The sequence below is a fragment of the Oncorhynchus mykiss genome, chromosome 27, assembly GCF_057628025.1.
Source record: "Oncorhynchus mykiss isolate SJ-2025 chromosome 27, ASM5762802v1, whole genome shotgun sequence".
In the NCBI taxonomy this organism is placed as follows: domain Eukaryota; kingdom Metazoa; phylum Chordata; class Actinopteri; order Salmoniformes; family Salmonidae; genus Oncorhynchus; species Oncorhynchus mykiss.
In genome coordinates, this window is record NC_143048.1 from 40,530,001 (window position 1) to 40,585,000 (window position 55,000).

Sequence of the window (55,000 nt, forward strand, 5' to 3'; positions counted from 1 at the left end):
CTCCCCCATTCCTTTACATTCTTCCCTCTCTCCTCTCTTCACCCTGTTCTTCACCTGTCTGATGGCCCCCTGATCCCAATTACTCTCCATCTGGCTGGGCTTTGATATGGTGAACATGCTCTGCAGTGTTTGGCCTGGCTGGCTGGCTGGCTGGCTGGCTGGCTGGCTGGCTGGGGGAACAGGGGCTGGCTGGCTGGCAGGAGGAACAGAGGCTGGCTGGCTGCCTAGGGGAACGGGGGCTGGCTGGCTGCCTAGGGGAACGGGGGCTGGCTGGCTGGGGGAACAGGGGCTGGCTGGCTGGGGGAACAGGGGCTGGCTGGCTGCCTAGGGGAACGGGGGCTGGCTGGCTGGGAGAACGGGTTTGTGTGGGACTTGTTTCACGTTTTGTAGTAGAATAACCACTGCTGTCATGTGGTTAGTGTGAAGGTAAAACGTGGGCATAGGACAGCCATCCAGAGATGTAAACATACACCTGGTCATGTATTTCATCTTCATTCTACTTTCTATTACAAAACCACAGCAATGCTCATCACCATATTCAACCTTACTGAACAAAATGATTAAAACCTCAAATTAGCATCGTAGATTAACTATGTCATAACATGCAGCATTTTAATTACATACAACTCTAAACAAGATAATATTACAATGACCTATAGTATAACAGCACTCAACATCTCCTGTACCAGAGGAACTATAGACCTGTATGGTGAGGGTTCAACCCAACCAGAGGAACTATAGACCTGCATGGTGAGAGTTCAACCCAACCAGGGGAACTATAGACCTGCATGGTGAGAGTTCAACCCAACAAGAGGAACTATAGACCTGTTTGGTGAGGGTTCAACCCAACCAGAGGAACTATAGACCGGTATGGTGAGGGTTCAACCCAACAAGAGGAACTATAGACCTGTTTGGTGAGGGTTCAACCCAACCAGAGGAACTATAGACCTGTATGGTGAGTGTTCAACCCAACCAGAGGAACTATAGACCTGCATGGTGAGGGTTCAACCCAACCAGAGGAACTATAGACCATTATGGTGAGGTTTCAACCCATCCAGAGGAACTATAGACCTGTATGGTGAGGGTTCAACCCAACCAGAGGAACTATAGACCTGCATGGTGAGGTTTCAACCCATCCAGAGGAACTATAGACCTGTATGGTGAGGGTTCAACCCAACCAGAGGAACTATAGACCAGTATGGTGAGGTTTCAACCCATCCTATACCATAGGAACTATAGACCAGTATGGTGAGGGTTCAACCAATCCTGTACCAGATGAACTATAGACCTACATGGTGAGGTTTCAACCAATCCTGTACCAGAGGAACTATAGACCTACATGGTGAGGGTTCAACCCATCCTATACCAGAGGAACTATAGACCTACATGGTGAGGGTTCAACCAATCCTTTACAGTGAGCAGACCAGGCTGTACTCAGGACCCAAGTCCTATAAGGATGGCATGCCGGCCCAAGAAAGGTCTTTTAGAGTGTGATGTGAGAAGTGTGTGTGTCCTGAGTGTGTGTGTGTGTTACCATGTTGAGAGTGTGTGTGTGTCCTGAATGTGTGTGTGTGTTACCATGTTGAGAGTGTGTGTGTGTCCTGAGTGTGTGTGTGTTACCATGTTGAGAGTGTGTGTGTGTTACAATGTTGAGAGTATGTGTGTGTCCTGAGTGTGTTTGTGTTACCATGTCGATTCAGTGTGTGTGTCCTGAGTGTGTGTGTGTGTGTGTTAGAATGTTGAGAGTGTGTGTGTGTTACCATGTTGAGAGAGTGTATGCGTGTGTTACCATGTTGAGATTATGTGTGTGTCCTGAGTGTGTGTGCGTTATCATGATGAGAGTGTTTGTGTGTGTGTTACCGTGTTGAGAGTGTGTGTGTGTGTGTGTGTGTGTGTGTGTGTGTGTGTGTGTGTGTGTGTTACCATGTTGAGAGTGTGTGTGTGTGTGTGTGTGTGTGTGTGTGTGTGTGTGTGTGTGTGTGTGTGTGTGTGTGTGTTACCATGCTGAGAGTGTGTGTGTGTTTGTGTGTGTGTGTGTGTGTGTGTGTGTGTGTGTGTGTGTGTGTGTGTGTGTGTGTGTGTGTGTGTGTGTGTTACCATGTTGAGTGTGTGATGGTTCAGGGAAGTGACAGGACACTCTGCTGGTCTCTCAGAGTCTCCTTCTCCTCGTCTGAATGACCCTCGCTGCACTCCGAGCCTGCAACATCAAAGAGAATGATCAGAGAGGGCGGAACATCAAAGCTAACCAATCGGAGAGAGTGCAACATCAAAGGCACCAATCAGAGTGAACGACAGATCAAAGGGGAACCAATGGGTTGAGGAGGATATCCTGGAAGCTGTTGAAACGGCCTCTGTGGCCTGCCTTGGTGCAGAGCCGTCTGGCCAGGAATGAAACATGATATGGGTCCCAGTTACACAATATTCACATATACATCTCTGAGCACCTTCATGTTCACATACTGTACATACCTTTGTGTGACATACACACTGTGTTAAAGTGTGTGTGTGTGTGTGTGTGTGTGTGTGTGTGTGTGTGTGTGTGTGTGGGAGGGAGGGAGGGGTGTTATGGTACGGCAGTCATAATATCCATAATATATATTAATATAGGACAAGTAATATTTCAGCATTATTCACATTCACGTACCGTACAGCAGCTCTCACAGATACATATTGTATGAGAGAGAGGGGGGGGGGGGGGCGAGAGAGGGAGAGAGGGAGGGAGGTGAGGAGAGAGCGCGAGAGAGAGAGAGAGAGAGAGAGAGAGAGAGAGAGATGGAAAACAGAATGGGAAGTAAAAGAGAGAGAATGAGAGGGTGGATACCTGGGGCCCAGCGGAAAGAACAGGAAAGTGTGTGTGTGTGTGTGTGTGTGTTAATCCTGTTATTACACGTCTCTGTGTGAGCGACAGCACTCAGCCCAGAGCCTAGTGCACAGATTACAGCCTCTTTTCACAGATATACACACACACACACACACACACACACACACACACACACACACACACACATACACACATACATATTACTTATGTGGACACACTTTCTGGAACAATTTAAAAACATAGAAGTATCCATACACACACACACATATAGTGCACCACAGACACACAGATATCTAGTTGTGGTGAGGAGAGGGACGGGCGCGTTTCTGCGTTCAGGCCTCATGCTGAACCTGATGCCGATGCTAAAGACTTTCTGACCTTTCATTACACACTAAATGTGGCCAGCGGAACGACAAATAGAGATGACAGGGAGGGAGGGAGGGAGGGAGGGAGGGAGGGAGGTGAACACATGCTAAACCCTGTTTAGCTTATTATAGATCAATAATGACAAACCTCCTGTCACTGACAACTTAGATGGAAAGCTACTGAGGATGGTAGCTGACTCTATAGCCACTCCTATCTGTCATACCTTTAATCTGAGCCAGGAGGAAAGTCTTTGTCCTCGGGCCTGGAGGGAAGCCAAAGTAATTCCACTACCCAAGAGTGGTAAAGCAGCCTTTACTAATTCTAACAGCAGTTTGACCAAATACAATGTTATTTCTCTGTAAACGAATTAACAACAGACTTTCAGCATGCTGAGAAGGGCACTCAACACGTACAGCACTGACACAAATGACTGATGATTGGTTGAAAGAAATTGATAATAAGAAGATTGTGGGAGCTGTACTGTTAGATTTCAGTGCAGCGTTTGATATTATGAACCATAACCTGTGGTTGAGAAAATGTTTTGGCTTTTCAACCTCTGCCATATCGTGGATTCAGAGCTATATATCTGATTGAAGTCAGGGGCTTTTATTTAATAGAAACTTCTCTAATGTCAACCATGTAAAATGTAGTGTACCGCAGGGCAGCTCTCTAGGCCCTTTACTCTTTTCTATTTGTACTAATGACCTGCCACTGGTATTAAACCACAGCTAATGAAGTCACTGAGACCCTTAATAAAGAGTTGCAGCCTGTTTTGGAACGGATGACTAGTAGTAAACTGGCCCTGAACATCTCTAAAACAAAAGGCATTTTATTTTATACAAATAATTCCCTAAATTCTAGAACTCAGCTGAATCTGGTAATGAATGGTGTGGCTGTTGAACAAGGTGAGGAGACTAAATTACTTTTGTCACACCCTGATCTGTTTCACCTGTCTTTGTGCTTGTCTCCACTCCCCTTCAGGTATCGTCCATCTTCCCCATTATCCCCTGTGTATTTATATCCTACAGTACCAGCGTTTTTCCTCCATGCTCCTGTCTGTTTCTAGTTCCTGTTTTCTAGTTTTCCCGGTTTTGACCATTCTTCCTGCAGTGAGCCTGCCTGCCGTTCTGTACCTTGGCACACCACACTGGATTACTGACCTCTGCCTGCCCTGACCCTGAGCCTGCCTGCCGGTCTGTACTTTATGGACTCTGATCTGGATTACTGACCTCTGTCTGCCCTGACCCTGAGCCTGCCTGCCGTTCTGTACTTTATGGACTCTGATCTGGATTACTGACCTCTGCCTGACCCTGACCCTGAGCCTGCCTGCCGTTCTGTACTTTATGGACTCTGATCTGGATTACTGACCTCTGCCTGCCCTTGACCTGTCGTTTTGACTGCCCCGTTCTAGTAATGAACATGTGTTACTTCGACACTGTCTGCATCTGGGTCTTCCCAAAAACGTGATAACTTGGTGTTACCATATATTGTAAACTGTCATGGTCAAAACATATAGATTTAATGGTTGTAAAGGAAAGATCTAGCTGGCCCAGAACAGAGCAGCATGTCTTGCTCTTCATTGTAATCAGAGAGCTGATATAAATACTATGCATGTCAGTTTCTCTTGACTAAGAGTTGAGGAGAGACTGACTGCATCACTTCTTCATTTTACAAGAAACATGAAAACATTGAACATTCCAAATTGTTTGCAAGGTCAAATAAACAGCAAACCTGGTTTACAAAAACAGATAAAGCAACACCTCGCTGCACAACACCTCTCCCCTATTTGACCTAGATAGTTTGTGTGTATGTATTGATATGTCGGCTATTTATGCCTTTTTTTTATTGTTGTAGTTCTGTCTTGAGCTGTTCTCGTATTATGTCATGTTTCATGTTTTTCTGTTGGACTCCAGGAAGAGTCGCTGCTGCTTTCGCAACAGCTACTGGGGATCCTAATAAATACCACCTGTATCTATGGCCGCGACCCAGTCGTTCAGTTCTTTTGTTCTGTATCCAGTCATTCGTTCTAAAGGTTTCATTGCCAAACTGGCTGGCAACGTTCTTATCCCTTGCTTGCTAGCTTGCTAGCTTGCTAGCTAACTTAGTCATATCAAACAGTGCAGCCAGAATAACAGCAAAGTAGCTGCATTTGCATTTGTTTAAGCTGTTTTCTAGTGACATTTATTTGGATACATCCATAACAATGAGCTAATGAGCTAACGATTTCGCCTGGCATAGAAAATGTGCTCTCTCGTCAGGACACTGTTGTTCAGAGGAGCTAGCGAATAACAAAGCTACAGTAACACGATCATTTCAAACTGAAGCTGGAAAGACTGCAAATTAGCTGCGTTACATTTTACCCTTTTTGGATAAATCCATACAAATGATGCCAGCTGATTCACTTCGACTGGCTGAGAAACACTGCCTATCTGTCTCGTCCCGACTCATTCATTACTATGAGACAGCAGGAGATCGAATTTGAATAATGAAACAATGTTGCAAATGTCGGAGAGACAGACAGCAAGGTTTAGACAAATCTCCGCTGTTGAAAACTAAATGTTAGGCCAAAAGAAATATGAGATAATGTCTAGATGCTTTTTATAGTGGAGATCAAGTGTATAAGTTGCCTGGCTGGGCTGATGAGGCAGTGGATTGCACAGTCAGATGGAACAGAGTAAATAGGCATTTTAACATCATAGATTTAGCTTGTGGTAACTTGTGGAATAGACACAGACTGGAATGCGGTTTTAACCAATCAGCATTCAGGATCAGACCCATCGGTTGTATTAACACAACTAGACACTGGCACACACACATGCACACACAAACAAATGACGACTGGGGCAGGGGGAGGGGCAGTGTGTGTGTGTGTGTGTGTGTGTGTGTGTGTGTTTGTTGTTTTAATGATTCAGAATGCTAACAAGGCAGCATCTCTAACGAGCTGCAGCTAATGAGTGTCTGGTTCCCATAGAGACGGATATATATACCCACTGGAGGGAGCCCCGCCTCCTGACATGCCACTCTTTTCCAGCTCCGCCCCCCGGAGAGGGGGACACCTGGGACAGATCTGAATCTGTGAGAGACTCTGTCATCACAACAAAGACAATATCATCATCATCATTATCATCATCATCAAAAAATAACTACTAACTTAACTAATTCACTCTGAAGCATATGTCTGTGAGAGACATGATCGGAGTAACAATATCCTAACTATGGGCAGTGTGTTTGTGTGAGTGAGTGAGTGAGTGAGTGAGTGAGTGAGTGAGTGAGTGAGTGAGTGGGTGAGTGAGTGAGTGAGTGAGTGAGTGAGTGAGTGAGTGAGTGAGTGAGTGAGTGAGTGAGTGAGTGTTAGTAAGAGTGTGAGTTTGTGCGTACCTGAAGCCATCACTCTGAACTCCTCTGCCAGGCTGCTGAGAGCCCATGTGTCTATGTCCTGCTCCACGTCAGAGACCAAACAGCTGGTCTGGTCCACCAAACAGATGTCCAGGATCTTCTGAGCCGCCTGAGACAGAGGACTTGAGACGGGATGGGACATGGGGCCAGGGCCAGGGCCAGGGCCAGGGCCAGGGCCAGGGACAGGGACAGGGACAGGGACAGGGACAGGGACAGACAGACAGACAGACAGACAGACAGACAGACAGAGACAGACAGACAGACAGACAGACAGACAGACAGACAGACAGACAGACAGACAGACAGACAGACAGACAGACAGACAGAGGAAGACTAACCAGCACAACACCAAACAACCAGGAAGTGGTATATTGAGAACTAGTAGGTAGAGGTGGGAGGGAGGAGACGGCGGAAGAGAGTGAGGGAATATGCGAAGGAGTAGGAAAGATGAGGTACAGAGGGATGGAGAGATAATGAGAGCGATAATGAGAGCGATATAGAGAGAGATAATGAGAGAGAGAGAGAGAGAGAGCGAGAGAGAGAGAGAGAGAGAGAATAAGAGAGAAATAGAGATATATATATATAGAACGATATGAAACGAGATATCGAGAGAGAGGTATAGAGCGATAATGTGAGATTGTGTGTGTGTGTGTGTCTGTGTGTGTGTGTGTGTGTGTGTGTCAGAGTGTGTCTGTCTGTCTGTCTGTCTGTCTGTCTGTCTGTCTGTCTGTCTGTGTGCGTGCAGGTGTGTGAGTGGGTGTGTGAGACTTGGTGTCATGTTGCTACCCGCTATTCTGTGCTGTTTCTCCAAATTCACTACCTGTTTCTCTCTCTTTCCTCTGTCAGTAGGAGTTTCACACTCACCGCATCACACCACATGCCTTACTGCAGCAGATATAGAACACAGAGGCACACAGACATACTAGGAGATAAACAGAGTAGAGCTGTCCTGGGTCATACTGAATATGATAAACAGAGTAGAGCCGTCCTGAATATGAGAAACAGAGTAGAGCCGTCCTGGGTCATACTGAATATGATAAATAATAAAATCATGATGAATATGATCCAGACTGGTAGAAGCGAGGGACAGGGAAGGAGCAGGAATAAAGAAAATTGAGGAAGAAGAGAGAGAGAGAGAGAGCGAGAGAGGGGGAGAGGGAGAGAGAGGGGGGAGAGAGAGAGAGAGGGGGAGAGGGAGAGAGAGTGGGGGAGAGAGAGAGAGAGGGAGAGAGAGAGAGGGAGAGAGAGAGAGAGAGAGAGAGAGAGGGAGAGAGAGAGAGAGAGAGGGGGAGAGAGAAAGAGAGGGAGAGAGAGGGGGAGAGAGAGAGAGAGAGAGAGAGAGAGAGAGTTGGGGTTGGAGAGAGATAGGGATACATTTTTGCAAAGGGACTGTAGAGATTTGATTAGCAGCAGGAGGTATAGATCGTGTCACAACGTAAACAGATTACCTCAGTGTTTCTGAGCTCCCAGAGAGGAAAGTGATGAGAGGAGAGGACAAGCTCCTGGACCAACTCCCAACCCACTCTCTCCCTCTCTCTCCCTGTGTGTGTGACTATGTGTCTGTGTGTGTGTGTGTGTGTGTGTGTGTGTGTGTGTGTGTGTGTGTGTGTGTGTGTGTGTGTGTGTGTGTGTGACTGAGACAAGAGCGTCCAGGTGAACCTTCACGCTTCAGCAGAGATGGAAAGTAGGTGTGCTCAACACCAATGACAAAAATATCAACAGAACGGCTTACCAAGAAAAAGTTCCAAAAGGACTAATTCAAGGTACAAAGGAGTTGGAGAACTCAACAATAAAGGCAGAGATTGCTTTCTTATTGCTCACTTTAATCCATTGTACAGGATGTGGACAGGTGACGGACGTTTTTCCGTCAAGCTGACGTCTTCCTCAGAGTGACCTGACCATTGCACATAGTTCCTATTTATAGGCTAGTGGCTCATTGAGACACAACAGTGTATCAACATCATAATATGTTTCAAGGTCAATGGTAAATTATAGCACAAAATAATGAGAAAGAGTGTGTCTCATTAATCAGTAGTCCATGTCAAAAGATACATAGGTGATATTTGGGTTTCTGTGAATCTGGAGACACAGAGACCCAAAAAACAAGGCAACAACATTATAGAAACGAGGACAGTGAAAAACCATCATTTAGCCCCTTTGGATCCACAGTGTCTAAGGATTACTGTCAGAATGCCTCTCTTTGTTTTATACTGAACAAAAATGTACACGCAACATCCAACAATTTAAAAGATTTTGCTTAGTTACAGTTTATATAAGGAAATTAATTTAAATGAATTAATTAGGCCTAATCTGTGGACTTCACATGACTGGGCAGGGGTGCAGCTATGGCTGGGCCTGGGAGGGCATAGGCCCACCAACTTGGGAGCCAAGCCCACCAACAGGGGAGCCAGGCCCAGACAAGGCCCGGAAATGATTGATGACTGGCTGAGAGAAATTGATGATTAAACGTGTGTGGAGGCTCGTTAGACTTCAGTGCAGCTTTTGACATTTTTGATCATAGTCTCCTGCTGGAAAACGTATGTGTTATGGCTTTACATCCCCTGCTATATTGTGGATAAAGAATTACTTTTCTAACAGAACACAAAGGGTGTTCTTTAGTGGAAGCCTCACAAGCAAAATCCAGGTGGAATCAGGAATTCTCCCGGGTAGCTGTTTTTTGCCACTTACTTTTTTCAATCTTTACTAACGACATGCCACTGGCTTTGGGTAAAGCAGTGTGTCTATGTATGCGGATGACTCAACACTGTGCACGTCAGCTACTGCAGCGACTGAAATGACTGCAACACTTAAAACTTCTTCGGGATTGGTGTCCCTTCCACGGGAAGGATGAGTTAACATAGGCTAGTGCGATTAGCATGATGTTGTAAGTAACAATAACATTTCCCAGGACATAGACATATCTGATATTGGCAGAAAGCTTAAATTCTTGTTAATCTAACTGCACTTTTGAATTTACAGTAGCTATTACAGTGGAAGAATGCCATGCTGTTGTTTGAGGAGAGTGCACCATTTTGAACATAAAAAGCTAGTAATAAACAAATTAGGCCTATTTGGGCAGTCTTGATACCAAATGTTGAACAGAAATGCAATGGTTCATTGGATCGGTCTAAAACGTTGCTGCCACCTGGTGGCCAAAATGTATATTGCACCTGGGCTGGAATAATACATGCCTCTCCTTCATGTCAATATGCCTTGTCCATTGCTGTTCTGGTTAGTGTTTATTGGCTTATTTCACTGTAGAGCCTCTAGTCCTGCTCAATATACCTTATCCAACCTATTAGTTCCACCACCCACACATGCAATGACATCTCTTGGTTTCAATGATGTTTCTAGAGACAATATCTCTCTCTTCATCACTCAATACCTAGGTTTACCTCCACTGTATTCACATCCTACCTTACCTTTGTCTGTACATTATACCTTGATGTTATTTTATCGCCCCCAGAAACCTCCTTTTACTCTCTGTTCCAGACGTTCTAAACAACCAATTCTTATTGCTTTTAGCCGCACCCTTATTCTACTACTACTCTGTTCATCTGGCGATGTAGAGGTGAATCCAGGCCCTGCAGTCATCTAGCTCCACTCCTATTCCCCAGGCGCTCTCTTTTGACGACTTCTGTAACCGTAATAGCCTTGGTTTCATGCATGTTAACATTAGAAGCCTCCTCCCTAAGTTTGTTCTATTCACTGCTTTAGCACACTCTGCCAACCCGGATGTTCTAGCTGTGTCTGAATCCTGGCTTAGGAAGACCACCAAAAATTCAGACATTTTAATTCCAAACTACAACATTTTCAGACAAGATAGAACTGCCAAAGGGGGCGGTGTTGCAATCTACTGCAAAGATAGCCTGCAGAGTTCTGTCCTACTATCCAGGTCTGTACCCCAAAAATTTGAACTTCTACTTTTAAAAATCCACCTCTCTAAAAACAAGTCTCTCACCTTTGCCGCCTGCTATAGACCACCCTCTGCCCCCAGCTGTGCTCTGGACACCATATGTGAACTGATTGCCCCCCATCTATCTTCAGAGCTTGTGCTGCTAGGCGACCTAAATTGGAACATGCTTAACACCCCAGCCATCCTACAATCTAAACTTGATGCCCTAAACCAAATGATCAATGAACCTACCAGGTACCTCCCCAAAGCCTTAAACACGGGCACCCTCATAGATATCATCCTAACCAACTTGCCCTCTAAATACACCTCTGCTGTTTTCAACCAAGATCTCAGCGATCACTGCCTCATTGCCTGCATCCGTAATGGGTCAGCGGTCAAACGACCTCCACTCATCACTGTAAAACGCTCCCTGAAACACTTCAGCGAGCAGGCCTTTCTAATCGACCTGGCCGGGGTATCCTGGAAGGATATTGATCTCATCCCGTCAGTAGAGGATGCCTGGATATTTTTTAAAAATGCCTTCCTGACCATCTTAAATAAACATGCCCCATTCAAGAAATTTAGAACCAGGAATAGATATAGCCCTTGGTTCTCCCCAGACCTGACTGCCCTTAACCAACAAAAAAACATCCTATGGCGTTCTGCATTAGCATCGAACAGCCCCCGTGATATGCAGCTGTTCAGGGAAGCTAAATACCATTATACACAGGCAGTTAGAAAAGCCAAGGCTAGCTTTTTCAAGCAGAAATTTGCTTCCTGCAACACTAACTCAAAAAAGTTCTGGGACACTGTAAAGTCCATGGAGAATAAGAACCCCTCCTCCCAGCTGCCCACTGCACTGAAGATAGGAAACACTGTCACCACTGATAAATCCACCATAATTGAGAATTTCAATAAGCATTTTTCTACGGCTGGCCATGCTTTCCACCTGGCTACTCCTACCCCGGTCAACAGCACTGCACCCCCCACAACAACTCACCCAAGCCTTCCCCATTTCTCCTTCTCCCAAATCTGCTCAGCTGATGTTCTGAATTAGCTGCAAAATCTGGACCCCTACAAATCAGCCGGGCTAGACAATCTGGACCCTTTCTTTCTAAAATTATCTGCCAAAATTGTTGCCACCCCTATTACTAGCCTGTTCAACCTCTCTTACATGTCGTCTGAGATTCCCAAAGATTGGAAAGCAGCTGCGGTCATCCCCCTCTTCAAAGGGGGTGACACTCTTGACCCAAACTGCTACAGACCTATATCTATCCTACCATGCCTTTCTAAGGTCTTCGAAAGCCAAGTCAACAAACAGATTACCGACCATTTCGAATCTCACCATACCTTCTCTGCTATGCAATCTGGTTTCAGAGCTGGTCATGGGTGCACCTCAGCCACGCTCAAGGTCCTAAATGACATCTTAACCGCCATCGATAAGAAACATTACTGTGCAGCCGTATTCATTGATCTGGCCAAGGCTTTCGACTCTGTCAATCACCACATCCTCATCGGCAGACTCGACAGCCTTGGTTTCTCAAATGATTGCCTCGCCTGGTTCACCAACTACTTCTCTGATAGAGTTCAGTGTGTCAAATCGGAGGGTCTGCTGTCCGGACCTCTGGCAGTCTCTATGGGGGTGCCACAGGGTTCAATTCTTGGACCGACTCTCTTCTCTGTATACATCAATGAGGTCGCTCTTGCTGCTGGTGAGTCTCTGATCCACCTCTATGCAGACGACACCATTCTGTATACTTTTGGCCCTTCTTTGGATACTGTGTTAATAACCCTCCAGGCAAGCTTCAATGCCATACAACTCTCCTTCCGTGGCCTCCAATTGCTCTTAAATACAAGCAAAAATAAATGCATGCTCTTCAACCGATCGCTACCTGTACCTACCCGCCTGTCCAACATTACTACTCTGGACGGCTCCGACTTAGAATACGTGGACAACTACAAATACTTAGGTGTCTGGTTAGACTGTAAACTCTCCTTCCAGACCCATATCAAACATCTCCAATCCAAAGTTAAATCTAGAATTGGCTTCCTATTTCGCAACAAAGCATCCTTCTCTCATGCTGCCAAACATACCCTTGTAAAACTGACCATCCTACCAATCCTCGACTTTGGCGATGTCATTTACAAAATAGCCTCCAATACCCTACTCAACAAATTGGATGCAGTCTATCACAGTGCAATCCGTTTTGTCACCAAAGCCCCATATACTACCCACCATTGCGACCTGTACGCTCTCGTTGGCTGGCCCTCGCTTCATACTCGTCGCCAAACCCACTGGCTCCATGTCATCTACAAGACCCTGCTAGGTAAAGTCCCCCCTTATCTCAGCTCGCTGGTCACCATTGCATCTCCCACCTGTAGCACACGCTCCAGCAGGTATATCTCTCTAGTCACCCCAAAACCAATTCTCTCTTTGGCCGCCTCTCCTTCCAGTTCTCTGCTGCCAATGACTGGAACGAACTACAAAAATCTCTGAAACTGGAAACACTTATCTCCCTCACTAGCTTTAAGCACCAACTGTCAGAGCAGCTCACAGATTACTGCACCTGTACATAGCCCATCTATAATTTAGCCCAAACAACTACCTCTTTCCCTACTGTATTTTATTTATTTATTTATTTTGCTCCTTTGCACCCCCATTATTTTTATTTCTACTTTGCACATTCTCCCATTGCAAATCTACCATTCCAGTGTTTTACTTGCTATATTGTATCTACTTTGCCACCATGGCCTTTTTGCCTTTACCTCCCTTATCTCACCTCATTTGCTCACATCGTATATAGACTTGTTTATACTGTATTATTGACTGTATGTTTGTTTTACTCCATGTGTAACTCTGTGTCGTTGTATGTGTCGAACTGCTTTGCTTTATCTTGGCCAGGTCGCAATTGTAAATGAGAACTTGTTCTCAACTTGCCTACCTGGTTAAATAAAGGTGAAATAAAAATGTAAAAAAAATAATAAAAATACATTATGGCCTTTCTCTTGCATTTCACAGATGATGGTACAAAAAAAAAAGAAGGTATGTTTTTTTTCTTTGTATTATCTTTGACCAGATCTATTGTGTTATATCCTCCTACATTCCTTTCACATTTCACAAACTTCAAAGTGTGTCCTTTCAAATGGTACCAAGAATAGGCACATCCTTGCTTCAGGGCCTGAGCTACAGGCAGTTAGATTTGGGTCATTTCAGGCTAAAACATAAAAAGGGGCAGAGGTTTTAACAAAGAGCTGCAGTTAGTTTTGGAATAAGTTAGTTAAGCATTGTATTTGGGGCAAATCATTCACCCTGAACCTCAACTAGATCTTGTAATGAATAATATGTATATTGAGCAAGTTGAGGTGACTGAACTGCTTGGAGTAACCCTGGATTGTAAACTGTCATGGTCAAAACATATTGATACAACAGTAGCTAAGATGGGGAGAAGTCTGTCCATAATAAAGAGCTGCTCTGCCTTCTTAACAACACTATCAACAAGGCAGGTCCTACAGGCCCTAGTTTTGTTGCACCTAGACTACTGTTCAGTAGTGTGGTCAGGTGCCACACTACTGGCCCAGAACAAGGCAGCACGCCTGGCACTTAAAAGTACACGGAGAGCTAACATTAACGACATGCATGTCAATCTCTCATGGCTCAAAGTGGAAGAGAGATTGACTTCATCGCTACTTGTTTTTGTAAGAGGTGTTGACAAGCTGAATGTACGGAGCTGTCTGTTTAAAATACTAGCACATGGCTCAGACACCCATGCATACCCCACAAGACATGCCACAAGAGGTCTCTTCACAGTCCCCAAGTCCAGAACAGACTATGGGAGGCGCACAGTACTACATAGAGCCATGACTACACAGAACACTATTCCACATCAGGTAACTGACGCAAGCAGTAGAATCTGATTTGTTACTAAACTGGTAAAAATACACCTTATGGAAAAACGAGGAGTGTGAAGAGACACACACAAAGGTACTGACGCATGCATTGTGATATTATGTGGTGGTATTGAACATGTTGTATTGTAGCTATGTAGTGGTGTAATGATGTTGTGTGATGTACTGTTTCATTTGTATGTGCTTTAATGTGTTTGGACCCCAGGAAGAGTAGCTGCTGGGAATCCCTAACAAATACAAATCACAGGTAGTTTTCCCCACTACAGAGACAAATATCTACATGTTTATTTATTTTACCTTTATTTAACTAGGCAAGTCAGTTAAGAACAAATTCTTATTTTCAATGACGGCCTGGAAACAGTGGGTTAACTGCCTGTTCAGGGGCAGAACAAAACCTTCCGGTTACTAGTCCAGCGCTCTAACCACTAGGCTACCCTGTGCCCCAGTCCCTTAGGGTTTTGTATTCTTGACCTGTTCTCAGATGATAAAGAATTTTAGTATTGGTTTTTGTATTGTCACAATGTACACAGTGGCCACACTAGTAACTGCCATTGGACTGCCTGGCAGCCAAGTATCACTCTTCTTGGGTAGCCGCTTTGCATAACAGATTCGGCTAGATTGCGCGCATGGAGGAAACAAATGGAGGGGGAAATGAACTCTGGTAGATTTGGATCACTTATGAGGATGTTCCAGTGTTTCAATAAAATGGATTTGATGTGACCTGGTGCCGTACTCTGTGGAAAAACACAAACGTGGGGGCGTTTTGTCCTGGTTTGTATTAGTGCGCGTGGGTAGGCGTTGACGTTCAGTCTCTCTAGCAACTGGTATAGATAGGCCTGTTCAATGACACTGTTACATACCTGCCAGAAGAACATTTGTCAAGGTGATATCCCTCCTCTAACCATTCTCTCCCATTAACTTTGGAGCTTAATGGTCATGGCAGGCATACGACCCTGTTTGACGAGTGCATGTCGTGAAAAGGACATTTCCTGTTCCAGGGGCTTCTACGAAGAACACCACTCCCTTAAAACATGGGCCATTTTCCAAACATTTTATTTTTTATTTTTTATTTAACTTTTATTTATCTGATTTAACATCTGATTAAACTGACTTTGATTGACAGTGTAACCGCGGTTACAGAATACCATATTTCATGTTGTTTTGGCCAACGTTTGTGGAGACAAGTGGGTTATAGCTGGTCTGTGTTGAAAGTGGGTTATAGCTGGTCTGTATTGAAAGTGGGTTATAGCTGGTCTGTGTTAAATGTGGGTTATAGCTGGTCAGTATTGAAAGTGGGTTATAGCTGGTCTGTGTTTAATGTGGGTTATAGCTGGTCAGTATTGAAAGTGGGTTATAGCTGGTCTGTGTTAAATGTGGGTTATAGCTGGTCTGTATTGAAAGTGGGTTATAGCTGGTCTGTGTTAAATGTGGGTTATAGCTGGTCTGTATTGAAAGTGGGTTATAGCTGGTCTGTGTTGAAAGTGGGTTATAGCTGGTCTGTGTTAAATGTGGGTTATAACTGGTCTGTATTGAAAGTGGGTTATAGCTGGTCTGTGTTAAATGTGGGTTATAGCTGGTCTGTATTGAAAGTGGGTTATAGCTGGTCTATCTTCAAAGTGGGTTATAGCTGGTCTGTGTTAAATGTGGATTATAGCTGGTCTGTATTGAAAGTGGGTTATAGCTGGTCTGTGTTGAAAGTGGGTTATAGCTGGTCTGTGTTAAATGTGGGTTATAGCTGTTCTGTATAGAAAGCCTGCACAACCTAGACTGTTCATCATTCTGTCTTATTGTCACCTGACTAGTAGTTCAAATCAAATCAATCTTTGTTTGTCATGCGCCGAATACAACAAGTGTAGACTTTACTGTGAAATGCTAACTTACTTACAAGTCCTTAACCAACAGTGCAGTTCAAGAAGACTTATTTACCAAGTAGACTAAAATAAAAAGTTATAATAAAAAGTAACACAATAAGAATGACAATAACGATGTTATATACAGGGGGTACCGGTACCGAGTCTGTGTGCGCGGGTATAGGTTAGTTGAGGCAATTTGTACATGTAGGTAGGGATGAAGTGACCATGCATAGATAATAAACAGCGAGTAGCAGCAATGTACAAAACAAATGGGGGGGGGGTCAATGTAAATTGTCCCAGTGGCGATTTTATTAATTGTTCAGCAGTCTTATGGCTTGGGGGTAGAAGCTGTTGAGGAGACTTTTGGTCCTAGACTTGGCGCTCCGGTACCACTTGCCGTGCGGTAGCAGAGAAAACAGTCTATAACATGGGTAACTGGAGTCTCTGACCATCTGATGTGCTGAATGCAGGTTGTGGAGTATTGTAGCAATAGTCATTGTGTTTACTTCCAATAATCTGGGACGTCACTACACTGGAACTGCAGCACCGGGGCATTGTGATGATAAGATAGAGGTGTAAGACAGAGAGACTCTCTAATCATACCCCTCGAGGTAAGTCCTGTTATGCTGTACAGCATAGAGTACAGGTTGTCTCTGTGTACCCACACAGGTGCCCAGTTTACTAAGGAGACTCTAGCCAACATTCCCTCTGAGGAATCAAATCAAATCAAAGTTTATTTGTCATGTGCACCGAATACAACAGGTGTAGTAGACCTTACAGTGAAATGCTGAATACAACAGGTGTAGTAGACCTTACAGTGAAATGCTGAATACAACAGGTGTAGTAGACCTTAACAGTGAAATGCTGAATACAACAGGTCTAGTAGACCTCACAGTGAAATGCTGAATACAACAGGTACCTGTAGACCTTACAGTGAAATGCTGAATACAACAGGTGTAGTAGACCTTACAGTGAAATGCTGAATACAACAGGTGTAGTAGACCTTACAGTGAAATGCTGAATACAACAGGTGTAGTAGACCTTACAGTGAAATGCTGAATACAACAGGTGTAGTAGACCTTAGAGTGAAATGCTGAATACAACAGGTGTAGTAGACCTTACAGTGAAATGCTGAATACAACAGGTGTAGTAGACCTTACAGTGAAATGCTGAATACAACAGGTGTAGTAGACCTTACAGTGAAATGCTGAATACAACAGGTGTAGTAGACCTTACAGTGAAATGCTGAATACAACAGGTGTAGTAGACCTTACAGTGAAATGCTTAATACAACAGGTGTAGTAGACCTTACCGTGAAATGCTGAATACAACAAGTAGACTTACAGGCTCTAAGCAGTAGTGCATAAAAGGTATTAGGTGAACAATAGGTAGGTAAAGAAATAAAACAACAGTAAAAAGACAGGCTATATACAGTAGCGAGGCTATATACAGTAGCAAGGCTATATACAGTAGCGAGGCTACATACAGACACCGGTTAGTCAGGCTGATTGAGGTAGTATGTACATGTAGATATGGTTAAAATGACTATGCATATTTGGTGAACAAGAGTAGCAGTAGCGTAAAAAGAGGGGTTGGTGGGTGGTGGGACACAATGCAGATAGCCCGGTTAGACAATGTGCAGGAGCACTGGCTTGGGGGTAAAAACTGTTGAGAAGCCTTTTTGTCCAAGACTTGGCACTCCGGCACCGCTTGCCATGCGGTAGTAGAGAGAACAGTCTATGACTGGGGTGGCTGGGGTCTTTGACAATTTTTAGGGCCTTCCTCTGACACCGCCTGGTGTAGAGGTCCTGGATGGCAGGCAGCTTAGCCCCAGTGATGTACTGGGCCGTACGCACTACCCTCTGTAGTGCCTTGCGGTCAGAAGCTGAACAATTGCCGTGCCAGGCAGTGATGTCCAGGCAGTGATGCCCTCGATGTTGCAGCTGTAGTACCTTTTGAGGATCTCAGGACACATGCCAAATCTTTTTAGTTTCCTGACGGGGAATTGGCTTTGTTGTGCCCTCTTCACAACTGTCTTGGTGTGTTTGGACCATTCTAGTTAGTTGTTGATGTGGACACCAAGGAACTTGAAGCTCTCAACCTGCTCCACTACAGCCCCGTCGATGAGAATGGGGGCGTGCTCGGTCCTCCTTTTCCTGTTGTCCACAATCATCTCCTTAGTCTTGGCTACATTGAGGGAGAGGTTGTTATTCTGGCACCACCCGGCCAGGTCTCTGACCTCCTCCCTATAGGCTGTCTCGTCGTTGTCGGTGATCAGGCCTACCACTATTGTGTCATCTGCAAACTTAATGATGGTTTTGGAGTCGTGCCTGGCCATGCAGTCGTGGGTGAACAGGGAGTACAGGAGAGGACTGAGCATGCACCCCTGGGGAGGTCCAGTGTTGAGGATCAGCTTGGCAGATGTGTTGCTACCTACCCTCAACACCTGGGCGCGGCCCGTTAGGAAGTCCAGGATCCAGTTGCAGAGGGAGGTGTTTAGTCCCAGGATCCTTAGCTTATTAATGAGCTTTGAGGGTACTATGGTGTTGAATGCTGAGCTGTAGTCAATGAATAGCATTCTCACGTAAGTGTTCCTTTTGTCCAGGTGGGAAAGGGCAGTGTGGAGTGCAATACAGTTTGCATCCTCTGTGGATCTGTTTGGGTGGTATGCAAATTGGAGTTGGTCTAGGGTTTCTGGGATAATGGTGTTGATGTGAGCCATTACCAACCTTTCAAAGCACTTCATGGCTACGGACGTGAGTGCTACGGGTCTGTAGTCATTTAGGCAGGTTGCCTTCGTGTTCTGGGGCACAGGGACTATGGTGGTGTACTTGAAACATGTTGGTATTATAGACTCAATCAGGGACATGTTGAAAATGTCAGTGAAGACACCTGCCAGTTGGTCAGCACATGCCCGGAGCACACGTCCTGGTAATCCATCTGGCCCCGCAGCCTTGTGTATGTTGACCTGTTTAAAGATCTTACTCACGTCAGCTACGGAGAGCGTGATCACACAGTCGTCTGGAGCAGCTGATGCTCTCATGCATGCCTCAGTGTTGCTTGCCTCAAAGCGAGCATAGAAGTGATTTATCTCATCTGGTAGGCTCGTGTCACTGGGCAGCTCGTGGCTGTGCTTCCCTTTGTAGTATGTAATAGTTTGCAGGCCCTGCCACATAAGACGAGCGCCGTAGCCGGTGTAGTATGATTCCATCTTAGCCCTGTATTGACACTTTGCCTGTTTGACGGTTCGTCCAGGGCATAGCAGGATTTCTTGTAAGCTTCCGGGTTAGAGTCCCGCACCTTGAAAGCGGAATGGATGTCTGAGTCTGAGACATCCTGTTCTATGTGAAAACGTTGGATTATAGATTTTTGTTCAAAAGAGAGTTATATAATCTGCCAACATCAATGAAATCCAACGCATCTTGTTAGTGAACTAATACGTTCGGGAAAACTCTTGAGAAAAACAGACAATTGTACAACAGTATGATGTTGTCTTGATGGAATCCCAAGATCATTTGATCTTTAAATCCTCTCCTTATTCAGCAACACAACGAGGCAGGGACCTAAAGTACAGTGTCTCAGCAGCCATTATGCATAGTAGCCATTTAGTGTGTATATATCCTGTGGCCATAATGGCTTGTATTACAACAGCTAATTGGATTGGAGTGTCATAATGGACGGATGACATTGACTGAGCACTCTAGAGTTTTTGTGGCACAACAGTGTCTCAATAGGTTGTCTCCTGCAACCTCTTTGGTACTGTTATTGAGCGGGCTATACACTCATGGAAGTTGCCTGTCTATCAGAAACACATTATATTCCTGGTGCTACCCCCCTACATTGTGTGCATATAACTTAGTTTGTTTCTGTAGTGTCTGTTACTGTGAATGACTGAAATGAATGTCATCCAAGCGTTTCCCTTTGTTTTGAGTAATGGGAAAATGACACGTATGAGCCTGAAGAATACAGAGAACTGTTTGTGTAAGTATGGTACAAAGCATTAGTTGAACTCAGATAGGAGAGAGGTTATGTGTGGCCCTTTTCTCTGACAGCAAGGCTGTATGAATTATCCCCAAACACTCACACACACAGAGAGAGAGAGGAGAGAGAGAGAGGAGAGAGAGAGAGGAGAGAGAGAGAGACAGAGAGAGGGGAGAGAGAGAGAGAGAGAGACAGAGAGAGAGAGAGAGAGAGAGAGAGAGAGAGAGAGAGAGAGAGAGAGAGAGGAGAGAGAGAGGAGAAAGAGAGAGAGAGGAGAGAGAGACAGAGAGAGAGGGGGGGAGAGAGAGAGGAGAAAGAGAGAGAGAGAGAGAGAGGAGAGAGAGACAGAGAGAGAGAGAGAGAGAGAGGAAAATAATTAACAAAAAAACAGAGCAAACTAGAATGCTATTTGGCCCTAAACAGAGAGTACACAGCGGCAGAATACCTGACCACTGTGACTGACCCAAAATTAAGGAAAGCTTTGACTATGTACAGACTCAGTGAGCATAGCCTTGCTATTGAGAAAGGCCGCTGTAGGCAGACATGGCTCTCAAGAGAAGACAGGCTATGTGCTCACTGCCCACAAAATGAGGTGGAAACTGAGCTGCACTTCCTAACCTCCTGCCCAATGTATGACCATATTAGAGAGACATATTTCCCTCAGATTACACAGATCCACAAAGAATTTGAAAACAAATCCAAATTTGAAAAACTCCCATATCTACTGGGTGAAATTCCATAGTGTGCCATCACAGCAGCAAGATTTGTGACCTGTTGCCACGAGAAAAGGGCAACCAGTGAAGAACACACACCATTGTAAATACAACCCATATTTATGCTTTTTTATTTTATCTTGTGTCCTTTAACCATTTGTACATTGTTAAAACACTGTATATATATATAATATGACATTTGTAATGTCTTTACTGTTTTGAAACCTCTGTATGTGTAATGTTTACTGTTAATTTTTGTTGTTTTTCACTTTATATATTCACTTTGTATGTTGTCTACCTCACTTCCCATGCCAATAAAGCCCTTGAATTGAATTGAATTGGATTGAATTGAATTGAATTGAATTGAGAGAGAGAGAGAGAGACAGAGAGAGAGAGAGAGAGAGAGAGAGAGACAGAGAGAGAGAGAGAAGGAGAAAGAGAGAGAGAGAGGAGAGAGAGAGAGAGACAGAGAGAGAGAGAGAGACAGAGAGAGACAGAGAGAGAGAGAGAGAGGAGAGAGAGAGGAGAAAGAGAGAGAGAGAGAGGAGAGAGAGACAGAGAGAGAGAGAGGGGAGAGAGAGAGGAGAAAGTGAGAGAGAGAGAGAGAGAGAGGAGAGAGAGACAGAGAGAGAGAGAGAGAGACAGAGAGAGAGAGAGAGAGACAGAGAGAGAGAGAGAGAAGGAGAAAGAGAGAGAGAAAGGAGAGAGCGAGGCCCAAACTTTAAGTTATGTGTGGCTCTTTACTCTGACAGCAAGGATGTATGAATTATCCCTAAACACACAGAGAGAGAGAGAGAGAGAGAGAGAGAGAGAGAGAGAGAGAGAGAGAAAGAGAGAGAGAGAGAGACCCAAACTTAAGGAAAGCTTTGACTATGTACAGACTCAGTGAGCATAACCTGGCTCTCAAGAGAAGACAGGCTATGTGCACACTGCCCACGAAATTAAGTGGAAACTGAACTGGACTTCCTAACCTCCTGCCCAATGTATGACCATATTAGAGACACATATTTCCCTCAGATTACACAGATCCACAAAGAATTTGAAAACAAATCCAATTTTGATAAACTCCCATATCTACTGTGTGAAATACCACTGTGTGACATCACAGCAGCAAGGTGTGAGACAAGAAAAGGGCAACCAGTGAAGAACGAAAAACATTGTAAATACAACCCATATTTACGTTGATTTATTTTCCCTTGTGTACTTTAACTATTTGCACATCGTCACACTTTACAAAGACATAATATGACATTTGAAATGTCTTTATTCTTTTAGAACTTGTAATGTTTACTGTTCACTTTTTTTGTTTATTTCACTTTTGTTTATTATCTATTTCACCTGCCTGGCAATGTTAACATATGTTTCCCATGCCAATAAAGACCTTAAATTGAAATGAATTGAATTGAGACACACACACACACACACACACACACACATAGGGAGAGAGAAACACACACACACATAGAGAGAGAGAAACACACACACACAGAGAAACACACACACAGAGAGAGAAACACACACACACATAGAGAGAGAGAAACACACACACACACACACACACACACAGAGAAACACACACACAGAGAGAGAGAGAGAAACACACACACACATAGAGAGAGAGAAACACACACACACACATAGAGAGAGAGAGAAACACACACACACATAGAGAGAGAGAAACACACACACACACACATATAGAGAGAGAGAAACACACACACACATAGAGAGAGAAACACACACACACACATAGAGAGAGAGAAACACACACACACAGAGAGACAGAAACACACACACGCACACACACACATAGAGAGAGAGAAACACACACACACACACACACACATAGAGAGAAACAAACACACACATACTCATAGAGAGAGAGAAACACACACACACACACATAGACACACACACATAGAGAGAAACACACACACACACACACACACACACACACACACACACACACACACACACACACACACACACACACACACACACACATAGAGAGAAACACACACACACACACACATAGAGAGAGAGAAACACACACACACACACACACACACACACACATAGAGAGAGAAACACACACACACACACATAGAGAGAAACACACACACACAGAGAGAGAGAGAGAAACACACACACACACACACATAGAGAGAGAGAAACACACACACACACATAGAGAGAGAAACACACACACACACATAGAGAGAGAAACACACACACCAACACACATAGAGAGAGAAACACACACACACACATAGAGAGAGAAACACACACACACATAGAGAGAGAAACACACACACACACACAGAGAGAGAGAGAGAAACACACACACACACACACACACATAGAGAGAGAAACACACACACACAACACCAGACTCTCCACTTTTATAGTTATGTTGTATCACTGACTCATTTCCAAGGTGTAAACATACTGTAGCTCCTTTGGGGTTCCACATCATCTTCACCTCTCTTATAAGCTGTGGGATTCGACTTATTTGTTTTAAATCCCATTATAAACTCTTTGTGATGTGAATAACAGTTGGAAATGAGAATATACCTCCAGGTAAAGTTGGACACAGAGGTAATCTTTCAAATATAATCTCTTACAACAAAAGAGCATTGACGCTTTCTACTGTAATTATGAGAAAACATGACTGAAAAAATTGTCTAACACCCACATACGCTCACATACACACACAAACACACACACATATACACACCTGTGTGTGCGCTGTCCGGTGTGTTTGGGTGAGATTGTGTGTGACGTGGGCTGGGCTGTGTGTCTGGGTGAGATTGTGTGGGACGTGGGCTGGGCTGTGTGTCTGGGTGAGATTGTGTGTGACGTGGGCTGGGCTGTGTGTCTGGGTGAGATTGTGTGGGACGTGGGCTGGGCTGTGTGTCTGGGTGAGATTGTGTGTGACGTGGGCTGGGCTGTGTGTCTGGGTGAGATTGTGTGGGACGTGGGCTGGGCTGTGTGTCTGGGTGAGATTGTGTGGGACGTGGGCTGGGCTGTGTGTCTGGGTGAGATTGTGTGGGACGTGGGCTGGGCTGTGTGTCTGGGTGAGATTGTGAGGGACGTGGGCTGGGCTGTGTGTCTGGGTGAGATTGTGTGGGACGTGAGCTGTCCTGTGTGTCTGGGTGAGATTGTGTGGGATGTGGGCTGTCCTGTGTGTCTGGGTGAGATTGTGTGGGACATGGGCTGTCCTGTGAGTCTGGGTGAGATTGTGTGGGACGTGGGCTGGGCTGTGGAGAACCAGGGTCCACCAGGATGAGGAAGCCCTCCAGGACACAGAATATCCCTGCCTGGGTCTGCTCTCTCTGGGCCACCACACACAGGGCCTGGGAGAGACAGGACTGCTCCCTCTGGGCCACAACATACAGGGCCTGGGAGAGACAGGACTGCTCTCTCTGGGCCACAACACACAGGGCCTGGCAGAGACAGGTCTACTCTCTCTGGGCCACAACACACAGGGCCTGGCAGAGACAGGTCTACTCTCTCTGGGCCACAACACACAGGGCCTGGGAAAGACAGGTCTACTCTCTCTGGGCAACCACACACAGGGCCTGGGAGAGACAGGTCTACTCTCTCTGGGCCATCACACAGGGCCTGGGAGAGACAGGTCTACTCTCTCTGGGCAATCACACACAGGGCCTGGGAGAGACAGGTCTATTCTCTCTGGGCCATCACACACAGGGCCTGGCAGAGACAGGTCTACTCTCTCTGGGCCATCACACACAGGGCCTGTGAGAGACAGGACTACTCTCTCTGGGCCACAACACACAGGGCCTGGGAGAGACAGGTTTACTCTCTCTGGGCCATCACACAGGGCCTGTGAGAGACAGATCTACTCTCTCTGGGCCATCACATACAGGGCCTGGGAGAGACAGGACTACTCTCTATGGGCCACAACACACAGGGCCTGGGAGAGACAGGTCTACTCTCTCTGGGCCACAACACACATGGCCTGGGAGAGACAGGACTACTCTCTCTGGGCCACCACACACAGGGCCTGGGAGAGACAGGACTACACTCTCTGGGCCACCACACACAGGGCCTGGGAGAGACAGGTCTACTCTCTCTGGGCCACAACACACAGGGCCTGGGAGAGACAGGACTACTCTCTCTGGGCCATCACACACAGGGCCTGGTAGAGACAGGTCTACTCTCTCTGGGCCACAACACACAGGGCCTGGGAGAGACAGGTCTACTCTCTCTGGGCCATCACACAGGGCCTGGGAGAGACAGGACTACTCCCTCTGGGCCACAACACACAGGGCCTGGGAGAGACAGGTCTACTCTCTCTGGGCCACAACACACAGGGCCTGTGAGAGACAGGTCTACTCTCTCTGGGCCACAACACACAGGGCCTGTGAGAGACAGGTCTACTCTCTCTGGGCCATCACACAGGGCCTGGGAGAGACAGGACTACTCCCTCTGGGCCACAACACACAGGGCCTGGGAGAGACAGGACTACTCTCTCTGGGCCATCAAACACAGGGCCTGGGAGAGACAGGTCTACTCTCTCTGGGCCACAACACACAGGGCCTGGGAGAGACAGGTCTACTCTCTCTGGGCCATCACACAGGGCCTGGGAGAGACAGGACTACTCCCTCTGGGCCACATCACACAGGGCCTGGGAGAGACAGAACTACTCCCTCTGGGCCACAACACACAGGGCCTGGGAGAGACAGGTCTACTCTCTCTGGGCCACAACACACAGGGCCTGGGAGAGACAGGACTACTCTCTCTCGGCCATCACACACAGGGCCTGGCAGAGACAGGTCTACTCTCTCTGGGCCATCACAGACAGGGCCTGGGAGAGACAGGTCTACTCTCTCTGGGCCATCACACACAGGGCCTGGGAGAGACAGGTCTACTCTCTCTGGGCCATCACACAGGGCCTGGGAGAGACAGGTCTACTCTCTCTGGGCCATCACACACAGGGCCTGGGAGAGACAGGTCTACTCTCTCTGGGCCATCACACAGGGCCTGGGAGAGACAGGTCTATTCTCTCTGGGCCATCACACACAGGGCCTGGCAGAGACATAATGAAATGAAAGGGTTATTTCCAGGTTTGGGGTCAATTCTATCTCAACAGAGCCAATTCAAGAAATTAAATTGAAATTGAATATCTATTTAACCGTTATTAAGCCAGGTAAGTCACTGGAAATACAATATATTTGACCATCATGACTTAGTGAATGAATATGAGCTGTACTTTCTTTATTTCCATGAATTGATAATGAATTAACCCTGGACCTGAGGAGTCCACCTGACAGGAGCACTGTGAGATAACTAGTCCACTACAGGAGAGGAGAGAATCAGGAGGATTTCCTTCATTAGCATGCTAGCCATAGCATTACAGCTGATGTTCTGAAAGAGCTGCAAAATCTGGACCCCTACAAATCAGCCGGGCTAGACAATCTGGACCCTTTCTTTCTAAAATTATCTGCCGAAATTGTTGCCACCCCTATTACTAGCCTGTTCAACCACTCTTTCGTGTCGTCTGAGATTCCCAAAGATTGGAAAGCAGCTGCGGTCATCCCCCTCTTCAAAGGGGGGGACACTCTTGACCCAAACTGCTACAGACCTATATCTGTCCTACCATGCCTTTCTAAGGTCTTCGAAAGCCAAGTCAACAAACAGATTACCGACCATTTCGAATCTCACCATACCTTCTCTGCTATGCAATCCGGTTTCAGAGCTGGTCATGGGTGCACCTCAGCCAAGCTCAAGGTCCTAAACGATATCTTAACCGCCATCGATAAGAAACATTACTGTGCAGCCGTATTCATTGATCTGGCCAAGGCTTTCGCTCTGTCAATCACCACATCCTCATCGGCAGACTCAACAGCCTTGGTTTCTCAAATGATTGCCTCGCCTGGTTCACCAACTACTTCTCTGATAGAGTTCAGTGTGTCAAATCGGAGGGTCTGTTGTCCGGACCTCTGGCAGTCTCTATGGGGGTGCCACAGGGTTCAATTCTTGGACCGACTCTCTTCTCTGTATACATCAATGAGGTCGCTCTTGCTGCTGGTGAGTCTCTGATCCACCTCTACGCAGACGACACCATTCTGTATACTTCCGGCCCTTCTTTGGACACTGTGTTAACAACCCTCCAGGCAAGCTTCAATGCCATACAACTCTCCTTCCGTGGCCTCCAATTGCTCTTAAATACAAGTAAAACTAAATGCATGCTCTTCAACCGATCGCTACCTGCACCTACCCGCCTGTTCAACATCACTACTCTGGACGGCTCTGACTTAGAATACGTGGACAACTACAAATACTTAGGTGTCTGGTTAGACTGTAAACTCTCCTTCCAGACCCATATCAAACATCTCCAATCCAAAGTTAAATCTAGAATTGGCTTCCTATTTCGCAACAAAGCATCCTTCACTCATGCTGCCAAACATACCCTTGTAAAACTGACCATCCTACCAATCCTCGACTTTGGCGATGTCATTTACAAAATAGCCTCCAATACCCTACTCAACAAATTGGATGCAGTCTATCACAGTGCAATCCGTTTTGTCACCAAAGCCCCATATACTGCCCACCATTGCGACCTGTACGCTCTCGTTGGCTGGCCCTCGCTTCATACTCGTCGCCAAACCCACTGGCTCCATGTCATCTACAAGACCCTGCTAGGTAAAGTCCCCCCTTATCTCAGCTCGCTGGTCACCATAGCATCTCCCACCTGTAGCACACGCTCCAGCAGGTACATCTCTCTAGTCACCCCCAAAACCAATTCTTTCTTTGGCCGCCTCTCTTTCCAGTTCTCTGCTGCCAATTGACTGGAACGAACTACAAAAATCTCTGAAACTGGAAACACTTATCTCCCTCACTAGCTTTAAGCACCAACTGTCAGAGCAGCTCACAGATTACTGCACCTGTACATAGACCACCTATAATTTAGCCCAAACAACTACCTCTTTCCCAACTGTATTTAATTTATTTATTTATTTTGCTCCTTTGCACCCCATTATTTTTATTTATACTTTGCACATTCTTCCATTGCAAAACTACCATTCCAGTGTTTTACTTGCTATATTGTATTTACCTTGCCACCCATGGCCTTTTTTGCCTTTACCTCCCTTCTCACCTCATTTGCTCACATTGTATATAGACTTGTTTATACTGTATTATTGACTGTATGTTTGTTTTACTCCATGTGTAACTCTGTGTCGTTGTATCTGTCGAACTGCTTTGCTTTATCTTGGCCGGGTCGCAATTGTAAATGAGAACTTGTTCTCAACTTGCCTACCTGGTTAAATAAAGGTAAAATAAAAAATAAACAAAAAATTACCACACACCAGAGACAGAGAGAGAGTGGGAAGATGAGGAACAGTGTCTGACAGACTAATCAACCTGCACATGTCCTCTATTTTATATATATATATGTTTTATTTAACCTTTATTTAACTAGGCAAGTCAGTTAAGAACAAATTCTCAGTTACAATGACTGCCTACCCCGACCAAACCCTAACCCGGACGACGCTGATCCAATTTTGCGCCGCCCTATGGGACTCCTAATCACGGCCGGTTGTGATACAGCCTGGAATCGAACCAGGGTCTGTAGGGACACCTCTAGCACTGAGATGCAGTGCCTTAGACCGCTGCGCCGCTCAGGAGCGCAAGAGCAGTTCCCTGACCAGGAAGCGAACCCGGGCCCGGCGGTGGGAGCGCCGCATCCTAACCCCCGTATTGTTATTGTTCAATGTATGATTATGATTTTGTATGTATGATTTTGACCCTTGATTATTGTTGTTACTGGCAATATTGATTATTATTAATAATGATGTTAATATTGTAAATCTCCAAAGTAAGCTTTAGTAATATGTACGTTGTGACGTCATGCCAGTGAAGCAAAGTGAATGTAATTGAATTGAGAGAGAGAGAGAGAGAGAAAGAGAGAGAGAGAGAGAAAGGGTGAGAAAGGAAGAAAAATAGTGAGAGGTATGGAGAGCGAGAGCGAGGCCTACTATATAGGAGGTAATTAATGTCTAGCACGTCGACGAACATGGCTCTCTGATTCAGGCACAATGAACAGAGAGATAACAGCCATCTCTGATCAGACAGGTAATTGCAGGTGTTTAATCAACTGTTATCGGCCTCTTTTCTCATCCTTCTGTCTCTATGGAAAAGATCACACCACTACATAACATCCTTGTAGGACAGTTCACACACTCTTCTTCCTGACCCTTCCTCTCTCCTTCTTCCTCTCCCTCCCTGTCTCTTTTCATCCTCTCCCTCCCCCTCTCTTTTCTTTCTCTCTCTCTTCCCACCTCCGTTTCTGATCTGGATGAGGATCCAACACGAGTCTTTGGTGTTGCGTTGCTGTGGCTCAGCCCAGGGTTGAATGAGGTTTTGTAATTATTCTCTAATGAATGTTATCTAATTGATCAGGTCAGTAGTTATATTAGGCAGCAGGTCCATGGTGGAGCCAGACAGGGTGGTCTCAATGTCTCTAGACTGAATGTGTCCACTAGTGTCATAATGTGGTCTCAATGTCTCTAGACTGAATGTGTCCACTAGTGTCATAATGTGGTCTCAATGTCTCTAGACTGAATGTGTCCACTAGTGTCATAATGTGGTCTCAATGTCTCTAGACAGAATGTGTCCACTAGTGTCATAATGTGGTCTCAATGTCTCTAGACAGAATGTGTCCACTAGTGTCATAATGTGGTCTCAATGTCTCTAGACTGAATGTGTCCACTAGTGTCATAATGTGGTCTCAATGTCAATAGACTGAATGTGTCCACTAGTGTCTGTTTTGTCTTAATCTGTTGCCTTCTAGTATTATTTTTCTTAGCTAGCGACATTTACTTTAAGCGCTGCCTGTCTTCCCAGATCCTACTTGGTGTGTGAACTGCTGACTGTCTTCCCAGAAGTCTACTTGGTGTGTGAACTGCTGACTGTCTTCCCAGAATCCTACTTGGTGTGTGAACTGCTGACTGTCTTCCCAGAATCCTACTTGGTGTGTGAACTGCTGCCTGTCTTCCCAGAATCCTACTTGGTGTGTGAGCTGTTGACTGTCTTCCCAGAATCCTACTTGGTGTGTGAACTGCTGCCTGTCTTCCCAGAATCCTACTTGGTGTGTGAACTGCTGCCTGTCTTCCCAGAATCCGACTTGGTGTGTGAACTGCTGCCTGTCTTCCCAGAATCCTACTTGGTGTGTGAACTGCTGACTGCTCATCATTTGCAGATAGTTGTTGGCATCAACCTGGATTAAGAGGCAGGGGAATGTGTTACTTGTTTTGGTAATCAGTGGCTGTATTGGAGGGGGAGTGGTTTCACCTCTCCCAGGCAATCAGCAATTAGTACCTCAGTCAATTCAATTCAATTCAAGGGACTTTATTGGCATGGGAAACATATGTTAACGTTGCCAAAGCAAGTCAAGTAGATAACATTTAAAAGTGAAATAAACAATACAAATGAACAGTAAACGTTACACTCACAGAAGATCCAATAGAATAGAGACATAACAAATGTCATTATGTCTGTCACGTTCTGACCATAGTTCTTGTGCGTTTTCCTTGTTTTAGTGTTGGTCAGGACGTGAGCTGGGTGGGCATTCTATGTTGTGTGTCTAGTTTGTCTATTTCTATGTTTGGCCTGATATGGTTCTCAATCAGAGGCAGGTGTTAGTCATGGTCTCTGATTGGCAACCATATTTAGGTAGCCTGTTTTTGTGTTGGGGTTTTGTGGGTGGTTGTTTCCTGTCTTTGTGTTTTCTACACCAGTTAGGACTGTTTCGATTTTCACGTTTATTGTTTTGTATTCTGTTCATGTTTAGTTTTCTTATTAAAAAACATGAACTTCAACCACGTTGCATTTTGGTCCGCCTCTCCTTCCCAGGAAGAAAGCCGTTGCAATGTCTATATACAGTGTTGTAACCATGTGGTTAAAGTACAAAAGGGAAAATAAATAAACAAATATGTGGGTTGTATTTACAATGGTGTTTGTTCTTCACTTGTTGACCTTTTCTTGTGGTAACAGGTCACAAATCTTGCTGCTGTGATGACACACTGTGGTATTTACCCCAATAGATATAGGAGTTTATCAAAATTGGGTTTGTTTTGAAATTCTTTGTGGAACTGTGTAATCTTAGGGAAATCTGTGTCTCTAATATGGTCATACATTTGACAGGAGGTTAGGAAGTGCAGCTCAGACTCCACTGGTTTCTCAGGCACAGTCGTTTCAGTGGTGGTCTCGTCGGCCAAACTAGTACCGTCGCCGAAACAAAGACGGTTCTGCGGAGTTGTTTGAGGAAAGAAAGAGAGGAAGGTTTCTCTCACTTCAGTATCTTACCTAGCTTTTTTCAGATTGTCTCATTTTTGTTATTTTTGTAGCGTTGGCAACTGTGTGTGTGTTTTCCATACCTGTTGGTACCTCTCCCTGTAGGCTTTACAGATGGTCCCCACCCCTTGGCTGCAACCCCTCTAATTTAGTGTATTTTGTGCACCACCCATGTGTAATTCTGGGTCTCTAGTATCGTTTGGAACTGCCCATCTGCGGTCAAGAAAGCCGAGTTCATCTCAACCTATGCTGCACTTCAGTCCCTTGACTTTTTGGCCCTGAGGGAGACATGGATCCCCCCAGAGAACACTGCTACTCCAGCTGCTCTCTCCTCATCTGACTACGTTTTCTCTCATAGTCCAAGAGCATCTGGTTGTCACGGTGGTGGCACATGTCTATTTTCTCCCAAGAGGAGATTTTCTCACCTGTCCATTTCATCATTTTAATTCCATGCTGTCACTGTCACTTGTCCACTCAAGCTTAACAATGTTGTCATCTATCACCCACCAGGTGCCCTTAGAGAGTTCCTCAATGAGCTTGACATCTTGATCAGCTCATTTCCTGACAATGGCTCACCGCTCTTTGTACTTGGCGACTTCAACTTCCCAATGTCCGCCTTTTATTAATTTATTTTCAACTTTCTCTTTCCCCTCCTTGCCTCTTTTGAACTCACACAATCCCAATCCAGGGCTTCAAGGTCTCTGATCACTACTTTGTTTCCTTTTCTGTCTCCCTTTCCTCCAACCCTAACCATTCAGCCCCGACCCAGCCGGTCATGCTCCAGCGCAATCTTCTCTCTCTTCCACTACTCTCTCATCTTCTATCCTATCATCTCTCCCTTCTACTAAACCATTCTCCCTCCTGTTTCCTTATTCTGCCTCTTCAATCCTACTCTCATCCCTTTCCGCATCCTATGACTGGCACTGTCCCCTTTCCTCCCGGCCGGCTCGGCCCTCCACTCCCGCTCCGTGGCTGAGTGACTCATTGAGAATTTACAGAATAGAGCTGCAGGCAGCTGAGCAAAAATTGAGGAAAACTAAACTTCCGGAAGACCTATCATCCTTTCACACCCTCCTCTCTACCTTCTCTTCCTCTGGATCCGCTGCTAAAGCCACTTTCTATCACTCTAAATTTTAAGCTTCTGCCTCTAACCCTAGGAAACTCATTTCCACCTTCTCCTCCCTCCTTAATCCTCCACCCCTCCCTCCTCCCTCTCTGCAGAAAACTTTGTCAACCACTTTGAAAAGAAGGTGGATGACATCTGCTCCTCCTTCACACAGCCTATTGAGTCCACTGGTCCCACTCACACAGAACTCCCCCATGCCTTGACCTCTTTCTCCCCTCTCTCTCCAGATGACCTCGTGTGACTAGTGAGGTCTGGCCACCCGACAACCTGCCTGCTCGACCTCACCCGTCCTCCCTTCTCCCATTCCGCACTTCCCTCATCAACTCATCCCTGACCATTGGCTGCATCCCTCTGACTTCAAAATGGCCCATCTCAAGAAACCAACACTCAAAACGTCTGACGTCAAAACTGTATCCCTTCTTTCTTTTCTTTCCAAAACACTTGAGCATGCTGTCTCTGTTCGACTCTTTTGTTATCTCTCTCAGAACTATCTACTTGACCCTAACCAGTAAAGCTTCTAGATGGGTCACTCAACCAAGTCTGCTCTTCTCTGTGTCACAGAGACTCTCCGCACTGACAAAGATGACTCTTTCCTCTGTTCTCATCCTCCTAGATCTGCCTTCGACACCGTGAACCATCCGATCCTCCTCTCCACCCTCTCAGGGCTGGGAGTCTCAGGCTATTCACACTTTTGGATTGCATCCTACCTGGAAGGCCACTCCTAAATGTGGGGTGGAGATGATCTGTGTCTGCACCACGTACTCTCACTCCTGGTGTCCCCCAGGGATCAGTTCTAGGTCCACTCCTCTTCTCTCTATATACCAAGTCACTTGGCTCCGTCATATCCTCACATGGTCTCTCCTATCATTGCTATGCGGATGACACTCAACTACTTTTCTCCTTCCCCCCTTCTGACACTCAGGCTGCGACATGAGTACCTGGCAGATATCTCTACGTGCCTGGCAGATATCTTAGCTTGGATGTCTGCCCACCTCAAACTCAACAAGATGGAACTGCTCTTCCTACTGGGGAAAATACATCTCCATCACGATTGACAACTCCACAGTTTCTCCCTACCAGAGTGTAAAGAACCTTGGCGTGACCCTGGACAACACCTTGTCGTTCTCTGCAAACATCAAAGGAGTGACTCGCTCCTGCAGGTTAATGTTCTACAACATCCAGAGAGTACGACTATCTCACACAGCAAGCCGCGCAGGTCCTAATGCAGGCACTTGTTATCTCCCGTCTGGACTACTGCAACTTAGCTGTTGGCTATGCTCCCATCTTGTGCCATCAAACTCCTGCAACTTATCCAGAATGGTGCAGCCCGCCTGGTGTTCAACCTTCCCAAGTCTTCCCATGCTACCCCGCTCCTCCGCACACTCCACTGGCTTCCAGTCGAAGCTCACATCGGCTACAAGACCATGGTGCTTTGCTACAGAACAGCAAGAGAAACTGCCCCTTCCTACCTACAGGCGATGCTCAAGCCCTACACCCCAACCCGAGCACTCCGTTCTGCCACCTGTGGTCTATTGGCCCTCCCACCCCAATGGTGGAACCAGCTTCCCCCTGAAGCTATGACAGAAGAATCCCTGCACACCTCTCTAAAGACTATCCTAATCCCACAGCACACCCCCCCCCCCCAGAAAAAAAAGCCATTTGTGAACTAATGTTTTCTGTTGACTCCCCCCCCCCCCCCCCTTTCTAGCTCTGACTTGCTGATAGCTACTTTATTGAGGAAAACGTGTACTGACTATGACATGTGATATGTGGTTGTCCCACCTAGCTATCATAAGATGAATGCACTAAATGTAAGTCGCTCTGGATAACAGAGTCTGCTAAATTAGTAAAATGTCAAATGTGTCAATCTCTCTGGACTGAATGTCTCCACTAGTCTCATAATGTGTCTCTCCCTCTACTGAATCTAACTCACCATGGATGGTTCTGGGACCAGTTCTCCTGTCTCTGGTTCTGGGTCCAGGGATATTAGGAAGATAGGAGAACCCACTGGGAGAAAAAGGGTGGGGGGGAGAGATGTAGAGCATCTGTCCTCCAACCTATCCCTCCACTCCATCTTCATCTCCTTGTTTGAGGAGTCTTCCTCGCGGGGGTGTCAGTCCCAGGCTGTCACTGGATGTGTCCATGTCAAAATCTACACAGGGAAATGTTTATATAAACATACCGTACATACCAGTATAAACAATCAGAATCTGTATGGGGGGGAAATTATCATAATCATTACAGACAATCAACTCCTGAGGTACCTATGCAGTGTCCTGGGGCTGTTATAAAAGCATCCATTAAACCAGACCCTGCAGATATCTGAGCAACGTAAGAAAGAATGTAAAAATGTTCCAGTGAACTGGGGACCGGTGTTTTGATGTGGAGAAGCAGCTGTAGTGTTTGTAAGCGAGCTAAGAGAGTGGCCAGGGCAGCTCCTCACTAACTCTCTCTGTTACTGCCCCGTCAAGGCTTAATGCATTACTCCAGCACAGCACAACTCTCCACACTCTTCTGCAAGTCAGCACATACTGTATCGTATACCATAACACTTCAAACGAGCTCCCTGTGTGTGTCTGTGTGTCCTAGGGGACCAGTATTGGTGTACAGGGGCCATTGCTCACGGTGTAATTACCGCCCTGTCTGCTACAGCATTATGTCAGTTATTTACTTAAAACTGTAATCGATATAAAAAAATAAAGAATACTTTTTATGGCTGAAGCTAAAATGTCTCTGACAGCCCAGGAGAACAACAGCCATTACTGCCTCAGACAGAAACACAACATATTGAAGAGACAATCTGTCTCTACACTAATATTGGACACTAAATGATAAACACTGAACATAAATATAAAAACAACATGTGAAGTGCTGGTCACATGTTTCATGAGCTGAAATAAAAGATCCCAGAATTGTTCCATACGCACAAATGTGTATTTCTCAAAAATGTTGTGCACAAATTTGATTACATCCCTGTTAGTGAGCATTTCTCCTTTGCCAAGATAATCCATCCACCTGACAGGGGTGGCATATCAAGGAGCTGATTAAACAGCATGATAATTCTGATGTCTTCAGGAATGTCCAACATAGCTCTTGCCAAAGAATTTAATGTTCATTTCTCTACCATAAGCCGCCTCCAATATCGTTTTAGAGAATTTGGCAGTACGTCCAACAGGCCTCGCAAGCACAGATCACGTGTACCCACACCAGCCTAGGACCTCCACATCTGTCTTCTTCACCTTTGGGATCATCTGAGACCAGCCAACTGAACAGCTGATGAAACTGTGGGTTTGCACAATTTCTGCACAAACTGTCAGAAATCGTCTCAGGGAAGCTCATCTGCGGGCTCGTCGTCCTCATCAGGGTCTTGCCTGACTGCAGTTTGGCGTTGTAACTGACTTTGCTGGGCTAATGCTCACCTTCGATGGACACTGGCACGCTGGAGAAGTGAATATATCCCGGTTTTAACTGTACCGGGCAGATGGCAGACAGTGTATGGCATTGTTTGGGCATGGGGTTTGCTGATGTTCAACGTTGTGAGCAGAGTGCCCCACGGTGGCTGTGGGGTTATGGTATGGGCATGGTATGGGCAGGCATAAGCTACAGACAACAAACACAACTGCATTTTTTTCGATGGCAATTTGAATGCGCATACATACTGTGAATGCGCAGACATACGAGATCCTGAGGCCCATTGTTGTGCCATTCATTCGCCACCATCACCTCATGTTTCAGCATAATAATACAATGCCCCATCTGTACACAACTCCTGGAAGCTGAAAAGGTCCCAGTTCTTTCATGACCTGAATATCCACATATTGACCATGTTTGGGATGCTCTGGATCAAAGTGTACGACAGCGTGTCGTAGTTCCCACCAATATCCAACAACTTCTCACAGCCATTGAAGAGGAATGGGACATTCCACAGGCCAAAATCAACAGCCTGATCAATTCTATGTGAAGGAGATGTGTCTCTGCATGAGGTTACTGACTGGTTTTCTGATACACGCCCCTACCTTTTTTTTAAGGTATCTGTAACCAACTGATGCATATCCGTATTTAATTTCCCAGTAATTTGTAATACATAGATTAGGGTCTGATACATTTCTTTAATTTGACTGATTTCCTTATATGAACTGTAACTCAGTAAAATCATTGCAATTGTTGCGCTTATATTTTGGTTCAGTGTAGCAAGGTCTCCAAATATTCTGCTTTACTCACTCAGACACTAAAACATACACACACACACATACACACGTATACTGTACCTGTTGCAGCTATCCTGGGAGAGAGGGCGGGACTGTGTGACAATCTGACCGCTGACGCTGAGAGGAGCCATGGTGTCTGCTGGGAGCTGTAGTTTTTCAGTGAGTCAGAGGAGTGTGGTGGCGACTGGGTCAAAGGCAGTTGAAATCGATCACTCGTAAGGGATGGAGAAGGAGAGGGGTGGGGTGACATGACTGACTGGGTCTGTGTCTGTGTATGAGTCTGGGTCTGTGTATGAATAGGTGATATGGGGCCTGATGGATAAGGGTTCCTCTTGTTATGTAGATGACACATATATAGAGGGAAGACGGGCTGTGAGAGGATGTAGAGACGACACATATCTAGATGGAGAAAGCCTGGGGGTTGAGGGTGATGGAGCTGACTGATGGAGGTCTGGGTTGGGTGTAGAGGGAGAAAGCCTGGGGTTGAGGGTGATGGAGCTGACTGATGGAGGTCTGGGTTGGGTGTAGAGGGAGAAAGCCTGGGGGTTGAGGGTTGATGGAGCTGACTGATGGAGGTCTGGGTTGGGTGTAGAGGGAGAAAGCCTGGAGGTTGAGGGTGATGGAGCTGACTGATGGAGGTCTGGGTTGGGTGTAGAGGGAGAAAGCCTGGGGGTTGAGGGTGATGGAGCTGACTGATGGAGGTCTGGGTTGGGTGTAGAGGGAGAAAGCCTGGGGGTTGAGGGTGATGGAGCTGACTGATGGAGGTCTGGGTTGGGTGTAGAGGGAGAAAGCCTGGGGGTTGAGGGGTCTGGAGCTGACTGATGGAGGTCTGGGTCAGATGTAGAGGGGGAAGGCCTGGGGGTTGAGGGGTGACTGATGGAGGTCTGGGTTGGGTGTAGAGGGGGAAGGCCTGGGGGTTGAGGCTGATGGAGCTGACTGATGGAGGTCTGGGTTGGGTGTAGAGGGAGAAAGCCTGGAGGTTGAGGGTGATGGAGCTGACTGATGGAGGTCTGGGTTGGGTGTAGAGGGAGAAAGCCTGGGGGTTGAGGGTGATGGAGCTGACTGATGGAGGTCTGGGTTGGGTGTAGAGGGAGAAAGCCTGGGGGTTGAGGGTGATGGAGCTGACTGATGGAGGTCTGGGTTGGGTGTAGAGGGAGAAAGCCTGGGGGTTGAGGGGTCTGGAGCTGACTGATGGAGGTCTGGGTCAGATGTAGAGGGGGAAGGCCTGGGGGTTGAGGGGTGACTGATGGAGGTCTGGGTTGGGTGTAGAGGGGGAAGGCCTGGGGGTTGAGGCTGATGGAGCTGACTGATGGAGGTCTGGGTTGGGTGTAGAGGGGGAAGGCCTGGGGGTTGAGGCTGATGGAGCTGACTGATGGAGGTCTGGGTTGGGTGTAGAGGGGGAAGGCCTGGGGGTTGAGGCTGATGGAGCTGACTGATGGAGGTCTGGGTTGGGTGTAGAGGGGGAAGGCCTGGGGGTTGAGGCTGATGGAGCTGACTGATGGAGGTCTGGGTTGGGTGTAGAGGGGGAAGGCCTGGGGGTTGAGGCTGATGGAGGTTGTAAGAGCAGTCAGTTTGTGTTGACTTGACTAATGTCTTGGTTGACGCCCTAGGGGTCCTTGGGGTCTTTGTGACCCAGTGATGGATATTTTGGTATCTGTGTGGTCCCTGCTTTAAAACCAATGGAGGGCGAGGTGACTGGGCTCCCTGAGACAGTGCATAGTGGGATAGTTTAGGACCACCAATGACATTGACTTTCTCTTGCCTGTGATAGAGAGAGAGAAACATATACAGTGCCTTGCGAAAGTATTCGGCCCCCTTGAACTTTGTGACCTTTTGCCACATTTCAGGCTTCAAACATAAAGATATAAAACTGTATTTTTTTGTGAAGAATCAACAACAAGTGGGACACAATCATGAAGTGGAACGACATTTATTGGATATTTCAAAGTTTTTTTTAAATCAAAAACTGAAAAATTGGGCGTGCAAAATTATTCAGCCCCTTTACTTTCAGTGCAGCAAACTCTCTCCAGAAGTTCAGTGAGGATCTCTGAATGATCCAATGTTGACCTAAATGACTAATGATGATAAATACAATCCACCTGTGTGTAATCAAGTCTCCGTATAAATGCACCTGCACTGTGATAGTCTCAGAGGTCCGTTAAAAGCGCAGAGAGCTTCATGAAGAACAAGGAACACACCAGGCAGGTCCGAGATACTGTTGTGAAGAAGTTTAAAGCCGGATTTGGATACAAAAAGATTTCCCAAGCTTTAAACAGCCCAAGGAGCACTGTGCAAGCGATAATATTGAAATGGAAGGAGTATCAGACCACTGCAAATCTACCAAGACCTGGCCGTCCCTCTAAACTTTCAGCTCATACAAGGAGAAGACTGATCAGAGATGCAGCCAAGAGGCCCATGATCACTCTGGATGAACTGCAGAGATCTACAGCTGAGGTGGGAGACTCTGTCCATAGGACAACAATCAGTCGTATATTGCACAAATCTGGCCTTTATGGAAGAGTGGCAAGAAGAAAGACATTTCTTAAAGATATCCATAAAAAGTGTTGTTTAAAGTTTGCCACAAGCCACCTGGGAGACACACCAAACATGTGGAAGAAGGTGCTCTGGTCAGATGAAACCAAAATTGAACTTTTTGGCAACAATGCAAAACGTTATGTTTGGCGTAAAAGCAACACAGCTCATCACCCTGAACACACCATCCCCACTGTCAAACATGGTGGTGGCAGCATCATGGTTTGGGCCTGCTTTTCTTCAGCAGGGACAGGGAAGATGGTTAAAATTGATGGGAAGATGGATGGAGCCAAATACAGGACCATTCTGGAAAAAAACCTGATGGAGTCTGCAAAAGACCTGAGACTGGGACGGAGATTTGTCTTCCAACAAGACAATGATCCAAAACATAAAGCATAATCTACAATGGAATGGTTCAAAAATAAACATATCCAGGTGTTAAAATGGCCAACTCAAAGTCCAGACCTGAATCCAATCGAGAATCTGTGGAAAGAACTGAAAACTGCTGTTCACAAATGCTCTCCATCCAACCTCACTGAGCTCGAGCTGTTTTGCAAGGAGGAATGGGAAAAAATTTCAGTCTCTCGATGTGCAAAACTGATAGAGACATACCCCAAGCGACTTACAGCTGTAATCGCAGCAAAAGGTGGCGCTACAAAGTATTAACTTAAGGGGGCTGAATAATTTTGCACGCCCAATTTTTTAGTTTTTGATTTGTTAAAAAAGTTTGAAATATCCAATAAATGTCGTTCCACTTCATGATTGTGTCCCACTTGTTGTTGATTCTTCACAAAAAAATACAGTTTTATATCTTTATGTTTGAAGCCTGAAATGTGGCAAAAGGTCGCAAAGTTCAAGGGGGCCGAATACTTTCGCAAGGCACTGTATATATGTTGGGTGAAATACCACAGTGTGCCATCACAGCAGCAAGATTTGTGACCTGTTGCCACAAGAAAAGGGCAACCAGTGATAAAGAGAGAGAAACATATATATATGTTGGTTGAAATACCACAGTGTGCCATCACAGCAGCAAGATTTGTGACCTGTTGCCACAAGAAAAGGGCAACCAGTGAAGAGCAAACACTATATTAAAGACAACCATATTCATGATTCTTTATTTTCCCTTTTGTACTTTAACTATGAGCACATCATTACTGTAACGGATGTCATTGGTGGAAGAAGGTGAGGACCAATGCACAGCGTGGTACGTGTTCATCTTTTTTAATGTAAACTGAACACTGAATAACAAAACAACAAAGAAACAACCGGAACAGTTCTGTCTGGTGCAGACACACAAAGACAGAAAACAACCACTCACAAAACACAATAGATAACAGGCTCCCTAAATATGGTTCTCAATCAGGGACAACAATTGACAGCTGCCTCTGAACCATACCAGGCCAAACACAGAAATAGAAAATCATAGAAAAACTAACATAGACAACCCACCCAACTCACACCCTGACCAGACTAAAACAAAAGACAAAACAAAGGAACTAAGGTCAGAACGTGACAGTTACAAGCACTGTATATATACATAATGACATGTGTAATGTCTTTATTCTTTTGGAGCTTGTGTGAGTGTAATGTTTACTGTTCACTTTTTATTGTTTATTTCACTTTTGTTTATTATCTATTTCACTTGCTTTGGCAATGTTAACATATGTTTCCCATACCAATAAAGGCAGCAACTACAGCAAGCTGTCCATCGTCATGTTTTTCTTTCTTCATTCTCTACTATAGGTGTGACAACAGCAGTATGCCCATTGCCAATGTGAGTCTGGCAGTTCAGGAAAATGAGTTTTTGAGATAACCAATGGGTACCAACATGATGCCCAACATCACATTCCTTATTCATGACTTCAAACAGCACTCATTTTAGAGTGAAAGACAAGGGAAGACAGAAAACGTCCTGGATAAATAAGCTTTCTGTGAAACCTGACATTCCTAAAAGACTGGTCGAGGGGACGAACGGTCAGATACAGAGAAGTTGAAGATTGAACCTGCAACTCCCAGACAGTTGTGAAAATTCTGAGCAAAAATCTCAAGAGTTTGAATAACTGAATAACTTTCATACCTTTTCTTACACAAACAGTGCTTCAACGTCAGTGGTATTGACAAGTTACGGAGTACCACAGTATGAGTCATATTACCCATAAAACCTAGCGGTCAAAAAGGGAAATGTTTCCAATCGTTTTTCCCCCGTTCATTTCACCCATAGTGGATTTTAGAAACACTTCAAATAAGGCCAGTGTTTCGTGACTTTTATCAATATATTTGCCTGCACTTACCCGCAAAAAAAGTGTTCATGTTAATTAGCTGCTAATGTGGCTTTTATAAAAAACTACAAATACTGTACCATTGTGATCTGGACGAGACTTGTGAGAAGAATCTCTGGAAGGATCTCTGGATTAACTATCTAATGTTAGCTAAATGTAGTAATGGCTAAATGTCTTTAAATTGACAATTCTGTCAATTAGGGTATTATGACATTGGGGCGTGGGTGGGATCATACAACTAGAAGGAATAGAACGGGCTCCGAAGCCTGAGTAGAGAGGGAACATGGTTTAAGAAAGGAGCAGAAGCTTCAGGAGGTTTGAGTTTGATTAATGACCTGTCATTTTAGAGGAAATTGACTAACTGGGAATGTGAGATTGAAAGATGTTTAGATGGGAAGATATTAAGAAGAGAGTGGACTAAGGGTGGGTGGATTTAGAAGAGAGTGGACTAAGGGTGAGTGGATTGAGAAGAGAGTAGACAAAGGGTGAGTGGATTGAGAAGAGAGTGTACTAAGGGTGGGTGGATTGAGAAGAGAGTGTACTAAGGGTGGGGGGATTGAGAAGAGAGTGTACTAAGGGTGGGGGGATTGAGAAGAGAGTGGACTAAGGGTGGGGGGATTGAGAAGAGAGTGGACTAAGGGTGGCTGGATTGAGAAGAGAGTGGACTAAGGGTGGCTGGATTGAGAAGAGAGTGGACTAAGGGTGGGGGGATTGAGAAGAGAGTGTACTAAGGGTGAGTGGATTGAGAAGAGAGTGTACTAGGGGTGAGTGGATTGAGAAGAGAGTGTACTAAGGGTGAGTGGATTGAGAAGAGAGTGTACTAAGGGTGGGGGGATTGAGAAGAGAGTGGACTAAGGGTGGCTGGATTGAGAAGAGAGTGTACTAAGGGTGGGGGGATTGAGAAGAGAATGGACTAAGGGTGGGGGGATTGAGAAGAGAGTGTACTAAGGGTGAGTGGATTGAGAAGAGAGTGTACTAAGGGTGGCTGGATTGAGAAGAGAGTGGACTAAGGGTGGCTGGATTGAGAAGAGAGTGGACTAAGGGTGGGGGGATTGAGAAGAGAGTGTACTAAGGGTGAGTGGATTGAGAAGAGAGTAGACAAAGGGTGAGTGGATTGAGAAGAAAGTGTACTAAGGGTGAGTGGATTGAGAAGAGAGTGTACTAAGGGTGGGGGGATTGAGAAGAGAGTGGACTAAGGGTGGCTGGATTGAGAAGAGAGTGTACTAAGGGTGGGGGGATTGAGAAGAGAGTGGACTAAGGGTGGCTGGATTGAGAAGAGAGTGGACTGAAGGGTGGATTGAAGAAGGTAGTTGGAAAGAAGGAGGACAATCGGTTTAGTGGCAGGATTCAGCGCTCTCACCGCTGCAGCCCGGGTTCGATTCCCAGTCAGGGAACTACTATTTGGGGTGGCAGGTAGCCTAGTAGATTGGGCCAGTAACCGCTAGGTTGCCAGCGCATTGGGCCAGTAACCCAAAGGTTGCTGGATTGACTCCCAGAGCTGACAAGGTAAAAATCTGTCGTTCTGCCCCTGAACAAGGTAGTTAACCCACTGTTCCCCGTTAGACCATCATTGTAAGAAATAATTTGCCATTAACTGCCTAGTTGAATAAAGGTTCAATTAAAAATAAAATTTTAAAAACAGTGGATGAACTGAAGGAGGTAGTTGGAAATTGGGAGGACTAAGGGGGATATAGAGTCTGACTGAGCAAAGCCCCAGAGAAGATAACCCTACCCTCACTACTGTTAGGTGACCAGACAACCACCACTCTCCCCTAACTGATGGTCTACCTCCCCTCCAGACAGCCAGCTCTCTCCCCTAACTGATGGTCTACCTCCCCTCCAGACAGCCAGCCCTCTCCTCTAACTGATGGTCTACCTCCCCTCCAGACAGCCAGCCCTCTCCTCTAACTGATGGTCTACCTCCCCTCCAGACAGCCAGCCCTCTCCTCTAACTGATGGTCTACCTCCCCTCCAGACAGCCAGCACTCTCCCCTATCTGATGGTCTACCTCCCCTCCAGACAACCAGCCCTCTCCCCTAACTGATGGTCTACCTCCCCTCCAGACAGCCAGCCCTCTCCCCTAACTGATGGTCTACCTCCCCTCCAGACAGCCAGCCCTCTCCCCTAGCTATGGTCTACCTCCCCTCCAGACAGCCAGCCCTCTCCCCTAACTGATGGTCTACCTCCCCTCCAGACAGCCAGCCCTCTCCCCTAACTGATGGTCTACCTCCCCTCCAGACAGCCAGCCCTCTCCCCTAACTGATGGTCTACCTCCCCTCCAGACAGCCAGCCCTCTCCCCTAACTGATGGTCTACCTCCCCTCCAGACAGCCAGCCCTCTCCCCTAACTGATGGTCTACCTCCCCTCCAGACAGCCAGCCCTCTCCCCTAGCTGATGGTCTACCTCCCCTCCAGCCAGCCAGCCCTCTCCCCTAACTGATGGTCTACCTCCCCTCCAGACGGCCAGCCCTCTCCTCTAACTGATGGTCTACCTCCCCTCCAGACAGCCAGCCCTCTCCCCTAACTGGTGAGCTCAAGGTCTACCTCCCCTCCCCTGCACCTCCCTGCCCAGGCAGAGTGCACTCTGTCAGGCATCAGCCGGCCCTAACGGCCCCCTGCCCACACAATCACAGCCAGTGATTACCCGCCACGCCGTCACGGACAGATGGGTAGCCAGAGATACAGCTGACCCACAGGGAAGGAGGGGATTTTTTAAAACTTGTTTGGAGCGTCTGTGTTTGTGTATATGTGTACTTGTGCGTGAATGTGTGTGCGCATCAGTGGAGGCTGCGGGGGCGAGGTTGGCTCATAATAATGGCTGGAACGGAGTGGATGGAATGGCATCAAACACATGGAAACCACGGAAACTATGTGTTTGATGTATTTGATACCATTCCACTCCAGCCATCACCACGAGCCCGGCCTCCCTAATTAAGGTGCCACCAGTCTCCTGTCGCACCCATGCATTTGTAGCTCAACAGTTAAGGTGTGTATTTTCTCTTCCATCACAGTGTGTGTGTGTGTGTGTGTGTGTGTGTGTGTGTGAGTGTGTGAGTGTGTGTGTGTAACCCACCTGTCAGGGTCTGTTGTTTCCTCCTCCAGAGTGTGTGTGTTGGTGAGCTCTGTGGTGAGCTCTGTGGTGAGCTCTGTGGTGAGCTCTGTGGTGAGCTGGTAGGCTTCCATCGGTTTCCTGACAAAAAGACAGCACACCCACGAGCCCGGCCAAAACAGACAGATTAGATGGATAGATAGATCTCCCATCATCCCCCTCGACCTCTCTGTCTCCCTGCCCCTCTCACCCACACTGACCCCACCCAGAAGTGACAGATAGATTAAACAGACAGATTAGATGGATAGATATATCTCCCTCTGTCACTAACACCATCCCCCTCTACCTCTCTGTCTCCCTGTCCCTCTCACCCACAGTACCCCACCCAGAAGCGGCAGATTAAACAGAGACGGATGGATAGATCTCTCTCTTCACATCTCAAAGAGACAGACGGTTGTGATTGGAGAGATTTTCTAACAGACACATTGATTAGATGGATAGATAAATAGGTCTCCCTCCTCTCTCCCCCGTCCTTCCTCTCCTCCAAATTCATCCCATTCCAGGCCGAATGCCACAGAGCCCAGCCAAATTGGTCCATAGGGTTTGGACTAGGTGAAGGACTTCCGGCAACCACCATCGTTTTAATCCAATACAGCATATGTTTACTCTGTGGTTAATAATTGCTCTGCTTCTCACTATTCCCTGTACTGTCTCCTCACCGCATCTCTCCCTCATTCTATTCCCTCCCTCCTCATCTCTCCCTCATTCTATTTTCCTGTCTCCTCACCACATCTCTCCCTCATTCTATTCCCTCTCTCATCTCCTCATGTCTCCCTCATTATATTCTACTTTCTCCTTTCCCCTCTCCTCATCTCGTCCTCATTGTTTCCTCCTCTCTCTTCTCCTCATCTCTCCCTCATATTCCATCTCTCCTCTCCTCATCTTTTCCTCAGTACATTCATTCTGTCCTCTCCTCGTCTCTCCCTCATTATATTCCCTCTCTCCTCTCCTCACCTCTCCCTCATTTTATTCATTCTCTCCTCATCTCTCACTCAATATATTCTCCTCTCCCTCATTGTATTCATTCTCTCCTCATCTCTCCCTCATTATATTCCCTCTCTCCTTTCCTATCTGTATCTCCTTATCTTACTGTCTAACAACCAAACTTCTGAATTCTCTGTCCTTCTAACATGCCCCCCCCCTCTCTCTCTATTGTACCTCTCTCTCTATCCCCTTCTCTCTCTATTGTACCTCTCACTCTATCCCCTTCTCTCTCCCTCCCTCTCTATACCTGCAGTGCAGTGCCATGCTCTCTCATTGTGTGCCCATGCAGGGATTAGCCATTCCTATCAAAGCTCCAGCCCTCTACTACTACACCCTCTGGCTCTGCCCCCCCCCCCCCCTCCTCACCCGCTGCCTTCCCCATAGCACTGCAGCGGGCCCAACGCAGGCAGCAGGGATTACCTCTAAAGAGAATGGAGCAGAGGACTTCAACTCAGTCCACTCCAGAAAGAACTCAGCTGATATCAACGCTGTTCAAAAGGTCTTCAGTGTAATGGCTTTACAATCCTGCCTCTCCAGATGGTAATGAGATCATAAAAGTTAACGCTCCCTCTGTCTGGGTGTGTGTGTGTGTGTGTGTGTGTGTGTGTCTCTCTGAACATATGCCTGCCTGTCTCTATCTGTACCTCCGTATACAGTGCCTTCAGAAAGTATTCACACGAGCTTTGTTATTGTTGTGTGTTACAAAGATCGTAGATCATTTTTGTCAACGATCTATACAGAAGACTGTAAAGTCAAAGTGGAAGAAAAATTCTGGCATTTGTCCAATTTTAATTAAAATATAACACTGATGTATCTGTAATGGGTGCGTGTTGGTGGCAGGGAAGTCAGGCGCAGGAGAATCAAACTTGGTATAAGCAGAATCGAACTTGGTATAAGGAGAATCGAACTTGGTATAAGGAGAATCGAACTTGGTATAAGGAGAATCGAACTTGGTATAAGGAGAATCGAACTTGGTATAAACGGAGTTATTTAATCAGTGCTGCACAAAACTACAAAAACAAAATGACAAAATAATCAAAAAGTGGGTTCAAAACCCGTCGCGCACCAACACATCATACTCAAACAATCTCCAACAAGGACATGAGGGGAAACAGAGGGTTAAATACACAACATGTAATTGATGGGATTGGAACCAGGTGTGAAGGAAGACGAGACAAAACCAATGGGAAATGAAAAAATGGATCAGTGATGGCTAGAAGGTCGGTGACGTCGACCGCCCCGAACACCGCCCGAACAAGGAGAGGGACCGACTTCGGCGGAAGTCGTGACAATATCTTGATTAGATACGTTTTCAACCCCCTGAACAAATACATGTTCGAATCACCTTTGGCAGCAATTACAGTTGGCAGCGATTACAGTTGGCAGCGATTACAGTTGGCAGCGATTACAGTTGGCAGCGATTACAGAGTCTTTCTGGGTAAATCTGTAAGCACTTTCCACATCTGCATTATCCAACTTTTGCCCATTATTCTTTAAAAGAGTCATCAAGCTCTGTTAAATTGGTTGTTGATCACTGCTAGACAAACATTTTCAGGTCTTGCTATAGATCTTCAAGCAGTCTTCACTGTCTTCTTGGTAAGCAACTCCAGGGTATAGTTGGCCTTGTGTTTTAGGTTATTGTCCTGATGAAAGGTGAATTCATCTCCCAGTGTCTGGTGGAAAGCAGACTGAACCAGGTTTTCCTCTAGGAAATTACAAAAAAACATTGAAACTTTGAAATCATGGGGTATTGTGTGTCGGCAAAACGTTTCTCAATTGAATTCTTAAGAGTCTATTGACGCCCCCCAATTGTCAATCTAAGTAACATCATTTTAAAAATCCCCATAGAAATCGGTAAATTTTAGCGTCTCAATCCACCGCATCTGCCTATGTTGTCCTTCCACATCTGAGGTAATCAGATCAGATGAGACTCTCATGAACACGATGGTGTTCTCCCTTCTCCGCTTTACAACCCCCACAAGTGTCACGGGACTCGTCTGAAGGTAACCCATACAAATGAATGGAAGTATGGAGATATGTATAGATATTAAACCTTCATCTGAAGGTAACCCATACAAATGAATGGAAGTATGGAGATATGTATAGATATTAAACCTTCATCTGAAGGTAACCCATTCAAATGAATGGGAGTATGGAGATATGTATAGATATTAAAGCTAGTTCTCTCTGTGTCCTGGGTCCTGTGTGAACTTGTAAAGCTGAAGCTCCAGAAGTAACAAATAGTGATGAGATGTAGTACCAGCCCTGACCTGGCTAAACTCTGATTAACACTGTGATTATGTAGTACCAGCTCTGCCCTGGCTAAACTCTGGTTAACACTGTGATTATGTAGTACCAGCCCTGACCTGGCTAAACTCTGATTAACACTGTGATTATGTAGTACCAGCTCTGCCCTGGCTCTGCCCTGCCTCTAGTTAACACTGTTGTACTGTGCCGCATCTCTCTCTCTCTCTCTCTCTCTCTCTCTCTCTCTCTCTCTCTCTCTCTCTCTCTCTCTCTCTCACTCTCACTCTCACTCTCACTCTCTCTCTCTCTCTCTCTCACTCTCTCTCTCTCTCTCTCGCACACTCCTGCGGTGGCTCTTGATGAGCAGTCTGTCCATGTAACTCGGGGCAGCAGGCAGCCTAGCGGTTAGAGCGTTGGGCCAGTAACTGAAAAATTGTTGGATCAAATCCCAGAGCTGACAAGGTAAAAATCTGTCATTCTGCCCCTGAACAAGGCAGTTAACCCACTAGGCCGTCATTGTAAATAAGAATTTGTTCTTAAACTGACTTGCCTAGTTAAATAAAATAAAATAAAAAACTGTGTTGGGTGAACTCTACCTTCACTGGTCCTCTCTCAGCCCCACTGTCACTCAGTCAGCCTGGGTCTCCATCACTTCCACTACAGAGAGAGAAACCAGAGACAACACAAGAAAAGGGAAGATACGGAGAGGGGGAAGAGGCATGAGAAAGAGAGAGAAACAGAAAAGGGAAGGGGAAAGGGGGAGAAGGGTGAGAGACATGTTATGACACTACTCTGAACACATTTAGTCTGCAATGCCATTGGGTGAACAGAAACAACTAGGACTGCAGGCTAGCAGCAATGCCATTGGGTGAACAGAAACAACTAGGACTGCAGGCTAGCAGCAATGCCATTGGGTGAACAGAAACAACTAGGACTGCAGGCTAGCAGCAATGCCATTGGGTGAACAGAAACAACTAGGACTGCAGGCTAGCAGCAATGCCATTGGGTGAACAGAAACAACTAGGACTGCAGGCTAGCAGCAATGCCATTGGGTGAACAGAAACAACTAGGACTGCAGGCTAGCAGCAATGCCATTGGGTGAACAGAAACAACTAGGACTGCAGGTTAGCAGCAATGCCATTGGGTGAACAGAAACAACTAGGACTGCAGGTTAGCAGCAAATTGCAAAAAGAACAGGAACGAAGCAGTCTGTCCAGTAAAGCAGAGAAAATACTAAGACAACTAATGAAACACACAAACACTGCAATATAAAGCACAAACACATACAGCATCGGAACAAAATGCCTTAATGCATAATCTAATCTTGTTGATGTTGTTAGTGAGTGTGCAGCAGGCAATTAGTGTCTACCGCCCCGAAGTCGACTCCCCTCCTTGTTCGGGCGGCGTTCGGCGGTCGACGTCACCGGCCTTCTATCCAACGCCGCTCCATTTTTCATTGTTCCATTTGTTTTGTCTTGTTTCCCACACACCTGGTTTACATTCCCTAATAACACTGCATATACAGTATATATTCCCTCTGTTCTCCAAACTGGTTGTTTCCCCGGGTATCGTGTTTAGTGTTACACGCCAGACTGGTTGTTTCCCCAGGTATCGTGTTTAGTGTTACACACCAGACTGGTTGTTTCCCCGGGTATCGTGTTTAGTGTTACACGCCAGACTGGTTGTTTCCCCGGGTATCGTGTTTAGTGTTACACACCAGACTGGTTGTTTCCCCGGGTATCGTGTTTAGTGTTACACACCAGACTGGTTGTTTCCCCGGGTATCGTTTTTTGACCCGTAGTATGTTTATTGTCATACATTTGCATTATTGTGAATGTTTTCATGCTTATTCACTTTTGCCATTGGCTGGAGGTTTTGACGCAGTTGCGCCTGATCACATCTCTCTGCTCTCCTGCATCTGACTTCTTACCAGTAGCGCACAACCTTGACAGTTAGGATTTGGTGTAGTGGAACCCCTCCTAACACTGCTGTCATTATCTCTATAGTGGAACCCCTCCTACTAACACTGCTGTCATTATCTCTATAGTGGAACCCCTCCTAACACTGCTGTCATTATCTCTATAGTGGAACCCCTCCTAACACTGCTGTCATTATCTCTATAGTGGAACCCCTCCTAACACTGCTGTCATTATGTCTATAGTGGAACCCCTCCTAACACTGCTGTCATTATCTCTATAGTGGAACCCCTCCTAACACTGCTGTCATTATCTCTATAGTGGAACCCCTCCTCCTAACACTGCTGTCATTATCTCTATAGTGGAACCCCTCCTAACACTGCTGTCATTATCTCTATAGTGGAACCCCTCCTCCTAACACTGCTGTCATTATCTCTATAGTGGAACCCCTCCTACTAACACTGCTGTCATTATCTCTATAGTGGAACCCCTCCTAACACTGCTGTCATTATCTCTATAGTGGAACCCCTCCTAACACTGCTGTCATTATCTCTATAGTGGAACCCCTCCTAACACTGCTGTCATTATCTCTATAGTGGAACCCCTCCTAACACTGCTGTCATTATCTCTATAGTGGAACCCCTCCTAACACTGCTGTCATTATCTCTATAGTGGAACCCTCCTAACACTGCTGTCATTATCTCTATAGTGGAACCCCTCCTAACACTGCTGTCATTATCTCTATAGTGGAACCCCTCCTAACACTGCTGTCATTATCTCTAAGGGGTTGGGGTGTGGTTGGGGGCAGGGTTTGGGTTGGGGGTGGGGGTTGGGGTTGGGGTTGGGGTGGGGGTTGGGGTTGGGGTGGGGTTAGGGTTGGGGTTGGGGTGGGGTTGGGGGTAGGGCTTGGGTTGGGGGTGGGGGTTGGGTTTGGGCTGGACATGTCTCTGGAAGTGCTCACTACATCCAGCTTGCTCAACGAGGTCTGGATCTCTGTCTGTGAGGAGAGGAAAGCAGTGATAAGTGACACACAAACACATCTTTACAACCACCCCAGTTGCTGCAGCTCGGCTCTGAGAAGATGGCTCAGGGATACCAGTTCTACTCACACGATTCCTACGCTGCCCAAGTCACCATGTATTTAATTACCCAAGAAGCACATGGGCTCATTCACAAATTCTCCTCCTGATCCCTGAAACAGGAAATCACTTCACCAAATCAAATTACATTATTTCAATTAAAAACCACACATCAAATATGAACATCCTCTATGAATATGCCTTAAAAACAGGGTCTGATTGATTCTCTCTGAACCAGGGGCTGAGGATGTTATTCATTTTATTAACCACACAGGTTAACCTACCTCTATCAACGCTGCTGTGTCCTTGAGGTGTCCGCCTCACTGAGAGAGAGAGAGAGAGAGAGAGAGAGAGAGAGAGAGAGAGAGAAAGAGAGAGAGTGTGTGTGTGTGTGGTGGTGGGGGGAATATTAAAGCAAGATAACAGAATAAATAAATGAAAGCAGGAGAATAGGAAATATATTAAAACTAAATATTTAAACGTTTAAATGAAATAGGGGTCGTTAACGTTCAGAAAAAATCCTCCCAAAATGTAAATCACAATGTAGTAGAAATTGAGAAATAGTTTGGTTTTACAAATACCTAACCCAACAACGCTGTATCAATTTGCCACGGATATGAAACGCTACACACGTCACCGTCATTAACGTTTGGAAAAATGTCAGCGAACGATGCAGGGAAGAGACAGCAGCAAAGCCCTGTACGGCAAGACATCGAGGAATTAAATGAGAAGGTGGCGAAGTGCGTAAATGCAAACTTTGCGAGGTGGAATTGAGCTACAGTGACAGTACAGGTGGAATTGAGCTGCAGTGACAGTACAGGTGGAATTGAGCTACAGTGACAGTACAGGTGGAATTGAGCTACAGTGACAGTACAGGTGGAATTGAGCTGCAGTGACAGTACAGGTGGAATTGAGCTACAGTGACAGTACAGGTGGAATTGAATTACAGTGACAGTACAGGTGGAATTGAGCTGCAGTGACAGTACAGGTGGAATTGAGCTACAGTGACAGTACAGGTGGAATTGAGCTACAGTGACAGTACAGGTGGAATTGAGCTGCAGTGACAGTAAATCAAATCAAATCAAATCAAATTTTATTTGTCACATACACATGGTTAGCAGATGTTAATGCGAGTGTAGCGAAATGCTTGTGCTTCTAGTTCCGACAATGCAGTAATAACAAGTAATCTAACTAACAATTCCAAAACTACTGTCTTGTACACAGTGTAAGGGGATAAAGAATATGTACATAAGGATATATGAATGAGTGATGGTACAGAGCAGCATAGGCAAGATACAGTAGATGGTATCGGGTACAGTATGTACAAATGAGATGAGTATGTAAACAAAGTGGCATAGTATAGTATAAAGTGGCTAGTGATACATGTATTACATAAGGATACCGTCGATGATATAGAGTACAGTATATACGTATGCATATGAGATGAATAATGTAGGGTAAGTAACATTTATATAAGGTAGCATTGTTTAAAGTGGCTAGTGATATATTTACATCATTTCCCATCAATTCCCATTATTAAAGTGGCTGGAGTTGAGTCAGTGTCAGTGTGTTGGCAGCAGCCACTCAGTGTTAGTGGTGGCTGTTTAACAGTCTGATGGCCTTGAGATAGAAGCTGTTTTTCAGTCTCTCGGTCCCAGCTTTGATGCACCTGTACTGACCTCGCCTTCTGGATGATAGCGGGGTGAACAGGCAGTGGCTCGGGTGGTTGATGTCCTTGATGATCTTTATGGCCTTCCTGTGACATCGGGTGGTGTAGGTGTCCTGGAGGGCAGGTAGTTTGCCCCCGGTGATGCGTTGTGCAGACCTCACTACCTTCTGGAGAGCCTTACGGTTGAGGGCGGTGCAGTTGCCATACCAGGCGGTGATACAGCCCGCCAGGATGCTCTCGATTGTGCATCTGTAGAAGTTTGTGAGTGCTTTTGGTGACAAGCCAAATTTCTTCAGCCTCCTGAGGTTGAAGAGGCGCTGCTGCGCCTTCTTCACGACGCTGTCCGTGTGAGTGGACCAATTCAGTTTGTCTGTGATGTGTATGCCGAGGAACTTAAAACTTGCTACCCTCTCCACTACTGTTCCATCGATGTGGATAGGGGGGTGTTCCCTCTGCTGTTTCCTGAAGTCCACAATCATCTCCTTAGTTTTGTTGACGTTGAGTGTGAGGTTGTTTTCCTGACACCACACTCCGAGGGCCCTCACCTCCTCCCTGTAGGCCGTCTCATCGTTGTTGGTAATCAAGCCTACCACTGTTGTGTCGTCCGCAAACTTGATGATTGAGTTGGAGGCGTGCGTGGCCACGCAGTCGTGGGTGAACAGGGAGTACAGGAGAGGGCTCAGAACGCAACCTTGTGGGGCCCCAGTGTTGAGGATCAGCGGGGAGGAGATGTTGTTGCCTACCCTCACCACCTGGGGGCGGCCCGTCAGGAAGTCCAGTACCCAGTTGCACAGGGCGGGGTCGAGACCCAGGGTCTCGAGCTTGATGACGAGCTTGGAGGGTACTATGGTGTTGAATGCCGAGCTGTAGTCGATGAACAGCATTCTCACATAGGTATTCCTCTTGTCCAGATGGGTTAGGGCAGTGTGCAGTGTGGTTGAGATTGCATCGTCTGTGGACCTATTTGGGCGGTAAGCAAATTGGAGTGGGTCTAGGGTGTCAGGTAGGGTGGAGGTGATATGGTCCTTGACTAGTCTCTCAAAGCACTTCATGATGACGGATGTGAGTGCTATGGGGCGGTAGTCATTTAGCTCAGTTACCTTAGCTTTCTTGGGAACAGGAACAATGGTGGCCCTCTTGAAGCGTGTGGGAACAGCAGACTGGTATAGGGATTGATTGAATATGTCCGTAAACACACCGGCCAGCTGGTCTGCGCATGCTCTGAGGGCGCGGCTGGGGATGCCATCTGGGCCTGCAGCCTTGCGAGGGTTAACACGTTTAAATGTCTTACTCACCTCGGCTGCAGTGAAGGAGAGACCGCATGTTTTCGTTGCAGGCCGTGTCAGTGGCACTGTATTGTCCTCAAAGCGGGCAAAAAAGTTATTTAGTCTGCCTGGGAGCAAGACATCCTGGTCCGTGACTGGGCTGGGTTTCTTCCTGTAGTCCGTGATTGACTGTAGACCCTGCCACATGCCTCTTGTGTCTGAGCCGTTGAATTGAGATTCTACTTTGTCTCTGTACTGGCGCTTAGCTTGTTTGATAGCCTTGCGGAGGGAATAGCTGCACTGTTTGTATTCGGTCATGTTACCAGACACCTTGCCCTGATTAAAAGCAGTGGTTCGCGCTTTCAGTTTCACACGAATGCTGCCATCAATCCACGGTTTCTGGTTAGGGAATGTTTTAATCGTTGCTATGGGAACGACATCTTCAACGCATGTTCTAATGAACTCGCACACCGAATCAGCGTATTCGTCAATGTTGTTATCTGACGCAATACGAAACATCTCCCAGTCCACGTGATGGAAGCAGTCTTGGAGTGTGGAGTCAGCTTGGTCGGACCAGCGTTGGACAGACCTCAGCGTGGGAGCCTCTTGTTTTAGTTTCTGTCTGTAGGCAGGGATCAACAAAATGGAGTCGTGGTCAGCTTTTCCGAAAGGGGGGCGGGGCAGGGCCTTATATGCGTCGCGGAAGTTAGAGTAACAATGGTCCAAGGTCTTTCCTCCCCTGGTTGCGCAATCGATATGCTGATAAAATTTGGGGAGTCTTGTTTTCAGATTAGCCTTGTTAAAATCCCCAGCTACAATGAATGCAGCCTCCGGATAAATTGTTTCCAGTTTGCAGAGAGTTAAATAAAGTTTGTTCAGAGCCATCGATGTGTCTGCTTGGGGGGGGATATATACGGCTGTGATTATAATCGAAGAGAATTCTCTTGGTAGATAATGCGGTCTACATTTGATTGTGAGGAATTCTAAATCAGGTGAACAGAAGGATTTGAGTTCCTGTATGTTTCTTTCATCGCACCATGTCACGTTAGTCATAAGGCATACGCCCCCGCCCCTCTTTTTACCAGAAAGATGTTTTTTCCTGTCTGCGCGATGCGTGGAGAAACCTGTTGGCTGCACCGCTTCGGATAGCGTCTCTCCAGTAAGCCACGTTTCCGTGAAGCAAAGAACGTTACAGTCTCTGATGTCCCTCTGGAATGCTACCCTTGCTCGGATTTCATCAACCTTGTTGTCAAGAGACTGGACATTGGCAAGAAGAATGCTAGGGAGTGGTGCGCGCTGTGCCCGTCTCCGGAGTCTGACCAGAAGACCGCCTCGT

General features: G+C 46.1%; 1 pseudogene; it reads right to left on the minus strand.

Moving 5' to 3' along the window:
- Positions 1-1,959: 1,959 nt before the first annotated feature.
- LOC149971311 (uncharacterized) lies at positions 1,960-44,578 on the minus strand (annotated as a pseudogene).
- Positions 44,579-55,000: the final 10,422 nt, after the last annotated feature.